Source organism: Arachis ipaensis, chromosome B3, assembly GCF_059453495.1.
Source record: "Arachis ipaensis isolate K30076 ecotype BB chromosome B3, ASM5945349v1, whole genome shotgun sequence".
In the NCBI taxonomy this organism is placed as follows: domain Eukaryota; kingdom Viridiplantae; phylum Streptophyta; class Magnoliopsida; order Fabales; family Fabaceae; genus Arachis; species Arachis ipaensis.
Window position 1 is genome coordinate 117,009,445 of NC_142438.1, and position 71,878 is coordinate 117,081,322.

The 71,878-nt window shown below is 35.9% G+C and overlaps 5 protein-coding genes and 1 long non-coding RNA gene across 10 annotated transcripts; 3 read left to right on the forward strand and 3 right to left on the reverse strand.

The window, feature by feature from the left end:
• The first annotated feature begins 17,661 nt into the window (after positions 1–17,661).
• Positions 17,662–19,726, forward strand: SR (serine racemase). Of its 2 annotated transcripts, XM_016334056.3 has the most exons (6): positions 17,662–17,941; positions 18,015–18,101; positions 18,180–18,410; positions 18,716–18,789; positions 18,876–19,062; positions 19,284–19,726. In XM_016334056.3, exons 1-6 carry the CDS (start codon positions 17,766–17,768, stop codon positions 19,528–19,530), a joined length of 1,002 nt encoding a protein of 333 aa, XP_016189542.3. In that variant the 5' UTR covers positions 17,662–17,765; the 3' UTR covers positions 19,531–19,726. The 2 variants fall into 2 exon arrangements, with proteins under 2 accessions (XP_016189542.3, XP_088365218.1); XM_088509092.1 differs by having other exon boundaries at positions 17,684–18,101.
• A 412-nt stretch (positions 19,727–20,138) lies between these two features.
• On the forward strand, positions 20,139–21,719 carry LOC107630809 (actin-depolymerizing factor 7). The gene is made up of 3 exons (XM_016334055.3): positions 20,139–20,277; positions 20,626–20,885; positions 21,242–21,719. Exons 1-3 carry the CDS (start codon positions 20,275–20,277, stop codon positions 21,390–21,392), a joined length of 414 nt encoding a protein of 137 aa, XP_016189541.1. The 5' UTR covers positions 20,139–20,274; the 3' UTR covers positions 21,393–21,719.
• A 5,301-nt stretch (positions 21,720–27,020) lies between these two features.
• On the reverse strand, positions 27,021–31,365 carry LOC107630811 (CDK inhibitor P21 binding protein). 4 transcript variants are annotated; one of them, XR_015907333.1, is made up of 11 exons: positions 30,978–31,365; positions 29,958–30,034; positions 29,484–29,652; positions 29,287–29,345; positions 28,977–29,201; positions 28,364–28,576; positions 28,185–28,250; positions 27,953–28,042; positions 27,822–27,878; positions 27,177–27,575; positions 27,021–27,137 (listed from the first exon to the last, which is right to left on the reverse strand). XR_015907333.1 is itself a non-coding variant. In XM_088508757.1 (10 exons), the coding sequence occupies exons 3-10, from the start codon at positions 29,635–29,637 to the stop codon at positions 27,477–27,479; spliced, it is 963 nt and encodes a 320-aa protein (XP_088364883.1). In that variant the 5' UTR covers positions 29,638–29,652; positions 29,958–30,034; positions 30,978–31,360; the 3' UTR covers positions 27,021–27,476. The 4 variants fall into 4 exon arrangements, 2 of the variants coding, with proteins under 2 accessions (XP_088364883.1, XP_020974865.2); XR_015907334.1 differs by having other exon boundaries at positions 29,958–30,055; positions 30,978–31,350; XM_088508757.1 differs by having other exon boundaries at positions 27,021–27,575; positions 30,978–31,360.
• Positions 31,366–31,701: 336 nt separating this feature from the next.
• Positions 31,702–36,762, reverse strand: LOC107630813 (putative LRR receptor-like serine/threonine-protein kinase At1g63430). Its single transcript, XM_016334058.3, has 13 exons — positions 35,798–36,762; positions 35,277–35,415; positions 35,083–35,154; positions 34,846–34,989; positions 34,607–34,750; positions 34,283–34,396; positions 34,144–34,208; positions 33,493–33,744; positions 33,203–33,408; positions 32,974–33,109; positions 32,734–32,891; positions 32,392–32,607; positions 31,702–32,260 (listed from the first exon to the last, which is right to left on the reverse strand). Exons 1-13 carry the CDS (start codon positions 35,880–35,882, stop codon positions 32,015–32,017), a joined length of 1,977 nt encoding a protein of 658 aa, XP_016189544.1. The 5' UTR covers positions 35,883–36,762; the 3' UTR covers positions 31,702–32,014.
• Positions 36,763–47,480: 10,718 nt separating this feature from the next.
• On the reverse strand, positions 47,481–48,975 carry LOC148572186 (uncharacterized). Its single transcript, XR_015907723.1, has 3 exons — positions 48,855–48,975; positions 48,653–48,754; positions 47,481–48,331 (listed from the first exon to the last, which is right to left on the reverse strand). It is a non-coding gene; the product is annotated as an uncharacterized LOC148572186 (long non-coding RNA).
• Positions 48,976–52,083: 3,108 nt separating this feature from the next.
• Positions 52,084–53,796, forward strand: LOC148572187 (uncharacterized). Its single transcript, XM_088509989.1, has one exon. It carries the CDS (start codon positions 52,084–52,086, stop codon positions 53,794–53,796), a length of 1,713 nt encoding a protein of 570 aa, XP_088366115.1.
• The last annotated feature ends 18,082 nt before the right edge of the window (positions 53,797–71,878 follow it).

Sequence of the window (71,878 nt, forward strand, 5' to 3'; positions counted from 1 at the left end):
AGCAATTTATTCAAACATTCAAGTAGTGTTCGGATTTAAGATAGTTCCACCAACGAAGAGTAGGTTCGTCAACTATATCATCCCTACATATAAGGAGAGGTAAACAATAGATGCAATTTTCAAGTAGTGAAAGGAGATCAGTATACCTTGACAGATGGTGTCCTGTGGTCCTTTTAATGTCAATAGTGTTGTCATCTGCACTAGATCAAGTCAAAACCCAATATAGCAACTATACCACAAACCAAATTAGAGAAATATTAAATCAGATCTTTTGTTATCGATAAGATCTTGAATTATTGAGTGAAAAAATAAATTTAATTACCCATTGAAAATAGTGTAAAATATAATTATGAACAGAGTTGGACTTTATCACCCAAAGGTTCTAATCTGCTCTGGGTCACTTCCAATCGAATTGCAAATCAATTACTCCCAAGTTGGTAATCTTAAATAGTAGCCAAAATCTAATATGCAAAACTCCTTAATCAGTAAATACGATCATTCTGAGCAAAGATAATCAGACACAAATTAGGGAGACAAGTACCAGTTTATTAAATTGCAGAAATCAATAAGATATCGATATATTGCGGTGAAGACCAAATTTGATCACGCCGATGCTTGGTTGCAGAGAACTAATCGATGATTCCCCTCATCTGATGCCCTTAAATCCAGTTTTGTTATCAATTTGTTGCGAGAACCTCAATCACCATAGGAGTATATGGAGCGAGTGTGTTTTCACACAATTTATTGCAGCCACAACCATTTTTGTATTTATTGGTGAGCATAATAAAAATAACGACTTTAACATAATAAATAAAAGGGAATGCATGATGCTAACCTCACAAGAAGAGCATGTTGCTTAATTGTAGCAAGGAATTCTTTGACTCCTCCACTATAGAAGTACAGTGGAGGATATGCAAGTCCTGCACGAAGATTTTATTCACACCAGATAGAATTGTCAAATATAGAAGCGCATAGAAAGCCACAAATATCTCAACCTACTCAAGATAAAAGCAAGTTTCCATTGATGAACAAATCGTATACATTTTATTTACATACCAATCCCGCTACGTTACCAACATGGGTCCTGCTAACTTCTGCCAACTTTCGTTGGGCTGAACTCCAAAGCCCAATAAAATACAAAAAGCCACATCCCAAATTAACCTAGGTCAATTCTAGTATCACTCATTTACCATTACAAACCTAAATTGACCACCCCTTTATTGTGCAGCCACATCCAAAACTCTCCACCTTCAGCGCTGCGCAACCTCTCCTCCGTGCAGTCTTCGACAGTCGCCGCCGTCAACGGTAGTCAACGCCGCGGGACCGTCAGACAGCAACCATCTCGATTTGCTCTGCTCAATCGCCCGAGCACCACCGCCTGTGTTGCATGTTGCCGTCGCGCCCCCATTGAAGACGCATCCTCCCGCCAAGCCTACAGCCCCCCCCCCCCAACGGCGCCTCCTATCGCTGCGCCTCAACACATGCCACGGCTGAAGTCTACCTGCGCCCCACTGCTGTTCAACCTGTGAATCCCCAGCCAACGCCACTCCCTGCCTCGCATCCTAGCCCCGTAACGCACCATCGCTCCTTGCTTTGCGGCGGAGCCCCGTCATGCAACCTGTCTTTCCTTCGGCGCCGGCGCTGCAATAAGAGATAAGTGCTACTTTACTGTTTTCAGAAACCTAGAATTTTACATGTTTCATATGTGAGCATGTCATTGGGTGTTACATTCATATAACATGGTTCATTGAAATTTTGGTTACTGTTAGACAAGGAAGAATGGAAAACTAATTCGCTTGTGTATATATGTCTTGGATATAACATATTTTGAATGTGATAAAGGTGTATTTGGTATTGAAAATATCAACTGTATATTAGGAGTGATGTTTTGCAATGCTGATTTAAAAGGGGAAGGAAAAGGGAGGAAAAGTTTTTGTTGTGATGGCAGCAATTGAATGTTACTATATATGTATCTTTAGAGTGATGGTGTGTGCTGAATTGTTTATTAGTTTTGGTTTTGTACGGCTAAATTGTTTATTAGTTGTAACCCTTGACCTTTGATTTTGTCATTAAGCAAAAAGAAGTAATTTCATTTCCTAAAAGTATATGCTAAATCAAAATTTGCTCTTAGGATTCACATATTTCCTTTTTCACAATTTTATATTTTATGTAAGATTTGTCGAGGAATAATCAGAGAAAAAGTAAAACATAGGGAAAGCAAAATAATAAGTTGTATTAATGTGTGTCTTTTACTACAAAGTACTGACATTATATATATATATATATATATATATATATATATATATATATATATATATATATATATATATATATATATATATATATATACCTTGATCTTATGTTCCTTTGTTGTCATTAAGCAAAAAGAGATGTTTGAGTTTTTTATTTGAACCTATTTTTTCATGTTACTGTTCTAAATGCTTTGCTGGTTTTTTCTTGCATAAGGTAGTGTATGTGTATTAAGAGATATTTAAAATTGGGTTTGATTTCGTTCATATAAAATTGTAGCATTAAGAGATATTTTTGGAGAATTGTTTTAGTTTTTTTTCTTGATATTTTTGGTTTTTTAGCTATATGCTGTGTGAGTTTATTGACTTTTTATTGATTATATGCTACAATGGAAACACCATAGAGTTGAATTTACTAAAAATTCATCATTACTAAACACCAATTCTCTATGATGAGATGTTGAATTAGTCATGAATGGCTAGTCTTTGTTTATAACTATGGTGAATTTCTTCTGTTGTTGATTTAGGAGCAAAGTAGGAACTTGTACATGGTTGATCACATGGTGTTGGACATGAATTTCTGAGAGAAGGATTGTTCTAATTTTCTGAGAGATGCATAGATGGAGAAGAAACAAAAGATTGTGCAGTATAGAGAAAGACTTGATAAGACCCTTGACTCACTTGATCTTACAAATGATGAGATGCTCAATAAACTTGTCAAAAGCCAACTTGTATGTTCTTCGGAACAAGAAGTAGAATGTCATAACATTCGGTTGTGTCCTTTGAATTTATTTAGGCAGAAATGGTACTAGCTTGGTGGAGCCATTATTTTTAGTTAAATTATTCTTTTATAGGTTCTTAAGATGCTTTGTTTGATTTATTAGCATACAAGCAGAAGTTGTTAGAAATGAAGACAGTAGAGGTATCTAATTTTCTTGATATGTTAAGGAGTGCTTCTTCAGAAGATATCTTTTTACTTTTGTTAAACACTTGTTTTGTTTTAACCAGTTAATACTTGGATGTGTCTTTCATGGATGTGTCTTCAGTTAGATGTGTCTTTTATTTAAAACTTATTTAGATGTGTCCTTAATGAATGTGTCTTCTGTTAGAAGTGTTTTTAATAGATGTGTCTTCTGACTAAATGATTTTCTCAAGCAAGGGTGTGTCTTTAATAGATGTGCCTGCTGTTAAATGTGTCTTTAATAGATGTGTCTTTAATGAGTGTGTCTTCTGTTTAAACTTGCTTAGATATGTCATTAATTTTATAACTACTTAAAATCAGGTAAGTTTAGATTCGTCCTTGCACACCTTAATCTAAACTTTGAATACAAGCCCTACCTTTAGTAAAGAAGACTAACTTTATTTTAATCAAGACTACAAAAATAAAAATGAAATAAATAATTATTTGTCATATGATTTGAAGATAATTGACTACAACCCAAAGTTCACCGTTCATGAAACTAAACAAACAATAAACTTGAAAGTTATAAATTTGAAGTGCCGAAGTAATTTGTCAATAAACTAGAAGGTTATATGATTCTGACCGCCCATGTTGTTTGATAACAGCGGGGTATTCTTCATATACATACCTGTATATAATAAATGTTACTCAGTGCTAGAATGATAAAATCAAAAGGTGAGTTCAAAGTGACTAACTGTTGTTAGATGCATCAGGAACAGATTGTGCACTCTCTTTGGGAGTAAATGCTTCTGCCAAATGCATTGGAAGAGCCGGAGTAATCTGCCTCTGATATGGAGGTATCCGTAATCTTGCATGAAAAATCATTCCATCCAAACGATCATCGTGAAATTAAAGAACATGCATATGAGGAGAATCTTTAATATGAAAGTGTAGAGTTTCTACAAACATCTGCTTTTTCCATAATTCACTAGTCAAAACATCTTATTGTGCACTAGTCCATAAATTACATCAAGTCTAATGCTACAAGCCTACAATAACAGGACTACCCTTATGAAAGAAAATTTAGAATTAGAGATAAAGATATGCGTACTGAACAACCTCCAGTTCCTTTTAGAATTATAAAATACTATCAATCCAAAGTTGAATATTGTACTTTGTTAGAGTGTCAAAAATGTTTTGATACAAGTTACAATGAAAGTGTTGTAGTTAATGCAACAAGAGCCTCGTGCCTTACCAGCATATGATCCACTAATATAGATAAGGAAATTAAATTTGAAGGTTATAAACTTATGTAATCAAACACCAACTATATTCCAAAGCTAAAAAATATAATCATCAACTTGAACCACTTATCTTCACCACCCATGCTCTTGACAATCTGGATCTTTACTTGATATAAACTCACAAGTTTGATCTGCAACCACAAGACAAATTCCACTATAAAAACAACATTTTTATTTTCTTTCATGACCAACACATTTAAAACATGATCCTGAAAATGCAGAAAACCATTCTTATAATTACATGTCCTCAAAATCATTTTTTGATTTTCAATTTTAAGACTTTGAGATCCTGAAAAAACACATGATGTTACAAGCATTATCAAAGTAAAGACTCATCTCTTCTAATTCTCTTATTACAATTTGAACAACGATTCAATGCTTTATTCCTCAATAATAATACAAAATGAACTATAATTTAATGGTAAAAATACCAGGTTTTGACTCCTGAATGGCTGGAATTTAATATTTAAGTATAGATATCAAAAATAATAAAAGATTAAAAAATATTAGTGATTACAAACCACAATAATAGTTGACTGGTGTATTCAATTAATCATGCTTGAGAATGGCCAATTCTTAAGTCTTAGCAGCAGCATTACTATCGCTATTATTATGATCACTCAGACGTGTGAAAGAGTTGCGGTGGTGGTGGTGAGCTGCAAATCGCGACGGGTGTTGTGGTGGTTGGCGGCGCCACAAATCGTGACAAGAACGGCTATGCGGTGGTCGATGGCGCTGTGAATCGCAAGGGAGGCGCTGGGTGGTGGCGGGCTGCAAATCGCGATGAAGAGCACGCTATGGTGGTCGGCGGCGCGACGAATTGCAACGAGAACGGCTCTGTGGTGGTCGGCGGTGCTTCGAATTGCGAGAGAGGTGCTATGGTGGTTGGCGGCGGTGCAAATCGCGAGAGATGACGACGGGGAGAATATTTCGAGTGGGGGTGGGGTGAGATCGTAGAGCGGTATTGCGATGGAGAAGAGGAGAATGCTGGATTAAGGAGTTGTTTTACTAATCCTTATAATTCAAAATAATAATTAATACTTATTATTCAGATCTAATTTATTTAAAAAAATTTAAATAAATAATTATTAATTATAGTTGTCAATAGTTGACAAATTCATTCTTTAGTTACCAATACTTTTCCTTTACATAATCCATATTACCGAAAATGTTACTCCAAAAAAATCCATTTAGATTCATCACAAGAGCTTCACCTGACGATAAAACAACAATGATATATTGCCATCCAAGTGGAGGCGTATGCCTCCGGATGGACTTAATATCAGTGAAGGGCACCTCTCTTATGGTGTAATTGAAGGCTTCTCTCTAATCAATAAATGGAAGAAACTTTAGCATATTAATACATCATACTGCACAGAATAAATAAATAATGGAAGAATTCTGTGCCCTGCTGTCCACTGTGTGGAGCAAAAACTGAGTTAAACTACAACATGGGCCAGATTGAACCACGAAGCCAGAAACAAGGGGTGTCGGTAGGCTTTTTCGCTTGCTTTTGTTTTGTGGTGCTCATGATTTTTTTTAGGATTATTAGATTGATCCATCTTTTTGAAATATATCGAGAAGAAGACTGTTATGGTTGGTAGAAGTTGCAGTAAATTCAAATTTAATAGATAAGTGAGGATATATTTAATACTTACATTGTATAAATGAGTTCCGGCATAAGCAAGTATAAATAATTCCACGTTATAATTAGAATGTTTTAATCGAATATTTCCAAATATTTGATTAGCATTTAGTTAAATGGAATAGTGATCTATACTTATATTTGACGATGATTTGATAAAAACATGTCTCACCTAATCTAATTGGCAATAAAACTATTCTTAATTGGGAAATTTATTTTAATCAAGTAAGATTATTTTTTATTATTTTACATATTTAATTAGATACTATAAGATTTTATTCTTTTATATTTATTTATTAGAATTATTATGGTGTCTAATTCATTTAAAAAATAAAAAAAATCAATGAAACGTAATTTAGCAGGCACAATTTTTAAATGGTTTTATAGTCTAAACAACATTTAATCAAATATTTTTTTATGTAGATATTTTATTTGAAATGGTACTAATTGTAAAAGTGTTTCTAATGAGGTATTAATTAGTGCTAACCAAATTATTTTTTATTAAAATATTAACTTATTTTAAAATGATACACAATATATTAAGGTACATAATAGTATTTATTTTTTATAAACATATATCTACTTAATAATATTAATTTAGGATTCTAAATGCTAACCTCTGTTATTCAAGTTACACTTATAAATTATATTACAATATTCATATACATATTAGTTAGATATATATTAAATATTAACTTAAAATAATTATACAAATTGAAATAAATGATCCAAATATTGAATAAGTATAATATATTAATGTATAAAGAGCAACAATCTCAGTAGTTAATTTTATCTTTATATAACATCAAATATATTTACTTATTTATTTTTTTAATTTGTTAAAATATACTCTAAAAATTATCATTTGAAAAAATAATCATTAAAACATACAAATTAATAGTAACCTCTGTTAATTTCATATACTTATTTTTTGTAATTAATTAAAAAGTAATATAACAAAAAAAGATTAACCATTCAATTTGTGTAAAGTGCAAAAAATTTTATTATTCATGCATAAGCTCTTTTGTACATAAATTAAAAAAAAAAAATAGATGTATGAAATAGCAATACAAAAGACGAGAAATATACTAAAAAATATTTTGAATAGTTAATTTTACTTTTTTAGAATAGTTAATTGATTTTTTTTTAAATTTAGTTAAAATATGTTTTAAAGGTTATCATTAAAAAAAATTATTAATCAAATTAAATATCAATATACCAAAGAAGATTAATTACTTAATATTTTTGTATATTAAGTAAATTAATTCTTTCAATAAATATATATAAATCTCTTTTTTTAAAAACACTATAAATAATACCATCAAAAAATTAAGTAGATGAATCGCATGTAATGCAATCGCAGACTATACACTAGGAGTCTAATAATATAATAAATATCACTTAGTTAATTTTTTTCTGTAACTAGAATATAAATATTTTTTATTTAAGTTTTTAAATTTTAGGATTATATAATAACAATGTAATAATATTTATTTAAATACACAAATATAATAATTTTTTTTTTACCAAATATGGGCTTGACAAATAATAAAATTAATTTGGTTTCTAGAAACAGAGATAAAACAATCTTATAAATTATACAATAAATTTTTATATCTAATTTTTTTAAATTAAAAATAATAATCATTAATATTAATGAGTAAGTACCAATAAATTTTTATAATAAAATAATATTTAGTCCAAGCGCAGTTAAAATTTTACACTAGTTTGATTTAATGATATTAGAGGAATGTTATTGTTCATACCCTAACTCAACGCTAAGGCTCAGGTCCAAATAAAAGGCCCAACCCAAAAGATTGGGCCTCATCCTACACCGACCTTCCCCTGGAGAAGTCGGTTCTTAACACGTCTTGCCCTAAAGAAGTCGGGAATTGAGATTAGCTGGCAGATAGGCACTCCTTCAAGCTAGTAACCGCCCCTAAAATCTCTCAACCCACTTCCAGGAGCCATATCTCAACTTCCCTAAGATAAAGGGACGGTTATCCACCTTAAAAGGTGGAACTACTCCAACGGTGGTTATTGGTTCACCACTATAAATGCACCGACACTCCTCAGGTATCACTAAGTCACAATACTTCCTAAACCTGCTTACGCCCTTGCTGACTTAGGCATCGGAGTGTCTTTGCAGGTACCACCCCCAGCTCATTCATACTCACAAGTCAGACGGAGGCCCAGAAGAGTGATCTATTGCAAAGGCTTCCCTCCTCAGACGATCGGGCCAACCTAACGAGTCCAATCCATTAATCTCCGGTTACCCATCGTAACATTGGCGTCGTTGCCGGGGACCCGAGAGATCGACCAGTGATGGCGGACAAGTCACCAGAAGATGGTCATACCGCGTCCGATTCTGAACAGGGAGACCTGGACACCGGAAACAACGACGCGGACCCAACCCTTCACCAGGGAACTGACGACCAACATACGGAGGGCACCTCTGGGTTAAAAAACCCAAAGGTAAACTCCTCGGAGGGACGAGAATCAGGAAAGGAAGGGCCACCCCATGCAACCGAGCTAATGGGATTGGTCCATGGTCATCAAGGTCGTTTGGAACAACTGGAACAGGAATTAGAGCGACAACGAGAGGCAGAGCGAAACCTCAGGAAAGAGATAGAGCGACAAAAAGAGTTAGAGAAAAAACTCTTGAGGCTAGAATCTTCCCTTAGAAGTCGGAACTCTCGCGGCGACCGAGAGGAGTCTTCCCTGGGAGGAGAGGATCCTTTCAGTGAGGACATCATGAGGGCAAAAGTTCCAAGAAACTTCAAAAGTCCTGATATGAACCTCTATGACAGAACCACGGACCCGAAGCATCATCTAAGCAATTTTAAAAGTCGGATGTATCTGACTGATGCTTCTGATGCAACTCGCTGCAAGGCTTTCCCAACCACGCTATCAAAAGCGGCGATGAAGTGGTTTGATAGCCTCCCTCCAAGGTCGGTTACCAGCTTCGAGGACTTCTCGAGAAAGTTTTTAATGAGGCTCTCCATCCAGAAGGATAAAGTGAAGCACGCACCGAGCCTCCTGGGAATAAAGTAGGAGGTCGGAGAACCTTTACGTGACTATATGGAAAGGTTCAATAAAGCGTGTTTGGAGATTCAAGACCTGCCCACTGAAGTGGTCATCATGGGGCTAGTAAATGGACTTAGGAAAGGTCTCTTTTCACAGTCCATATCAAAAAGGCACCCCACATCCTTGAATGATGTACAAGAAAGAGCTGAGAAGTACATCAACATGGAGGAGAATGCCAGACTACGAGAGCCGAATTGGCGACCTGGGCATCCCCACTCGATAAAAGAGAAAGAAAGAGAGCCCAAGAAGAAAGAAGAGCTCGGTCTCGACAGACCGAGGAAATATCACTCTTATACTCCTCTAAAGGTTTCCACGGTGGACGTATACCAAGAAATCTGCAATACTGAAAGACTGCCGCCTCCCAGACCCATCAAAAATAAAAAGGGAGGAAGTCGCAGCGACTACTATGAATACCATAAGATCTATGGTCATTCAACAAATGATTGCTATGACCTTAAAAATGTGATAGAAAAGCTTGCCAGAGAGGGTCGACTTGATAAATATCTCATGGAAAAGTCGGACAATCATGGGAAGAGAAAGCGAGAGGATGGGGACAGAAGAGACCCGCCACCGCAAACCCCCAAGAGACATATGCATATGATCTCGGGAGGATTTGCGGGAGGAGGACTCACCAAGTCATCTCGCAAGAGACACCTCAAGCGAGTCTACCAGATCGGGAGCGAATCACCCGACCTCCCCACAATCTCATTTACAAAGGAGGATGGGCAAGGGGTAATCCCTGGACATGATGATCTAGTGGTGATAACCATGATCCTAGCCAATGCCCATCTCCACAGAACTCTAGTAGACCAAGGGAGTTCACCAGACATCCTTTTCAAGCCCGCGTTCGACAAACTAGGGTTGGACGAAAAGGAGTTAAGAGCCTACCCCGATACCTTATACGGATTAGGCGACACGCCGATAAAATCACTAGGATTCCTACCCCCTTCACACGACCTTTGGAAAGGGAGAAAAATCCAACACTCTGAGCATAGACTTTATAGTCCTCGACGTGGGGTCAGCATATAATGCCTTAATTGGCAGAGCTACCCTAAATCAACTCGGAGCAGTAGTGTCTACCCCTCATCTTTGCATGAAATTTCCGACACTTGCGGGGATAGCAACGGTACAGGGAGACCAGAAATTGGCGAGAAAATGCTACAATGAAAGCCTGAACCTAAGAGGGAAAGGCAAGGAAGTCCACAACATAGAGCTCGGCGGCACAAGAGCCAAAGAAGAGCTGTGTCCACAGCCAGAAGGAAAAACTGAAGAAGTACAAGTCGGCGAAGAGGAAGGAAAAAATACCAACATAGGAGCCGACCTAGAAGAAGACCTAAAACAAAGATTGACAAAGCTCCTAAGAAATAACTCTGACCTCTTTGCTTGGAAAGCTTTCGACATGCCCAGGATAAACCCCGAGCTCATGTCCTATAGGCTCTCGGTATATCCGGGGTCACGACCTGTACAGCAGCGAATGCGTAAGCTCGGCCCAGAACGAGCTCAAGCGGTGGAAGAGCAGGTACAAGCTCTCCTGGAAGCTGACTTCATCAGAGAAGTAAAATATCTAACATGGCTAGCAAACGTAGTGCTAGTCAAGAAGCAAAACGGCAAGTGGAGGATGTGCGTCGACTATACCGACCTGAATAAAGCATGTCCCAAAGACCTATATCCACTTCCAAGCATTGATACTCTAGTAGACTCCAGCTCAGGGTATCAATACTTGTCGTTTATGGATGCCTACTCGGGATATAACCAAATCCCGATGTACAAGCCGGACCAGAAGAAGACATCATTCATCACGCCTAGAGCGAATTATTACTACGTGGTCATGCCCTTTGGATTAAAAAATGCAGGGGCCACGTACCAAAGGCTGATGAACAAGGTGTTTGCTCCCCACCTCGGGAACTTAATGGAGGTGTACGTAGACGACATGCTGGTGAAAACCCGGGAAAAAGCCGACCTCTTAACAAACCTCACGCAAGTTTTCAACACCATAAGGTCGCATGGGATGAGGCTAAATCCCGCAAAATACACCTTCGCGGTGGAGGCTGGAAAATTTATAGGATTTATGCTAACCCAAAGAGGGATCGAAGCAAATCCCGACAAGTGCAAAGCCATCCTAGAAATAAAAAGCCCGACTTGCTTGAGAGAGGTTCAATAACTGAATGGCCGACTTGCAGCCCTCTCCAGGTTCTTGGCAGGGTCAGCATTAAGATCTCTTCCACTGTTCTCTCTACTAAGAAAAGGATGCCAGTTCGAATGGACTCCAGAATGCGAAGAAGCGTTCCAGGAGTTCAAAAAGTTCTTGAGCCAACCTCCAATCCTAACCCGACCTCTAGTTGGGGAAGAGCTCGTCCTATATTTGTCTGTAGCAGACAAAGCTGTCGCATCAGCCCTGATACGAGAGGATGAGGTCGGACAACATCCAGTGTACTTCACCAGCAAAGTTCTACAGAGTCCCGAACTAAGGTACCACAAACTAGAGAAGTTTGCTTACTCCTTAGTAATAGCCTCACGGAGGTTACAGCCTTACTTCCAAGCTCACACAATAAGAGTCCGAACGAACCAACCTATGAAGCAAATCCTCCAAAAGACGGATGTTGCAGGGAGAATGGTTCAGTGGGCGATAGAGCTCTCCGAGTTCGACTTGAAGTACGAAACTCGGACAGCAATCAAAACCCAATGCCTCACCGACTTCATAGCGGAGTACGCGGGAGACCAAGAGGAAAAGCCAACTACGTGGGAACTATACGTAGATGGATCCTCAAACAAGACAGGAAGCGATACAGGCATAATACTAGCCAATGAAGGGGGAACACAGATAGAGGTTTCCCTCAAATTTGAATTTCCAGCTTCTAATAATCAGGCAGAATATGAAGCCCTGATTGCAAGATTAAAGCTAGCAGAAGAGGTCGGTGCAACCAAAGTGCTGATATTCAGTGACTCTCAAGTGACCTCCCAAATAAATGGAGAGTATCAGGCCAAAGACCCGAATATGAAGAAATACTTGGAAAAAACTCTGGAGCACCTCAGACGCTTTGCAGAAACCGAGGTCAGACACATAACTCGGGATCTTAACAGCAGAGCAGATGCCATCTCCAAGTTAGCAAGTACCAAACCGGGAGGAAATAATAGAAGCTTGATCCAGGAAACTCTCCAAGAACCCTCTGTGGTGAAAACAGAAGACAAACAAGATGTCCTTGAAGTAACCGGGCTAAACCTCGGATGGATGAATCCCTTGGTCGAATACCTAAAATTCGACATCCTCCCTAAAGAGGAAAAAGATGCCAAGAAAATCCGGAGGGAAGCACAATACTACACTCTGGTAAAAAATCTCCTCTATAAAAGAGGAATATCAACACCACTACTGAAGTGTGTACCGACCTCAAGGACATCTGAAGTACTAGAGAAGGTTCATAATGGGATCTGCGGAAACCACTTCGGAGCCAAGTCACTTGCAAAGAAGATAATCCGAGCTGGATTCTACTGGCCGACCTTGCAAAAAGATGCCACAGAATTTGTGAAGAAGTGCCAGCCATGCCAGATACACGCAAATTTCCACGTGGCTCCCCCCGAGGAGCTCATCAGTATAACTTCTCCATGGCCCTTTGTAAAATGGGGGATAGACTTGTTAGGACCTTTTCCACAGGCCCCGGGACAAGTCAAATACTTGATTGTGGGAATAGACTACTTCACAAAGTGGATAGAAGCAGAACCATTAGCCACCATTACGGCGCAGAGAAGTCGGAGGTTCCTCTACAAAAATATTATCACAAAGTATGGGATACCTCATTCCATCACCACAGATAACGGGACCCAATTCACTGACTCTACCTTCAGAAGCCTAGTAGCCAGTATGAAGATAAAACACCAATTCACCTCGGTGGAACATCCACAAGCAAATGGACAAGCCGAAGCAGCCAACAAAGTCATACTGGCAGGACTAAAGAAAAGGCTACAAGATGCAAAAGGAGCCTGGGCTGAGGAGCTCCCACAAGTATTATGGGCTTACCGAACGACGCCTCAAAGTGCCACAGGGGAAACACCCTTCTGACTTGTCTATGGTGTAGAAGCCATGATACCAGTAGAAATCGACGAGCAAAGTCCAAGGGTGATCTTCCATGACGAGGTCGGAAACATACAGGGGCACAAAGAGGAGCTTGAACTGCTCCCCGAAGTTCGAGAGCAAGCCCAGATAAGAGAAGCGGCATTGAAGCAGAGGATGACTACCAGATACAACAAAAAAGTCATTCGAAGAAGTTTTACCCCAGACGACTTGATCTTAATCAGAAATGACATTGGAGTCAACAAATCTGGGGAAGGAAAACTCACAGCTAATTGGAAAGGACCATACAAAATTAGTGAGGTCTTAGGAAAAGGCTATTATAAGATAACCGACTTAAACGGCACCGAGTTACCAAGGTCGTGGCATACCTGTAATATGAAAAGGTACTATAGTTAAAAGCGAAGTCTACTCCCTAATGTACTCTTTTCCCAACTTCATGATTTTTTCCCAAAATAAAAGGGTTTTTTCTGAAGGAGGGTTTTTAACGAGGCATCACAGTAGAGACTAAGGGACAATAGACAGTCAAAAACCCTTAGTAGCAGTAAAGAACCTTCACAAATAAATAAAGATCTTTTACAATATCTCTTATAAATTCCTTCTCGCTTTTCTTTCTTTCTACGAAACGCGCCGACTTAAGATCGACAAAACGTGAAAATCCCATGAACCGACCTAGATGGTCGTCAGGATGAAACGACGAGGTACAAGTCGGTGTAAAGAGGTTATAAAAGTGGATCGTGAAAAATTCGGAAACATTCCGACTCATAAGTCAGAAAAACCGAGCAGCAAAGAAAACGCATCACAAAAATAACCTAAGTCATAGGAACTCAATAAATCTTGAGTATAAGGAATACCGAAAAGAGATCAGAAAACCTATTAAAAGCGCCAAAGCAAAAGACTGTCCCAAGTTCTTAAAGAAAAAAGAAACTTAAAAGGAGGGACAGTCAGCCAAGAAAAAGGGGTCTTCAAAATAAAGATCAAAAGGGGTTTTTCAAAACCTAAAAACAGAAAAGCATGCACACAAAAAGACAAAGAAAGGTAACTTAAACCCTTATCCAAAAAAGGGGTATTTTTTGTTAACCTAAACTCTTTATCCAAAAAAAAGGGTATTTCTAAATATTTTGTTTATAGCCTTAAAAGTCCAAGAAAAATGTCAATAGACCATCACCACCACATAAAAACAAATAAGTTTAAAAAAGAGGGGGACCCACAGGCCGGGCCCCCATATAGCCACAACAAATTTTTCAGCTAGTAAGGTCGTCACCACCAGAGTCAGGGAGATTAGTCGGAGCACCACCAGAGTCAGGGAGAGTGGTCGGAATGCCATCAGGGCCAGGAAGAGAAGTGTCCATAGGAGAAGAAGTAGAAGTTTCCGAAGCCTTCGAGGAACTCGGAGTATCCTTTGATCGGGGAGAGGACTCCGTTATCCTTTGACCCCGAGTCTTTAGATCAGACTCGGTGACATAGTGGGGAGAGGGAGGAGAAACGATAGCTCCGTCGACGACAATTTTATCCGGATCCAAAGGAGAGAGATCCAGGTCGGGAGCAAGGACTCCGACCTGTTCCTTAAAAATTCTCCATGCTTCTTCAGCCCCGTCAGCAATGGAGTCCTCCAGCTCTATATAGGCCTCCCGAGCCCTCATCAAATCCTTCTTCACCTCCACAAGATCCTCGAACAGACTCAAGTAACTCTCCTGCGCCTTCTCCCTCAGACCCTCCGCCATGGAACACTGGGCCTGCAGCTTCCTCTCCCTCTCCTGGAGACCATCCCTCTCTTCCTTTAACTTGGCGACCTCCTCCCTCAGCGCCTTCTCCTGCCCTTGATATAAGAGAAGCCTCCCCTCTAGCTCTTCAACCCTCGAGGATGAACCCAGAAAGCTAAGAGGAGTCTTCTCAAAAAGATCAAGGAACTTTGTGTACACCCCCGCCGCCCTGATACTCTCCTGAGCCAGAATGGTAAGGTGGTTTCGTACAGAAGCATCATCCATACCTATACGGGTATGAGGATAGATATACTTCCGAACGAACTGAGGCGCATCCACCTTGACCTCACTTTCAAAAGAAGAGCTAGACTCCAAGGTCTTGCGCTTCTTCTTTTCTGGCTCAGGAGAAGATCGAGGAGGGGGGACGGCAGAGAAGAAGCTGAGGAAGAAATGACAATGGGCTGGGTAGGGGTCCCCAAATTGCGAGAAGAGGGGGGAGGGGAAGGAAGGGAAGAGCTAGTTACCCTGGCGCCACCAACTCTGGCGCGGGATCTTGCCTTGGCCTCCTGAACTCTCTGGTAAGACTCCTTGGAATTCTTCTTCGCCATCTCTGTAAAAAACAATTAGGTAGCTAAAATCAGCAAAACAAGTCGGAAGAAACAAGTCGGAAAATATAAGCACACAAAAAGCTACCTAGTTGTGTCTGGACAAAGGTCGGAAACCCCTGGAGAAACTTTTTTGTATCCAGATAAGGGGCCCTCCCCCATACTTCTCGGAGGAACCCCACGATGGTTGTCTCCACTTCATCCAAATCATCCAAACTATATTTCTCACAGGAGGAGGCCTCCAATCAGTACAGAGGGAAGCAAGGAAAAGAATTCTCATCTAGGAAAAAGGGATGGTGACCTTCTACAACTTGAACTTTGAAAAAATAATGTTTGAAGTCATGAAAGAATTCATCAAAAAGAGTGAAGACTCTCCGATCTTGTATAGCTCGGAAAGACACCCACTGTTGTTTGTTATTTTGCCCACTAAAAGGCTTGGTCATGTGAAAGAGGAAAAAGAAAATCCTCAGAGAAATAAAAAAATCTAAAGCATGGCTGATAAATTGGTAAATTTTCAGAAAACCCCAAGAATTAGGATGCAGTTGGGTAGGAGCAACACGGCAATGGCGTAAAACAGCAATCTCAAAGTCGGAAAAAGGAAGAAAAATGCCCAGGCGAGTAATCATGCTCTCATACATATAGAAAAAATGAGGGGCTGCCTCAGAAGTCCTCCCAAAACAAACCCGGTCTTCCGGACCCGGGACAATCAATTCATATTTCGGCTCATTTTCGTCAGAGGTGCAAAGCCTATGATGAGTGCGAAGATTGGTGATGAAGTCGGTATCAACAAAAGGTTCTTCCCCCAGAACCGTGACATCCACCCACTGAGCAAGGGTTTCTATAGAAGACATTTTTTCCTAGAAAGGGTTAGTGAAACCTACAAAGGAAAAAGAAAAAAAAGATCAAAAACAGGGTCTCTAAGGGGCCTGAAAATCAAACAAAACAGAATCACTAGAAGCCTACAAGCCAACTCTCCTCTCTAAAAATAAAAACACACAAATGAAAGCATTTTATAAAAAGAGAGTAGAGAAAAACTAACCTTTGCTTGAAAAAGAATAGGGGCAGAGAAAGATGAATTCCTTCGAACAAAAGCTTCTTCCGAACAGAGGAGAGGAAGTGTGAAAATTTTCAGAAACGAAGCCAGGAAAGAGAGGGAAAGTATTTATAAAAACGTTGGGCATAATGATAAAAATGGAAGTCGTCATTTAAAGAGAGGCACCGTTCCCAATGTAACTGATCTCCGCGTATGAATACACAAATCCCTAACAGACGCAACGTTTGATTAGACGCGACTGTTGAGAATTTTTAAAACACGTCGGTTCTAAAACATCACGTCGGTCCCCTATCAGGTCGGTTATGGTCCTGGGTTAAATACTCGACCCCAACTTTTAAAAGAAATTGGGCTCGAGTAAGGGCACTGTTCATATCCTGGCCCAACGCTAAGGCCCAGGTCCAAACGAAAGACCCAACCCAAAAGATTGGGCCTCATCCTACACCGACCTTCCCCTGGAGAAGTCGGTTCTTAACACGTCTTGCCCTAAAGAAGTCGGGAACTGAGATTAGCTGGCAGATAGGCACTCATTCAAGCTAGTAACCGCCCCTAAAATCTCTCAACCCACTTCCAGGAGCCATATTTCAACTTCCCTAAGATAAAAGGATGGTTATCCACCTTAAAAGGTGGAACTATTCCAACGGTGGTTATTGGTTCACCACTATAAATACACTGACACTCCTCAGGTATCACTAAGTCCCAATACTTCCTAGACCTGCTTACGCCCTTGCTGACTTAGGCATCGGAGTGTCTTTGCAGGTACCACCCCCCGCTCATTCATACTCACAAGTTGGACGGAGGCTCAGACGAGTGATCTATTGCGAAGGCTTCCCTCATCAGACGATCGGGCCAATCTAACGAGTCCAACCCATTAATCTCCGGTTACCCATCGTAACAGTTATATTATTAATAGAATTTATTAAATTAGTTATTAATATTTAAAAGTATAAATTAAAAATATATTATTAAATTATTATACTAAAAAATAAAATTAATAATAAAAATAATAAATTCTGCGCTGTTAAATTGATGTTGACCAAAGAAAAACAAATCATGAAAAAGAAAAGACCGTGGAAGTGGAAGTGAAGCCTGAGGCAGCAAAGGAATCATAATCCCACTGTCACAGAAATTTCTTACTCAGATATATAGAAAGATAGATGGAAGGAGAGAGCGAAATAGAAAAGGGGAAATATGCAGCTGATATTTCGTCCATAAAGGAAGCACATGACAGAATCAAACCATTTATTCTCAAGACTCCAGTTATGTCGTCCACCTCTCTCAATGCCTTATCGGGAAGGCACCTCTACTTTAAATGCGAATGTTTCCAGAAGGGGTAAGATATCTAGTCCCAATGAATTCCAATTTCAACTGTTCTCTTGTTTTCACTTTATTCTATGGTTCATCAGTGGAGCCTTTAAATTTCGAGGTGCCTGCAATGCTGTTTTCTCGCTAGACGATGAAGATGCTTCTAAGGGAGTTGTAACACACAGCAGGTTTGTCTCTGCAAGTTGTTTTGATTTATCAGATTAGGTGTAGGTTTAGTCCTGATTGATTGTGCTCTCCAAAATCAGTGGAAACCATGCTGCAGCGTTGGCTTTGGCCGCGAAGCTACGGGGAATCGCTGCATATATTGTTATTCCTAAAAATGCTCCAACCTGCAAGGTTGAGAATGTAAAGAGATATGGGGGTCAAGTTGTCTGGTCTGAGGCTTCTGTGCAATCAAGGGAGGAAATTGCAAACAAAGTGTGGCAAGAAACTGGTGCTATCTTTGTTCATCCCTATAACGATGGCCGCATATTGAGGTGGCAAGAAACTCTTTATGCATTGTGTCACTGTTTCTTTTGTTCTACTTCAAAAAACCTGACATAAAACGTTATCATTTGAAATGGGGATAAGTAGAAATTGTGTAATGTTAGGGAACCGACTTTTTTTCAGTCAAAATCAATCAATTTTTTAAAAATTATTTTGTTTATATTAAATTCTAGATTTTAAATTATAAATCTAAATTCTAAAGTTGGCTAACTAAAAGTTGGTCCCCGTACATACTCGTAGAAATTTGATGAATTTTACATCATTGCACTTTTGACATATTTGGTTGTTCTTGCAGTGGTCAGGGTACCATATCCTTGGAGCTTCTGGAACAAGTTCCACAAATAGATACTCTTGTAGTTCCCATAAGTGGTTTGTTCATTCTTTTCTGCCAAGATGTGAACCAAAATGTTTATTTTGATTTCAGCATCTAGTTCCTGATTTTTCAAAAATTGTAGGTGGTGGTTTGATATCAGGAATAGCATTGGCTGCCAAGTCTATCAATCCTGCTATTCGTATTTTTGCTGCTGAACCTAAAGGGGCAGATGATGCTGCACAATCCAAAGTAGCCGGGAGGATAATAACGATGGCCAAGACAAATACTATAGCTGATGGCCTTCGAGCATTTCTTGGGGATTTCACATGGTAAAGATAAAACTCTCCTCATCGAGATTGTCAACTAAACATGTAGTTCTCGGTCACCTTTATTGTTCCCTGCCTTTTACATGATTAGAGAATTCTATGTTTTTTGCTTTGTTTTGTTTTATTTTTGAGGGTTTTATTCTGACATTCATCTTTTAGTGTTGCTTTTCACGATTCTGTTAAGTCGTCATGTTTGCTCATGAGTCGTGATACAATTGGAGCAGGCCTGTAGTGCGAGATCTTGTCGAGGAAGTTATAACTGTGGAAGACAGTGAAATAATCAAAGCCATGAAACTTTGCTTTGAAATTCTTAAGGTTGTTGTTGAACCAAGTGGTGCAATTGGTCTTGCTGCTGTCCTATCTGATACTTTCCAGAAAAATCTTGCTTGGAAGGATTGCAAACATATCGGAATAGTAGTTTCAGGAGGGAATGTTGATCTGGGCATACTTTGGAATTCTTTGAACAAATGACAATGGATTCTTTTGTTTTACTTGTGTGAACCTTCATTGCTCTAGATATAAGTGTTATTTCATTAATGATGTAGCAGTGTCGTGTTGATATGTTTACTTCAATGCTACTTGTTAAATTTATTTTTTTCAAGAATTGTGTGGACTAATATTTTATAAAATAAAAAAATGTGGGAACCCTTCCTGTTAGAGCTTGCCATACCCTGTGTTTCCGTTCTTAGTCTTCTAAAAAAATTGACATTTTAATTGATTGCTCTGTATTGGTTTGGTTGGTCCTCTTTCTAACCAAAAAGAGTTATATTAGGTGTAGTTATTTTTTTGGACATGGTCAACCATTTATTATTAGATTAAATTTTAACAGAGCCCGTCTTTCATCTAATGATGGAAGATGAACGAGTCAACACCATGTCTTGTGTAAATAAGTACAACAAAGAGTTATCTAATAAAAGATAATGAAATTAGCAAGGAAGCATTAACTAAATTTGTGATTAGATAGGTAAGGATGCAAAACAAATTAGAACCAACCATTTCCCTTAATTCTCTCCTCAGTTGAATTCTTTAACCACTATCTCAGTCTTCTCAAATTTCCGCCTCTCCTTGTCCAAAAATCAAGGATCTTATACCTTGCTTTCTCTCCATTGTTGTCATTGTTACTTTCGCTCGCACTATCCATATTCTCCACTGCTACTTTTTCCTCTCATTTCCTTTGATTAGCTTTCGCGGCACTTCTTCCTCATTGCTGGCAAAATGGTATGTTTTTTTCCCTCGCCTCTTTTGCTTATGTTTGCATGCTATTTGATTCTTCTACTCTGTAATAATGTGAATTTTCTTGAAGACATGCACCATGTTCTTGACATTCCCACATTTGGAAAATATAACGTTTTAAAAAGAACACTACTATTTAACTATTTTATACATTATAATGAGAACTGAAATTTCACATTTAATAAATTAAGATCATTATATTAAGTTAGGAGAGGTTGACAATAATGAGGAGAATGAGCAAATGTTGCAATCAATTGACAAGTGCATATCATCACATAGCATAGCACATTAGCACATAAGACTTTTAATTCATGACATGAGATGTTGGTGCAGGCAAATGCAGCGTCTGGAATGGCTGTGGAGGATGAGTGCAAATTCAGGTTCCTGGAGCTTAAAGCAAAGAGGATCTACCGTTACATTGTGTTCAAAATTGACGGACAGCAGGTGGTGGTCGAGAAATTAGGGGGTGCTGGCGACAGTTATGATGACTTTATGGCCAGCCTGCCGGCTGATGAGTGCCGTTATGCTGTCTATGATTTTGATTTCACAACCGATGAGAATTGCCAGAAAAGCAAGATCTTCTTCATCGCATGGTACTTATATGCACTGACTAGACTATTGACAATTAGAGATATAACCATTCATGTGCCTCCTCCTATCTGCGTAAGCTTTTGGGAGGATTGGTATTATGATATGGTATCAGAGTTTCTATGACATAAAGTTTAGAGTTCGAACTTTGTTAGACCCTAAAATGGAAAAAATAGCATAAGACAAATTAAAAAAATGAAGGCTTATGCAAAAAATTCAAGCAAATAGAGTCCACATGAATTATTATCTCTCTAACATTGATAGATATTTCGGAACAGATGGAGTTATTAAAAGCAGTTTAATTTAATGCAACATTATAGATTGTTTGTATATGATATTGTAATGGGGTGCATGCATGTAGGTCCCCAGATAGCTCAAAGGTGAGGATGAAGATGGTGTATGCTAGCTCCAAAGATAGATTCAAGAGAGAATTGGACGGCATACAAGTGGAATTGCAGGCAACCGATCCAAGCGAGATGAGCTTGGACATTGTGAAAGCTCGAGCCATCTAATCTAAGCATGTCTTTCTTGATGTTACCATAGAGCGAGCAATGATGAATGACATGCACTTTTACTGGCATATTGTTCTTCCTTAAAAGTTAAAAACTCAATATATGCTTGTTCAGTTTTTTCTAGTGTGATCTTGGATTGTTGGTTGGTTGGTTTAATTGGGTCTATCAAGTTGCCAATCTAGCCTCTTGGTTTTTCAATTGGGGTTGGCTCTTGGGCAATTGTATTAGCTGTTACTGCAAAAATGATCAAACAAACTCATATATGTATGCTTAATGTCTCCAATTCTTCTTTTAAAACCATATTTTGGATTGGAAAGACCTTATCTAGAGAATGGCTTTCATATTTTTATTTTTTGAATGATAATCGTTTAAAATTAGGCTCGAATAGGATATCTAGCAAGAACCATGAGAAGATAAGAATTTTACATTAAATTAATTAACCATCAACGTAAAATTAAAAGATGAAAGTGTTATATAGAATATAATAATTTAGATGTTCAAAAATGTTTTTTTTTTCTTGGACAAATGTGATTATGTGATATTAATGGAATATTACAAAGTTGATTTTGTTCTTATTCGTGCAATATACGAAAAATATTTAACTTTTGTATTTATGTTTGAAATATGCTTTTAAAATTTTTTTATGAATATATTTAACTTATTTAACATATTTTTTATTTATGCAATTATACATACTTGATGAATTGTTTTACAAAATTCTCACATAATTTAAATATCAATTTAGGTCTACCTTTATAAAATATTAAGACAAATTTAAAAACTTCTCATTAAATTTGAAAATATTTTCACAGCTATTTCAATTTACTGCAGCTCATCAAGTTCTAACACAATAAAAACACCGTAGTGTTAAATTTATGGGAAAGTATAGGGAGGTAATGGAATATTTGTACAATATGTACAATGGAGGTTTATAGAGTATTAGAGATATAACCATTAGTGTTACTTTTTTTTCCATCAGCGTAAGCTTTTGGGATTAGTGGTATCATGACATGGTATCAGAATTCTAGATCCATAGTACCCGATCCATAGTATCCGGGTGGTTATTCTATATATTATAGGTGATGTTCATTTTGTAACTCATATAGCCCATTGTACACATTGTACAAATATTCCATTGACTCCCTAGCAGGACTCTAAATTTATAATAGATTAGAAGTTTTATTACATCTATAAATTAAAAGTATAAAATTTTAATTTTAAAAAATTATCAAAATATATTTAAACCAACTAATTTAAATATAAACGGTATAACTCTTACCTATTAAATATGAGTGATCTCTTTTTTTTTAGAATATTTTTTTGTTTGGTTTAAAGCAAAAAAGAATTTTTCGAAATTGGGGAGTACAAAATGGTATCCTTCCTGAGAAAAATTCTATATTCAAACTTAGTTGGTTTGAACATAATTTTATTTTGACCGCCAAAGTTAATCATATCATAAATTCTTCTTTAAAACATCTTTTTTGTCGGATAGAGATATATTTGAATTTTTAATTATGCACTGTATAGAATTACATAGCACTCTTACAAAATAATATCAAAAGAAAGAACTAATTAAAAATTGTACAAAATATATAATTAGTTTATATTGATATACAAATTATAATTACTTCTTTATCAATTAGAATCGTTTCGACAGGAGCTTTTTGTGTCGACGTTTTAAATTATTTTACACTTTACAATTGAAGTACTCTAATTTTAAATTTTTAAACTTTATGTTCGAATTTTACCTTGATATTTCTAATATGATCATACCTAAAAAAAAATAAAAAAATAAATGTAAAAACTTTAGATAATACTACATTTAACAATATATTAAATTGAATGTTAGAACATAATTTAGTAGTCATGACAATTATTATATAATAATTTAATTCACTAATTTTAAAAAATTATGTATGATTGTAGTGTAATTTATATAAATCACGTTTAATACATATAATTAGTAATAAATTAAAATATTTTTTTCTAATAATGTAATAATATGCTTTTCTTATTAATAATTAATTTAAAATATTAATGCACATCATAACTTTAATAATATATTGATCTTACCGTTCGTATACTAATATATTAATATACATATTTTTTCTATTTTATTATATAATAATTTTATATATGATACATTTATGTTTACTATTATTTAAAACATTCTTTTACTCTCAAAATTCAAATAAAAAATTCTTTTTATTAAAAGATCAGATTATAATTTCAATTATTAGGTTCTCATTGATTTGGTTCCAATTATGTTTAGCATTGCACATATATATACGAATTGATTAGATTCCAATTATTGTTATTGTTAGAAGTTTAATTTCTAGGTATTAATAATTTAAAAGTCATACAATTTGTGAAAGTACAAACGATATTTAATTTTTTTTCCATGTATTCATTACAGTAATAAATCTAATGATCAGTTTAATTGGTATTAAATTAAGATATTATTTATCTCATAATTATATATTAATTATGCATCTATTTACGTTGATTCTTTTATTAATTGTAACAATTTATATTTAATAATTATTTTATTCTATATTTTTTTAGTTGTAGTTACTATGAGAAGTTATTTTATTTATAATTTTGTATAAAATAAATTTTAAAAATATTTAATATTATTTAAAATATTTTTTTTAATAGTTATACACTTCTAGAATATCCATGTATAAAAAAATAAAAAATATCAAAATACAATTATATCCAATACACCAAAAAAAATCTCTAAGTAACTGTCTAAAAGAAATTAATCATGAGATTTTAAATAAAGAAGAAACTAAAAATATTATTTTATTATTAAAATTTAATTTAAAAATTCTATTTAAAAAATTAACATATTTACCCTTTAATCTGAGTTTATGCATTTAATTATTATGCTTTTAAGATTGGAAAATAAATTATTAATTAATGCTATAATAATTTAATTTTTTTAATTTATAAAAAATAATTATGTATAATTGTAACATAATTTATATAATTTACGTTTAATATAATTAATAATAAATTAGAATATTATCTTTCTCCTAATAATATAATCATATATGTCTCTATCGTTAATTCCTTAATTGATTTAAAACATTAATTTACGAATTCTAACTTTAGTAATATATGAATATTTTGTTTTTCATAATCGTATATTAATATACATGTTCCTTCTATTAGAATAATGTTTTTAAGATAAAAAAAATTATTAATTAATAATATAATCAATCTAATGAATTTTGGGCCTGGCACTGGACTCGAAGTTTTGGCGTTGGATGCCAATGCAATTTTGAACCCCTGAAAGTAAAAGATTTTCTGGCGTTGGGCACCCATGTAGTACAGTAGTAGAAATTCTAGGTGTTAGTCGCCACTTGCCTAAGTTGGGTACCATACTGTGGCCTTGTTGAAGGCGCTGGGCGCCCTCTTTTTGGCGTGGGGCGCCGACCTTATTGAAATAAGGCTGGCGCCTGGACTTCAAATCTTTGAAGTCAAGTGCCCGTTTGTTTTTTTTTTTTTTTTCTGAGAGTTTATTTTGTTTGTATTTTTTCGTTTTATTTCTTTAAAAAATAATTTTTTATGCACAATAATTCTAAAACAACTCTAAATATATGATTAATTATGAAAATTTTATTAAAAATATAAGAATTTTAAATTAAACATAAAAAAAACTACTTAAAAAAATGTAAAAATTATTTAAGAGGTCAACACTTCACCATTAATACCATGAAGCCCACTTCTGCAGCTATCAACAAAGGTAAACTCTTTTAGAAACTATGAGTATGATTTGGAAAAAAGGTTTAGCATGAATAATACCAAATATGTTGCTAGTTCTTTTACTCCTCATTTTAAGTTGAATATCAAGCAGTGTCTAATTATTAACGAGGAGAAACAAACAGTGGATGAAATTCCTTATGCCTCAGCGGTTGGAAGGTTGATGTATGCTATGGTGTGTACTAAACCAGACATTGCTCATGCGGTTGGTATTGTGAGTCGTTTCCTCTCTAATCCAAGTAAAGAGCATTGGAATGTTGTTAAATAGATTATGAGATATCTCAAAGGTACAACTAATTTGAGTTTGAGTTTTAGTGGTGAGAAATCTTTGCTAGTTGGATTTACTGATGCAGACATGGCAGGAGATGTTGATTCTCAAAGGTCTACTTCAAGTTATTTGGTCAAGTTTGCAAGGAGGCTATTTCATGGTAGTCAAGGCTACAAAAGTGTGTTGTACTTTCTACCACAGAGGAAGAGTTTATTACATCAACTGAAGCATGTAAAGAGTTGTTGTGGATGAAAAAATTTCTTCGAGAGCTTGGTTTCAAGCAAGACCGTTATGTGTTGTTGTGTAATAGTCAAAGTGCTATTCATCTTGCTAAGAATTCTACTTTTCATGCAAGATCTAAACATATTGATGTTAGTTATCACTGGATACGGGATGTGTTGAATTCCAAATTGTTGGAACTTGGGAAAGTTTATACTGATGATAATGATAATGGTGCTGATATGATGACAAAAGTATTTTCAAGAGATAAGCTTGAAACTTTTTTTTTTGTCTTGAAACATGTTATTTAATCGCCGGAATGGCAAAGGCTCCTCCTAGATGAGAAGGGAGAGATTTGTTGGGCTTTTTCTTTCCTTTGTGAAGTCTAAGCCCAGTTTTTTGGGGTGTCTCCTTCCATCCTTGTGCCACACTACCCTAATCAGATTTTTTGGGACAACAGAGAGTGAGAAAGAGCAGTCACAAAGTGAGAGAGAAGAGAAAAAATATAATTTCGTTTCTGTACAGAACAGTAGATTTCAAACGATAATTTCTTATTCGTTCATCGTTGGAGCAGCTTGAAATTTGTAATGCAGGTTCAGCTCATCTTGTTCTTCATTCTGGATGGTGGAGATGTTGATTGGAGGTCTGTAGTGAGAGGAATCAGTTTCGAATAACTCCTCTATTTTTTGGATATTTTTTATCTTGTACTCATTTGTTAGCTTTGGTGCTTTGATGTGTTGGCTGATTGTATGCATAATTTGTGCTTTGTTTAAGACTCTCTTATACCTTATATTTGATTATAGTGAAACTATTTCATTAGTTTGGACGACTTGTGATTTTTACCTCTTACCTTAAGAGAATTTTCCTTGTTAAAATATCGATGTATTATTGTTATTGCTTTACTTGATATATTTGCTTGCTTATATTTACTGCTATATTATTTTATGAGTGTTTTCATATTGTTCTTGTGTTGGATATTTGTATTATTTTCACTACTAAACTCTTTAGTAGAGAGGATAATAAATGTTTAGGAATCAAGAATTGTTAGTTATTGATTATTGGAGTCTTGAATTGTTAGTGAAATCACATAGTAGTGGTAGATAGCTCTAGCACTAGCATAACTTATATATATATAGTTCTAGCTTTGTCACTTGCTTACTAAGCTTTATATTTCTGTCTATTTTCGATTCACTTCTCTTTGATGCTATATCTTCAATTCCTACTTCTATATGTTCTTATCTCAAAATCACTTCACAAAATACAAAAATACTAATTTTTGTGTATATATTATTTATGTCTTATTTTTAGTGTCTTGTCTTATCACTAAAGACAACCTAATAGTCCACACCATTAACAGAAAATAGATTAAGGACTAACATGATACACTTTTACCAATTTCATAGATGTCATTAGTATAATTAAAAATCTCAAGTAAGATTTTAATGCACAACACCAATCCCATAAAATAATTTGGGACTTAAATCAAATGACTTGGATTATGTTTTACTAACGGATCGAACTGAAAATACTACTTCTTCATCAGGTTCAGTAAAAATTAAAAAACCGAATTATGTATTTCCAATCCTCTTTTCATGACAAAAATTCATGGAAGTTTTACCACATCATGTATGGAATCCCGATAACTGCAGGAAAAGCGTACAACAGAAACAAGAGGGGAAACAAAATTATCTTCACCATCTCGTTAAAATTGGATGATTTGCGGGCGGGATCAAAATTTGGCAGCTCAAAAGAATTGTGAAGGTTGAAATAGATGAAAAGCTTCAGCAGTTAGGTTGTATGTATAATGGAAATTGTGCAACCTTGCTGCTTCAAGTTTCACTGATTAGAGAACCTAACTCTTGACGAAATGCTGGAATTTTGCCTGCCTCAACAGCCATGATTAATCCCATTGGCCTGTAATTCTTTAGCTGCAATGTGTGTATCAACATAAATATATGGTTCAGAATCATTGATGAAATAGATGTTACATAAACACCACAACTCTGCAAAGTGACAGGATAACCAATATCCAAAGAAGCAAGCAACTATAGTATGAATTTCTACCAGACACAAGTGGTGGGACTTTAGAATGTTTTTCGAGTAACTTTAAGAAATTGACCAAACAATAGTAACTGCCATGATACAATGAGAGTTTAGAAAAATAGAAGACTTGCCTCAGGAGGTGCAAGCTGCTGAGCTCGCAATGGAAAACAGAAGGACCATGAGCACAACTGTATGATGGAAAATAATCAGTAATCAGATGCAAAAGATATACTATACAACAACACCACTAGAACATCAATACCTTATGGAAAATCTCATCCTCAGGCTTTACATAAATTATTGCTTCATCATCGTCGGAGCTTGGTTTTCTTTTCTTTACTATATTCTTGTGCTGTGTTTTCACATCCAGGAAAGAGTTACAGCATCACACATGAAATTTGAGGAGGGACAAAAATTATCTTAGCCAAAAAAAAGCTAAACCAGTCCATATGACAACAATCAATAGAGGGGATGTGCTAAAGCAGCAAATATACCTCGTAAATTTTGCTGAGTATTATATAATGCTTAAACTGGAAAGACTTCCGGAGGTCCTCTGTTGGCTGATAAAATGTGAAAGAAGACAATGTAAGTTCTAAGGAGAAAATTAGTCTCCAGTGCTTAGATGGAAACACATTTTAACACCCCCACCAATCTGATACTACTGAAATCTAACCTCATCTTCTGTGGCCCATGACACCTCATCAAAAAGGGCTTCATAAAGGTGTGGCAAGAGTTGCGGAGGAAGGTTCAACACCCGCTGTGAAACCAAGAGACCTATGTCACGTGCTTGTTCCTCCAAAAGTAACCTCAATTTATCAGTAATGCCCTTCTCTTGGCGTGTTTTGGATAGGAGAAAGTCCTTAACTTCCGTAATGCATTTTTGCTCCTAATCAATGATGAGATGCCAGTCACAAACCAAATTTACAAATCGCCAAAAGATAATGAACTGGAGACATCAACTAAAGAGGGAACTAAGAATTAAGTTATTGTTCTGTTCATGAAAGCTTTTCTATATCCTAGTAGTAGCGCCTCACTTACAAGTCAGCAAACTAGTAAATTTGGATAAAGGCAAGAAAGTTATATATAATAGCAAGGGGACAGAGAGAGATTTTAACCCTCCAAAAGAAAGAGACACATGCAACAACAAAAAAGTGTGAGTAGGATGTCAAGTATCAACTAAACAAACAGTAAGGGCATCAGATATATAGCTGCAATTGAGATCAAGATAAAAAAAAATGAGGCAAATGGATCAAGCAACACAACATATATAGCACAATGTTACCTACCCTATATCTCCACAAATTAAGAGCACTAACAACAGCAAAAAGCCCTTCATCCTCATCATCCTCTATCTTTACAACAGTGCCTACTGTAGTCTGCGCCAAAATTAAATCTACAAATCCACTTAAATCCCATTCCTTATCATCCAGGTATGTTTGCAGCAAGGTCTTCACTCCATGAAAGTCATTGGGTTTAGGATCAAAAAAGGAAAAGTCTGCTTGGACAACTCCCTTAAGCAACAGAGACCATGTTTAATTAATATACTAATTAGATGCAACACTAAGAGATAAATATTTGTATAAAAAGATATCTTACTTCAAACTCCTCATCAGAGGACTCATATTCTTTGGCTTTCTCCTTTAACGAGGACTTACCTAAGAAGTAGGTTAGAAATAGGGATTCACAATACAAAACATCAGCTCACTTACAAATATAAGGCACTTCAAATAATACATTTATATTCTTGATCACAATTTATATTTCTTTTTTGTTAAAGGAAAAGGAACTCTTACTAGCAGGTGTAGGCTTTTCATCAAATTTGGAGTGTTGGTGTTGCCGTTTGGGCATAGAAGGAGAGGCCATTCGAGCCAGAGCACGAGCAAAAGGGGAGAATGTAAATGGCAAAGTTCTGGGCTGTTGGCAATGTGTTCTTGGCCTTCTGGGCATTTTGCATTGGAGTAGCTATAACAAATTTAACCGCATAGTCAGACTATTATGTACACATTATATTTAAGACAATCATCACTCAGAAAAGGCAGAACCTGAAATATATATACTTGACAAAGTTCCAAACACACGTAGTGGCAGAAAAGCTTATATCTTATGCTATGTGATTTTTTTTTCCCAATAAGCAGAAACACTAATAACCTTAAAGCATGCATTTGACAAAAATATAAGCCTTTCTTTTAGACACTAAGGCCTCTGCTAAATTTGCACCAATCTCAACCTCAATGATCATTAAGAGAGAAGTAGGAAAATGTTTAGACCTCTGCAAGAGTAGTGCAGTTTGTAGAGGATGCCCAGTTCTTGGTCTGTTCAACTTCAACCACTGTCCTACTTGCAGCTGCACAGAAAAAGAATACAACTAAAAAACAAAAAGAAGAAACCATCAACTCAATCCACATGCTAACACATGATTCCAGATCCCTAACAGAGAAACCACCAAGGCACCAACTCAATAAGAGAAGAATACCAAAAACTTAAGAACACGAATGTTAATTCTGATAAAATAAAAAAGGAAAAAAACATTGTCTATATAATCAAATCTTATAATTAAACATGCATATATCCAGACTATCTGCTTGAGATAGGGTTATGATTCCTTATTTGTCCTTGAGCTGATCACGGAACAAAATACACATTTTTATTGAAAAGTTTTAGCCATTTATTACTAGATTCTTCTACAAGAAATGAGTTTCATGCTCTCTGCAATTCAGAATAAAATTGTTCAGTCAATTTGTTGTTCCCATGTTCTTTCAATTCAATCATCATTGCAAAATAATATTTCCTAAATCCGCCCCTCCCCCGCCCCCCCAAACCCTAATTCCTCAAATCTGTGTTTATATGTAGTAAATGATAGATTAGCATATGCATAGATTAAGCAACAAGTCTTATAAAATACCAAATTTTCAACCTCATCTTTTCTAGTTTCTGATCAATCACTTTAATACTATAGCAGAAATGGTGCACATAAGGTATACATATAAAGTGGGGCATATACCATTACTCCACATTTTAGCAAACATAATAATTGCTTTAAAACATTGTTAATGTGGAGGCAAGGATCAGCACATGTAATTGATAACAGGCCAGGATCATTACTTGTACTAAGTAGCTAGTGAAATTTTAGCACATAACATCAACATGAGTTGTAGCTGAGAAAAGTTGCAGAGAGAACAGATATCGTTCACATGGAAATTGGAAAGGAATGAACAAGAAAGGAAACCATGGAAAGGAATAAAGGCAGAACGAAGCAGAGAGTAGCAGAGAGAAGGAAATCTCGTTACCTTGGAACTCAGAAGTTTGAATGAAGCAGAGAGTTACTGCTGTGCGCGATGGCCGACGGCGGTCACCAGGTCGGCGGAGGCGAAGCTGATGTGGCTTAACCGAATGAGGAGGAGACAGGGAAGAATCGAAGAAAGCTACAGGGTCAACATAATTGCAGCAGCGGTGGGTTAGAGACGACGGCAGTGGTGGGTTGGCCGGACGCAGCAGCGTGGGAGAGGACAAAGGAGTGGTGTGTTAGGGTTTAGCCAATTAGCCGTTTAGGAGTGTTTCTTGTTTGGGCTTTGGGAGTATTCCATTTAAATTAGAAATCTTAAATATATTGTGTACATAACAGTCTGACTATGCGGTTAAATTTGTTATAGTAGCTACTCCAGTGCAAAATGCTCGAATGGCCTCTCCTTCTATATGCCCAAACGTCAACAACAACATTCCAAATTTGATGAAAAGCCTACACGTGCTAGTAAGAGCTTTTTTTTTTTTAAATAAAGAAATATAAATTGTGATCAAGAATGTAAATCTATGTTTTGAAGTGTCTTATATTTGGAAGTGAGCTGATGTTTTGTGTTGTGCATCCCTATTTCTAACCCACTTCTAAAGTAAGTCCTCGTTAAAGGAGAAAGCCAAAGAATATGAATAATCTGAATGCCCTTAGGCATTGGCTTATACTAAATAATATAATTACAAAAATTTACTCAGAAAAAAAAAGGGTAAAACTCCAAACCGTACAACAAAATGCTCAATGTATACAAATATACGAAAAATACAATTGTAGCCTGACAAACTTCTTACATTAATCAATTTCTTGAATTTCACCTACCACTGCTATACAATGATGACACCTTGTCATGCATTAATACTTACCCATTCCCTTACTTAGCAACCATTTACATGTAAGAAAGAAAAAGAAAAAATTGACAATTTAAGTAGTCAGAAAAAAGAACAAGTATTAGTAGTAGTTATAGATGCTGGTTGAATGTATATGTGACAATCTTTGTGTTATACTTGGTCCTTAGCATTGACACAATCTCAAATGAATCTAAGATGAAAGGGCAAGTTCAGCCCAAGCCAAAGATGATCCCTTGAGATCCACGCTAATTGAAGTGTCAATTCTGCCCTCCAGAATGCTACATAATTCCCGCATTGACGGACGGCCATTGGGGTCGCCATTGATGCATTGCGATACCACCTCACATATTACTTTCAAGTCGTCTTCTCTGTAATGTTTTAACTCTGGATCCACCACACTTGACATCATTTCCGGTATCTCAAGATATTCCCTAGCCTGATAATGATAATTAAAAGCAAATAAAATGAAAAGTTTAGTTTCCTTACAATGTGTTGATACAAATTCAAGAAATTGAATTGAGCGGTTACTTGAATTTTAAGTAAGCAGATAAAATTAGAGTTTCTTACCCAGTCCACCAAGTACCCTTTGTCCTTGCAATATGGAGGTCGTCCGCTGATTATTTCCAATAGAAGTACTGCAAAGCCGTATATGTTTCCTTTGGTGTCAAGACGACGTGCCTCCACGGAATTTGAAAGAAGGCACATGGAGCCCTGGCTGCCAATAGAACCAGAATTCTTCTCTGATCTTTCAAGAATTGTCTTCCAACTTTCAAAATCGACCAGCTGCGATTTAAGGTTTCAATAAAATGAGAATGCATGGCAAGTGTAGTGTGTTAAATATAGGATACTCAATTACACTGTCTCAATTGGTGGGTCTGAACATTTAAACCAGTTGCAATGCATGCATACCTTTGGTGAAAAGTCTTCTGTAAGATATACAGCATTGGAATTCAACTCTGAGATAGTGAATGGTGGTTCAATTTCCGTGTGCAAATACTTGAGTCCACGAGCAATGCCTATAATAACTTTCATACGCCGTGTCCATGACAATTGGCACCCTTCTTCATCTGCAGTCAAAATTCCTTTTTAAGAAACCAAAACAAACGGGAGAGAAAAAAATCATGTAAGGAGGAAAGAAACTTGACTTACAGCAATGTAGGTGCTCATAGAGTGTCCCATTTGAAGCATAATCAAAAACCAGCATCCTGGTAAAAGGATTGCTCTCTCTACAATAACCTAGCAGTTTTCCTGTATTCTCATGATTCAACCTTGCCAAGTCTGCCACCTGATTGACATCAATAACAGAAAAATTAAGAACTTGTCTTGATTATTTGTCTGTCAGTTCTTGCACATTTTAGGAACTGCAATGTTCCATTACCTCTCTCTGAAAATAGAGCTCAAGGTAACCCGTCCAATGCTCTTCCTTAATGCAGAGGGAAATTACAGCAATCTCAGGTCCACCTTTCATTGTACCCTTGTAGACCACACTATCTGGTGAAGAACCAATTATGTTGCTGAAGTCTTCGCAGGCCACTTCAAGATCTTGTCTGCTATACTTCGTCACATCTTTCAACACATCAGATTCTGCATATTGATATTGTTGAGTATGTTAAAGCAATTCTAGAAATATTAGAAGGAAATACACACCGGAGGGTGTAGAAACTGAACCTATATATACTGTCATATGCTCTTTCTCGCTTGAAGATTTTTTCCAAGGAATGATGATAGATGATTTGCTGTTAAACCTCTGATACGCCGTGAAAATAGCAATCAAAAAGAGACAACCAACCATGACTCCCGTCACTATCTCTAGAGCCAAAAGCCAGGAAGGTTTTGATGCTCTTTGATGCTTCGACACATGTTCAGCAGCTCGATGCTTTAGGTTCATTACTGGATGGCTCTGGGCAGGTGAAGCACCAGCTATGAAATGATAGTTCATAAAAAACATTCAATTAGAGTAAGGCCAAGAATATATCTAGTAAATAGATAGATAATACGTATGTTGGATTTACAAAGTTCATTCAAATGTTACTTATTATGTTCATTCATTCCATTCTTGGAAACAGGTTGGATTTCAAAAAGGAAAATAAAGGGAAGCCGGAAGCCAGTGAAACTGTGAAAGACACTTTACAATGAATTCAAGCCAGAGCTCATTTCGTCTCCTATGTATTTTTAAATTTTTATGAGATGTTCTAATTCATGCTTTCAATGAATTCAAGCCAGAGCTCATTTCGTCTCCTATGTATTTTTAAATTATGAGATGTTCTAATTCATGCTTTCAATTTTGAGAGTACAAAATAAAAATAGTGTCATGCATACCACATTGTACAGAAGTCCGCTGCTTTATGTCTTTAATCTGAAGGCAATTCCCTTGAAAGCTTGATCTGTTTGACAGAATTCATGTAAATGTGGAGGTTGAGTAGAATGGCAAAACATGAAATGAGGATCAAATAAGTACCTTGGGACACGCAAACATTTGGGTAAGCTCCCAACAAAGAAGTTATATGAAAAATCTGCAACTTTTAATTGAGACGTACGACACAAGCCAGTTAAATTCACATTTGAGGCATACCTGAAGAAAATTATAAGAACTGTAAGAGACAGACTCACCAGAAACAAATTTTGAAGGTGTAGCTGGTATCTTATATTTAACAGTAAACCAGATAAATTTTCACAGCTGCAATAATTTTCAAAATAACTCAAAACCAAAGTTCATTTATGCCTCCCTGCCTATGAATTCCTGACCAGACAATACCAACTCAATTCCAATATTTATACTCACATCTCATGCATAGTTGAATCAGAACTTCCACCAGCAGGAACAGGTCCTTGAAGCTTATTCCTATCCAACCGAAGTTCTTGAAGGTATTTCAAATTTCCAAGCTCTGGGGGTAGCCTACCAGTCAACCCATTGGACTGCAGGTTTCTACAAGAATACAAATAAAGTTTAAGAGACTGTGGCAAACTATTAAGAGTTAAAATTTCTCTCTATTCAAGAAGATGTTATTGATTTTCTTTTACATTTTCACTGCTTGGGTCAAATTTCCAATTTCTCGAGGAATCGGTCCTGATAACTGATTCAACCCCAAGTCCAACACCTTGAGAGATTTCAACATGCCCAATTCTTTTGGTATTGTTCCAATAAGATTGTTTCCGTGCAAGATTCTACAACCATAAGAACCAGATATTAACACCACAAATTACAGACATCATATTCCAGAACTACAAGTCTAGAAGCACATTGTGCAAGGCACATACAGTTCTTGCAAGTAGGTGATTTGCCCCAATTCTGGTGCAAGAAACCCTCTTAATGCTGACCCTGATATGTTTCTGCAAAGAATTATCCCAAACTATAGAATAAGGAATGTGCTAGCTAGAAATACAACTCATCAACAGCAACATAACAATTTGCACTCCGAATAAATGTACTTAAGGGATCTGTGGAATCTTACAGCTTGATGACATGATCTCGAGGTCCATTGCACAAAACACCATTCCACTCACAAGGATCCGAAACCAGGGTATTCCAATTGGACAAAACAAGATGTGGATCATCAAAGATAGCTTCTCTGAAGGTTTGAAGCGCCGAAACTACACAGAAATAAACTCCCCAGTTAGAGGCCGAAAAAAGCAATGCAAATGCTTAGTTACCATGAATGCTGAATACCATAGCTCAATTGGGAAGCCATAACAAAAATACAGTGAGAATTTGAGAATGGAAAACAGTTGCTGGATCTCAAACCTTCAAAGTATACAGAAGAAACAGAAACAGAAAATGCTGCTACTTAATGACACTATAGCCTATAGGCAAGTTCCAACGAAAAGAACAAAAATGCACATCATAATAACTATTTTTGGTACTGTCTTTAACTCTTTATGTTTTCCCATCATCCAAACAGAGGGTAACTGAATTGATGCAACGAGATCTGAGAGAGAAAAGTGAATACATAACCACCATAAACTTAACAAGTACCTTCATTTTTTGCCACCGCATCAGAAGCTACAAAAGACAGCGTGGAAATTAAACCCAGAAACAGAAATGAAGTGTATAGATTCATGTTCTCCCACAAAGTCTTGCACAATTTTCTGTTCCTTCCTCCTTCAGCCACTTCTCTCTAAGAAACAAACTTCAAAGAACTCTTTCCAATTCAAATTGAACTCAGCAGGGACAAAAAACAAACATCTCAAGAGCACAAAATACACAAGGGATATAAACATCAAAAAAAAAAAAAAAAAAAATACTAAGCCAGGTTAAAGGTCCTAAAAGGTGGGTACTGGCTAGTACTAAGCTTAATTAGTGTCTTTGTGGAAAATGTAGATTTGTTAATGAAGGAATGGAAGATATAAGTAGGGACGGAAGCGTTTTTGAATCCTAGATTTGAAAACTGAGAATAAAAAGAAGCAGAAGCAGAAGCAGAAAATGGGGTTAAAGACAAAGGAAATGAATTTAGTAGGGTTGACACTGACACTGTACTAGACCCAACCCCAGAAGAGGGAGAAACTTGGATTCAAAGAGACTTTATCCAAAATTGGATTTTGATGGCACTTGGTCGAAAAAGATGGACCTTTTTATTGTGTTACGTTTAAAAATGGCGGTTTCTGTAGTGTGTTTTTTTTTCTGGTACAAACCCCTCTTTTTCTTTCTGTTATTAGTGTTGTTTATGGTAGTTGTTGCATACTAAATTGGTATGAAGTTTTGGAGTTTCAGCATTAATCATTGCATTTGCAGAGACTAATTGCGTAGTGAAGATGAATCGATGATAATTGATTGTTTCAACACTATCTCGTGAAATTCGCGAGACGATATATTGGTATCTATCTCCCGTGTTATTGTCTTTTGAGTTTTGTCAAAGGTTGTTTGGGATCAATGCGAGTCAAAACAAACAACTGGATGCAGTAGCTGGTAGCTACTGCCTACTAGTAATTTTGGTTTGATTTAGTAACTGCGAGGCGTCATCATAATGCATAATTAATGTACTAATTTTATTATAATTTGGATTCGGGAAGAACCGAAGAAGTTAATAAAGTAGTAAAACAAAGAATTAATTATTATTATTTTATAATTTTTATGAAATATATGTATTTTATTATCTTAATTTAAAAATAATTAATTTTTTTATTTTATTATTTTATTAATTTTTTTATTTTAAAAGACCTTGATCTATTTGATCTATTTTATTAGATATAACAATTATATTATGTGTATATTAAAGTCAGTTATCAATAAAAAATATATATTAGAATATAAATATATAATAAAAATAAATTAATTATGTATATTTATATACAAATATGTTAATGGCTGATTTTAGTGATTAATTTTAGAATATGAATAATATTATTGTAGATTTAATCTAATATTAATGCATAAATTTTGGTGCATGTAAGTGTAAAATTAAATTTTTTTATTTAAATAAAATAAAGAATGATCAATAATATCAGATTTTCTTAAACCAAATTTTAAAACGTGAACCTTCTATTCCTGTTAATATATAAATCGTCACAAGACTATTTGTATTAGATAATATATTAAACACTATACTCTAGGACGATTTATGTATGGAAGTCTTCAAAAAAAAATGCACATAAATCGTCCTAGAGTTCTGAGTTTCCTAAGTTGAACGTAACTGGTCCCAGGATAAAAAGTGTTACACGTTTTTTACCTAAAATACAAAGGGATAGGATGATTTATGTGTTTTTCACAACACAAAGCAGTCTAGCACGATTTACGTGTAACAAGCTAAACTCGCATATACATCAACTCGTATGTTTCTGGAGGTTTGTAGATTTTTCTCAATCACCTTTATAAATGTCTGACAAAATTTTTCCCTAGTCTCGAGCTACGACTTTGCTTCCTTTCCTTCCTAATAAAGAGCTCAACCAAACGCTCATATGTTGACTTAACAAGTGAACCCGCGGGTAAATTATGTATACCCTTTAGGACGACATTAATACACTCAAAAATGTTGGTTGTCATATGACCGTATCGGCGGCCGCCATTCCGATGTTGGGTCCACAACTCTAATGTGATCCTGTTGCACCAATTAACCATTGCCAAGTTTTCCTACTTCAAGATATCCATGTAATATTGATGTTCCTGTTGAGTCTTTGCATATGTTACATTCACAAGAATCTTTGGTGCATTCTTAGATTTGAAGTTTAATGCGACATTAGCAGCTATGTGTCTTACACAGAATGCATGATGTGCGGTCGGTAAGAGCCACCCACTGTCTTCGGCAATCAATGTAGTCTTGATTGCGTTGTGGTTGTCAGAGATAACTACAATGTCGGGTTGCGGAGTCACGTACTGACAAAGGTGACTTAGAAAAAATTTCTACAAATCTGTGTTCTTGCCCTCGATTAACCCAAATGCCACTGGAAGCATGTTTGAGTTTTCATCTTGTGCAATCGCCATTAATAAAGTACCTTCATACTTGCTATATAAATGCGTACCATCGATAGATATTAGTGGCTTGCAATACTTGAAGGCGTCAACACACGGAAAAAAACGTCTAAAACAATCAATGAAAAATACCCTCATTTCATCGACTGTATTACTAGCCCTAACAGGTGAAGTACACAACACTGTTATAGTGCCAGACATATATATCTGAACCCCGATGATCCACCCCGGAATCAGGTTGTAAGACTCCTCTCAATCTCCATATATCTGTGCAATCGCCTTCTACTTAGCCATCCACACCTTCCTGTAACTGGGCTTGAAACCAAATTTTGATGAGACCACATTCTATAATACTTTTCACGGAGATTGATGCATCTACCATGACCATTGGTAGAATTGACGCATAGATGACATGATAATTGAGTTGCCTGTGATCGGTAGATATCTCTGTTGCAAGACATGTGTGCGGCCTATTGTTCTTTCTAACTTTCCAGTAACCTTTCCTCTGTCGCATAGTCACACATATTAGCCAATTACATCAATTCCCAAACTGCACACACTTTCCATGATACTTCAATTGATTGGACTCAAACACTTTATACTCAACACCTCGAAGGTACGCACATCACTCAAGTCATTTGTATTATCTGCCTGAACGGACAAATCTGCTGCAAATGATGGAGACGAAACATGGGCAATAACCTCGTGACCAGTTGGAACGGCATTAGAACTCCCTTCTATTACGCCGGTTGGCAGATTTGAAGCAGATCCACCAGAACTACCCTCTACATCAACCATTCTCGCAAACAACTCCATAGCATTCAAATTTGGAAATCTAGCTTAATTGTGAAACATATATTACACGTCGTCATCACTTAGTATCTCGTATTTTCCAAACTTAACATAACCTTGCCTGAGTGAGATAGGAATCTAAAAAAATACTTGCTTTACACATTTTTTTACTGTAATTTTCTAAATTTTGTAATATAATATTTTGTAAATCCATCAAACTCGTTGACAGATTGACAAACACTCCAATTTGCTTTTTATTAGAGAACGTAACACCCTCACTTGTGTTTCATCAATTTTTTCTCGATAATGAACTAGCAAAAATACACTCTCAGCCATCTCTCATAAAACTCTTTATTCATGTATGGCTCATTATACATCATATTCGTTTATTTATAGACTCATTATCTTCATAAATCGTTGCAGGATCTTGAGGGTTAGCCTCTAACACGTAAATCATTCTAGACTAATGTGAGTTGCGAAATACACATAGTCATACCCCTTATATTTTAGAGAAAAAACGTGTAAAAATTCTTACTCTGAAACGATTTACGTTCAGTTTGAAAAATTCAGGACCTTGAGATGATTTTTATATGTATTTTTTTAAAGACTTCTAGACATAAATCATCTAATACACACGGCTTTGAGACAATTTATATATTAATAGAAAAAAAGAATTCACATTTTAAAAAGGGTAAAAAACCTTAATAAGCCAAGTCAAGAATCATGTAACGTAAATACGCCAAAGCGAAAATCGTTTCAGCAATAAGCCAAATCATATTTTTATATAATTCGAACCATGCTGGTTCGAATTCCATTTCTACATAATTCGAACCAGCTTGGTTCGAATTATACACAAACACATGCATACACGTAATTCGAACCAGCTTGGTTCGAATTACACACAAACACACGCACACACTAATTCGAACCAGCTTGGTTCGAATTACACACAGTAATTCATGGTATAATTCGAATTATGCTGTTAAAAAATTAATAATTTATTTTAAAAAATTTATTAAAAAAATTAATAATTTAAAAATTAAAAAAATATATATTTTTATTTCATACGTTAAAAAAAGCTAACAAAATATTTAATTACGAGACTTCTTTAAAATATTAATGAGCTATCAATTCGAATTCCATACAATACTTTTCTGTCCATTTTTAATAGTTCATGAATATTTTTTAATAAATTTTTTTAATAAATTTTTTTAAATTATAGTACAAAAAATATTTTATCCTATGCAAAATAATTTTAAAAAATGGCTTAAAAAATGTTATGAGTACTATAAAAATTTGTAATGTTATAATAACTTAGGTAAATACATGCATGTACTCAAATTTTAAATAAAATACTCTACATAGTCAATAATAATTTAGAAATGAAAGAAAATATTTTATTCCATACAAAATAATTAAAAAATATATTTTATTCTATACAAAATAATTTTAAAAAATGGCTTAAAAGATGTTATGAGTACTATAAAAGTTTGTAATATTCTAGTGATTTAGGTAAATACATGATAAAAATATTTTTTCTTTAATTTCTAAATTATTAGTGACTATGTGGAGTATTTCTTTAATATCCTAAGTCATTAGGACATTACAAATTTTTATAGTACTTTTAACATCTTTTAAGCCATTTTTAAAATTATTTTGCATAGAATAAAATATTTTTTTGTGGTATAATTTAAATAAATTTATTAAAAAATATTCATGATAATTTTTTAATAAAATTATTTAAATTATATGGTGAGATATTACATGATTCGAATTACGCATAGGGAAGTTCGAATTACTCTGATTCAAATGATATGGTGAGCAATTCGAATTCTATACAATACTCTTCTGCCCATTGTTGATAGCTCATGAATATTTTTTAAAAATTTATTAAAAATTTATTTAAAAAATTTATTAAAAAATATTCATGAACTATTAAAAATGGACAGAAAAGTATTGTATGGAATTCGAATTGATAGCTCATTAATATTTTAAAGAAGTCTCATAATTAAATATTTTGTTAGCTTTTTTTAACGTATGAAATAAAAATATATTTTTTTTAATTTTTAAATTATTAATTTTTTTAATAAATTTTTTTAAATAAATTATTAATTTTTTAACAGCATAATTCGAATTATACCATGAATTACTGTGTGTAATTCGAACCAAGCTGGTTCGAATTAGTGTGTGCATGTGTTTGTGTGTAATTCGAACCAAGCTGGTTCGAATTATGTAGAAATAGAATTCGAACCAGCATGGTTCGAATTATATAAAAATATGATTTGGCCTGAAACGATTTTCGCTTTGGCGTATTTACGTTACATGATTCTTGACTTGACTTATTAAGGTTTTTTACCCTTTTAAAAATTAGTTTAGGAGAATCAGATAATATTGATAATTTATTTTATTTAAATAAAAAATCTATTTATTCTTATGTTAATGCAGATAAAATATTAAAATTAGGTTATATTTTATATTGTTTATAAAATACATTACAAGGTTTATCATATATTGATTTTATGAGTTTAAGTTTGAGATCTTCACAGTATATAATAGTCTAATGACATTTATTTTTTTTTTATAATTATTTACGTGACCAATATAATAAATAGTTATTTTTATTGAGATTATATTATATAATTAAATATATATAATTATTTTATACTGATGTATTAAAATTAAATTTTAATTTTATATCGTTTATAAAATACATTATCTGCAAATTCCAAAGCATTAGTTTACTCCCATTATTTAACACGGATGACTTTGCGATTTTTTATTATTTTTGCCTTTAATTATTATTAGTGTTCTAAAAATTGACCTGGATTAATTAGTTTGGCAAGTTGAACTGAAATTTAATTTTATGGCACTTTCCATTTATAACATAATCATATTCATCGAAGAGGTGGCAATAGATCATATGGCTAAATGGCAAAATAGTACTACAAGGTAAATAAGATTTCAAATTGTGAAGTTTATCAACATTTTGTTAGTGCATAAATAATCTGTTTATAAACATTTGTCTCATTGACGTTGGCATGCTGCTAAATGTTATTTCGGAAAAAAGAAAAAAAAGTATGAAGTATTATTAATTGTTTAATTGCAAGGTTGTTACTAACTAAGCAAAAGTGCTTTTAGAAAAAGAAAAGAAAGAAATTCTCCCATAATTCCACACCTTACAGTTGTTTTCCATCTAAACCAATTATTAAAGCTGGAGTGATGTGTCTAATAAAAATCCATCTGATCCTCATGCATAACAAGTTAGCAACCTCCACCCCAAGTCTCCAACCCTACTCTACCCTACCTTTCTTTTCATAGATTATGTCTTTGAATATGAATAAGCCACTACTACCTAATATATATTATTGTCACGCATATGTGAAGTGAAATTTAGCTAGTTTAATATTTGATCCTGTTTGAATATGTCTATGTCCATGTGTGCTTGTTTTAGTCGTTTCTATATTACATCTTATTTGGTATAAATATTGAAAAGAATTGCCCATATGAAAAGCCACCATGTATTAATTAATTAAATATGATGTACCGTTTGATTTTATTTTTGTTTTCAATTTTATTAATATTATTATTTTTATTCTTTTTCAGTGTCATATGGAGAAGTCCATTCTCTTAAAAAGTTAGGGTAACGAGACAAAGGGAGATATTGTTTAAGCATGAAGGGCCCTCGCTAACAGTGCTTCCAAGCAAGACACTCTTAAAAAGATTGGAGTATATTTAAAGGAACAAGGAACTTCATCATGATCATGAATCAATATGCACATTGAGAAGCCTTCAAAAGCATTTAAGCTAAGGACTAGATGTAAGATGTCCAAATAATATTTGTTATTATAATACTTAAAACTCAATTCTCATCCACTATTTCTTTTAGAAAGGAGAAAATTAAAAGTCTTCAATTATATATATTAACACTTCATTTTTGTTTTCCTCTGATAGTATTTTTTATATTTGAAGTCAGCTAATTGATTAGGTATCAAGTATTGAAGGCATAGCAAGAAGACAGGTTGGGTCATAACTTTAAAAAATATGAGATGGTATATTTTGTTTTGGTTGTGCTTTATGAAAGTTCCATCAACATCGATGTAGGATGAATAATGCTTAGGAAGGCTTCCTTCACCTTGACATGAAGAATCCCCCATGTGCCTTCCTTAATAAGGACCCTCCCCACATGTCTTTCTTTATTGAAATATGCCCTTTCATTGCACATAAAAGAGAAAATTCTCCACTGACTTTTCCTTTTTTTTTTTTTTTCCTTTGGAATTTCTGCAATGATTTCCTTAGTCCTATATCAGCAGCTTCTTTATCTCTGCTTTGCCTAGTGTAATTTTAAAATAAGTGTCCTATAAGAGTTATGTACCATATAGATTGAGAAGATCCTAAAACTTACTCTACTTAAGTAATGTTGTTTGAAAAAAAAAAAAGATAAATGTTGAGGCACAAAGCATAGCATTAGGGCTTTGGCCATTAGCCACTAACGCGCTTTTATAAGTTTTGATTTTGAAAAAATAAACACCAAAAGACTTGCCAAATGTTAAACTCAGTCTATTTTTCATTTCAAGTCGCTCTCTTTTAAAAAATAAAAAGAATCCGAACTTACTAGCACAACCTAACATCTTAACATATTAAAAAATATATTGTCAATTTTTTTATTACAATCATGCAAACATATAATACAAAAAAATCATATATAAAATATCAGTATCAAAAATAAAAGTAACAACATCATTATCCATTAATCCTGTTTTTATTTTCTATCTTCGTTTTTTACTTCATACCCTAAAAGAGAAAATGCCCCGAGTCGAATTTTTTTCTATTGCATTTTCTACTATCTGACCTACTCTTCAACCTTCTGCCAAATTATTGTTTGCTTCGTTTGGACAGGTAGGGTTCCGGTTCATGGCCCATGAGAGGGTCCCAACCACATGAATTCATCAAATACAGCCAAATGGGTGTATAAACAATATTACCGTGGAAAATTACAGCGTACATACATATAGACATTATCATGCTTTCCAAACACAAGACGTGTGCAATTTAGGCGACATAAATGTGTTGGGTCGGTGCTTCTTGATGCTAAACAATTTAATTTAACTTATGTTTTTGTGCTTACAAGTTACTTTATCTCTTCACTTCGCTATCAAAGTTGATTTAACACCAAGGAATTCAAAGTTTGGTTACATATATAAAATGTTATAATACAATTTAGAATTTAGGAAAGGACGAGAAGTATCATTTTGGTGATGGTGAAAGTATGTATCTTCCATTCCAGCAATGATTTGAAAGCTTTTCCAAATCAAATCTCTCACGCTTAGTTTCAACAAATTTAACATATATAACATTATTGTCAATTGTTCTTAAATGATCAAAATCACACAAATAACTAGCTTCACGCATACTTTTATTGGAACTAATTAAATCCTACATTAAACTATTAAAGTAATAATGCTAATAATATTCTTAATGTAACGGTTCTAACACACAAATAGTTAAAATTAATTAAGGATATCAATCTAGGACATAAAGCATATATGAAATTCATATTTAAGAGAGGATGAAGATATATATAAAATATGGTGCAGATAGCTCATGGATCCGATTCCAAGCAAGCAATCTTTAGAGATAGAAGAGGGCTTGATCGATCATAGTATAACCTTTCAACTTAAATATGAAGACTGCAAGTACATATATATGATGGTGATGAGTGCTAATTTATTCAATTTTATTTCTGATAAAGACATTAAAAATGGAGTGATAAATGGATATAAGCCAACCCTATTTTCCAAATATGTGGTGATGGTCCCATATGAAAACAGTGCATGCCCATTAAATGATTCGGTACCAACCATCTTGGATTCTCACTCCCGTCTGCTATGAAACATATCAATGTTTGTTGAGTTTGATATCAGTGGTTCCAATTCTGGGAACATATTACACTTGTCTAAGGGCTTATGATATTTGTGGCATAAAATAAGTACTATATGGCAAAGCTGATGATTGATTATTCAAATTCAAGGGTCACTCCTCTGAAGTGAGGAAGTTAGTAAAGTAAGAAGTTATACTCTAATGACTCTTGAAGCAAAGAGTAAGACTCAAATGATGAAAGTTACAAATTCAATAATGACTACACTTTCATACTACCAAATTCTTCACTTTAGAGGATCTTTTCCCGAAATCCAAGTTCTCAACAATAATGCAACATTACCTATATATTCCAACGCATTACTCACTCCCATTATTCAGCGTGTATGACTTTGGGCTTTTCTCTTATTTTTATCTTTAATTAGTTTGGCAAGTTGGACTGAAATCTAATCTTATGGCTCTTTCCATTTATATCAGTCATATTCATCAAAGAGGTGGCAACAGATCATATGGCTAAATGGCAATATAGTACTACAAGATAAATAACATACAAAATTATACCTGTGTGGACCTTCTAGATCACTTAGAAGAGTGTCCCAAATGTGACGACTGTTAGCAAAGTTAAATTCTTGAGTCAACACAGTAATCCACCTAATTGGAGATTGACCCGGCAATTAGAACCAGCAAAAAACAAATTAGACATTTCTGAAAAACTGACTAATACTTCAATAGTAGTGTGCACTCAATGAAGTGTAATAAGTAATAACTAAACGCATTGCTACTTTACAAGCAGAGATATATAAACCAGTAGGGGAAAAAAATAAAATAAAAAGAGCAGAAAATAATGGACAAGTAACAAATATTAACATATAGAAAATCACTAAAAGAATGAAGCAATGAGCAACACTAACAACAACAACAACAACAACAACAAAGTCTTGTCCCACTAAGTGGGTTCGGCTACATGAATCAAATGACGCCATTATGCTCTGTCATGTATCATGTCTACAGAGAGACTGTTTACATATAGATCTCGTTTGACCACCTCATGGACGGTCTTTTTAGGTCTTCCTCTGCCTTTCGCCTCTTGTCCATCTTCCATCTCATCCACCCTCCTGACTGGATGTTCTATCGATCTTCTTCTCACATGTCCAAATCACCTGAGACGCGATTCAACCATCTTTTTCACAATGGGTGCTACTCCAACTCTCTCCCTTATATCTTCGTTCCTTATTTTATCCAATCGCATATGACCACTTATCCATCTCAACATCTTCATCTCTGCCACACTCAGCTTATGTTCGTGCTCCCCTTTAGCCGCCCAACACTCCGTACCATAAAGCATAGCCAGTCTTATAGCGGTGCGATAGAATTTACCTTTAAGTTTTAAAGGCACTTTTTTGTCGCATATAAAACTAGATGCACTCCGTCATTTTGACCAACCTGCTTGGATCCTATGATTTACATCCTGTTCAATCTCTCCATTATCCTGTATGATGCACCCAAGATACTTAAAACTTTTAACTTTTCGTAGGCTGTTTTCTCCAATCTTCACCTCTATATTAGGATTTTTCCTTCTCAGACTGAACTTACATTTCATATATTCCGTCTTGCTACGGCTTATGCGCAAACTATACACTTTTAGAGCTTCTCTCCATAACTCCAACTTCTTATTTAGGTCTTCCCTTTACTCTCTCATAAGGACGATATCATCGGCAAAAAGCATGCACCATGGCACGGGCTCTTGGATGTGCTCTGTGAGTACTTCCAAGACTAATGTGAAAATGTATGGACTTAAGGATAATCTCTGGTGTAATCCTATACCAATAGAAAATTTCTCTGTCACACCACCTTGAGTCTTCACACTAGTTGTGACCCCATCATACATGTCTTTAATTGCACCAATATATGCGATCCTTACTCTCCTCTTTTCTAAAACCTTCCATAAGACCTCTCTTGGTACTCTATCATACGCTTTTTCCAAATCAATAAACACCATATGTAGATCCATTTTATTACTACGATACCTCTCAATCATCCTTCTTAAAAAGTATATCGCTTCAGTGGTAGATCTGTCTGGCATAAATCCAAATTGGTTCTCTGTTACTTGTGTCTCTTTTCTCAACCTCCGTTCTATCACCCTTTCTCATAACTTCATGGTATGACTCATAAGCTTGATCCCTCTATAGTTTTCGCAACTTTGTATATCCTCCTTATTCTTGTAGATAGGTACCAAGGTGTTCTTTCTCCACTCATCAGGCATCTTCTTTGATCTTAAAATCTCATTAAAAAGCTTGGTTAACCAGTTGATGCCTTTTTCTCCAAGACCCTTCCAAACCTCAATCGGGATATTATCATGTCCTACTGCCCTGTCATTTTTCATCTGCTTTAGAGCCTCTTTTACCTCGAAGTTTCGGATCTTCCGATAGTAGTCAAAGTTTTGATCTTCTTCCCTTGTGCATAACCGACCAAAATTCGGAAGAGTCTTCTGTCTCTCATTAAATAACTCGTAGAAATAACTCTTCCACCTTCCATTAATCTTCTCCTCTTGAGTCAACACCTCTCTATCCTTATCCTTTATGCAATGAGCAACACTATTTGTTAATTTAGTAATACAACCGAGGACTAGACAATGTCCTCACTATATTGCCTTAGACTACCCCATTTCTTCCAATTCCAAGTACCAACCCCTTTGTGACCAAAACGTATAGCAGAATAGTATCTGACAGCAAAATGAGTTTAAATCCTCCAATGCTATCTATTCACATGATTATTATATATAAAGTAAATCACATATTTTTCATATTCCAATTTATGTAAAAGGAAATGTATATTGCATCTGTTAACATTTCTGATCTACATTCCCCTCAGTAAGCAACAAAAGACGACATCCTGAAATCTTGACTTGCTCTCCCTAATCCAAGTCCCAACCCAGGTTGCCCCTTCTATTAAAGCACACATGAGAAATATCAGTAGTCCAATAAGCTAGAAACTTAAGAATGCAGCAACAGTAAAGGTGAAACCAAAGTACTAGCAGATAATGCATCTTATGATAAGGATAAAACATCATGGACCAGAGGGTCATCAAACAAGTTTAATGGAATGGATGCTACATGGGTTTGTGCAGATCACAAAACAAGTATTTTGCTTACCAAATTTTGATGAACTCCACTAAAATAAAAATTCTATCGGGATTCTAAAGAAGATGGACAACGAAAAAGAGAAGAAACAGCTAAATAAGGTATCTATTGATTTCCCCACAAATCAACATATAGAAGAGAAATGTGCAATTTACTTGGAAGAAATCATTCCTTGCATTGGTCTCCCCAAGACACAATGAATTCTCCCCACTAGTATTTCTGATCTAGAGTAAGGTTCTACACTCAAATGGCATCATCAGTGTCAGAACTGTTGAGTTGTACATTGTCCTTGTGATTCCTGATTATATAACCTCAGAAACATTAAATGAGCCAAACAGATAAAGCAAAAAAATAAGAATAAAAATTTTGAAAAATACTAATTCAGCAAAATATTGAACTTTGCCACAGACTCACATACACCTTATCAATGTAATGTAACTCAATTCCAGCCTTAGTCTGACATTGACGGTTATCAACATCAATATAATGAGAAATAATGCATCTTTTCAGCCCTCAGAACAGTACCCCTTGCTCGCATTTTAAAGAATAATTTTTAAAGAAAGAACACAAATGCAGCGATACAATGAAAACACCAGAGCTCCCACAGAAACTAACTTACAGGATTCAAGAGAAAGTTGTCTTTTAAGTGTTTGTACTGTGGCCTCTTCTTTGCTAATTCAGATTTCTAGAGCCCAGGATTAGGCAGAAGATATTCCAGGCCCTGCAGAAGTCAATAGCCGCAAATTGCAATAGTATCTTCAATTTCACTTCCTCCTTTAAGGGAAAACACTATAGGGTATAGATTAACTCAAAAGATTTACCTTCCACTCTTCCGGACAGTAAAACGTAATTCCAAGCATCATTAAGTACACCTTGACAAGCGATCCTCTGCGATTACCTCATATCTATCACCTTCTTCGATAATTGTTCAATCAAAGTTAGTTAACATCACTGCATTGGCAAGGTGAGCTACCCATAGCTATTTTGAACTCAAAATACAATGTAAAAGTTTATATTTAGTATAGAAAATACAGAGATGCAAATATGCTTCTAGGATAACTAAGATAATCAGGTTGTATATGGGCTAGAAAGTGGCAATGCTACATTGCTACTCCAATATCATGTTTACTGCTTCAGAAATGAGAAGTATGAAGCAACTTCTCCAGGTTATTCTAAATTGTCTCCAAACATTTCTGACACACAATATTATAAGTGCCACAAAAACTGCGATTTGAAAACTGAAAACATTTCAATAGAAAAGAAAAATGGTTTGAAGTCAGATAGACACAGGTTGAAATAATTAGAAGGAAAAAAAGGGCAACAAAACCAAACATTATTAACATTGAAGATTTATTTGGCAAAAAAATTTACAATGTCCATTGCTGTAGCATTAAAACAATTATCTGGGTAAATGGTCCAATTCGTCCTTGAAAGATTACTCGTTCTCCAAATTGGTCCCCGAAAATTTTTTTTAATCAAATTCATCCTTCAAATATTTTAAATTAATCGCGTTAGTCCTTTTATTATTTCTTTTATTCCACGTCAAAATTTGTTAATGTGGCACGTTAAATAATACTACAACACAGACATAGGAGTCTTAATTGACTATTAACATGAAAAGCTTATGAAATTAGATCAAATCAAAACCTAATTGAGGGGAGAACTTGAGGCATTGGAATCCCTCAATTTGGAGTTTATTGGACCTAATTTCATAAACTTACCATGTTAGTAGCCAATTAGAACTACTAGGTGTGTATAGTGATGTCACTTAACTTGTCACATCTACAAACTTTGACGCTGTTAGCAACGGAAGTGACGTAAGGACTAAAATGACTAACTTAAAATCTTCGAAGGACGAATTTGATTAATAAAAAATATTTTTGGAACTAATTTGGAAAATGAGTGATCCTTCGGAGACTAATTTGACCATTTACTTACAATTCTCTACTTCCAAGCATACAAGAAATTTTTATGAAGTGAGTTCACTTAATCATAAATGCAAAAATTTATCCATTATGTTCTCTACCTCTTCATGTAACACTATACGCAGAGCCAGTCAGCCACCCAACCGAACAAAGGAACTAGAACATACGGTAAGTTTTGAATCAGAATACCAAAACATTCCCTGCATCTAACCTATCGTTTGGCAATAAAATTGAAATTGATGAGTTTGGAAAACTCTAAACTAAATTGATGATGATCAAACATTATTAACAGCAAAATTATTAAGCTAATCTTGGTTAATGTGTTAATTAAAATAATTTTGTTGTGCAGGATTAATATTGGGCCGAAAACAAATTTATTGTGCTAGCCCAAAATTTCACTCAGCCTTAGTTTTAATAACAAAAAATGAATGTGGCTGATTTAATGTTACTTGGGCCAAATAATTTTGATTGCTCCAAGCCCAAGTGTGTTACATGCTTTCCATTTGTTTTATGCATGCTCCAAGTTTTATCAGGAAAGCAAATGTTATTAATGGGCCAAGATCAAATATTGTTGCAATCAAGCCCATATGTTATAAGAGTTCCTCATGCATGATCCGAAACCAAAGAAGGAAGAAAGCAAAATTGCTTTCAACGGATCCAAAGATTCAAACATTAGATGGATTTCAAAATTCATTTAATTGCAATGTATTGCATGGGAACTATGAGAGAGAACATGAGTGACTTTGATTTGATGGACATTATTGAAGCTACACGTTACTCAATAAAGGGAAGTAAACATTTACCTTGCTTTATCAAACCACTTTAGTTAATGTCCATATTCTCTTTCTTCTCTCTCACAACTCTTTCTCTCTTCGGTCATTACTCAGGAAATATTGGCAGCCATGGAAGCAAAAGTAAGCTACCGAGATGAAGAGAAAGCAAGCCTAAAGACCATCACAATGATGGCAAGAAAACATACTAAAATAAAAATGAGCTGTGGCTAAGATATTCACCAAATGTGGTTAGATTTGGTGAGGTTATCTTGAGTCTTTCATGCTCAAAATGGAAGAAGAAGATTCGGCCAGCTGGAGGAGATTCTTGAAGCATGGCTTGTCTTCGATTCTGCTCAACCACCACAGGAAGTAGCTAGAGTGGCGAAGTGATGGTTGAAGGCAGAGATTGAAGCAGATGAAGTCATCATCATCATGAAGCATCAAGGGCCAGAATTTCATCTTGGAGAGCAAGCCAAGGATGGAGACCTCGGATTGATGAAGGGTGATGATCAAGAAAGGACTAGAGGTAATTGCATGTTGGTTATTGCATGGTTATCTCTTCTCTCTCTATGTGGCCGAACCGGTTTTGTTGAAGGAGGAAGAAGTTGGTTCGGTTTTGGCTTCAATAAGTGGAGGCTCCCCTCTTCTATATTAAGGGTGGACAGCCACTGTTTGAAGCAAGGAGAAAAATTGAGAGGGCAAGGCACAGAGTTCTCAGAGTTACCTGAGCTAACAGTTTTCTCTTCTCCTTCAATGTATTCTGTTTAGTATTTTTCTGTTTAATTTTGTCATGTCTTGAGTCTCATGGTAAAAGGCAAACAGTGAGGTTTGTAATGAAAAAGCCATAGAGCGGAAAAAGGCAGAGAGTGCAAAATTAAAAGAAAAAGCCATAGATGTCTTAGAGTTCCTTTGTTCATCTATGTTGTGTTTCATGATTCTGTGGGAATCCCCTTGTAAGTTGGGTTAGCACTTTACAAGTTGTAATCTGTTTGATTATAGTGAAATTCCATCATTGTTGTGATGGAGACTGGATGTAGGCTGCACTGCACTTAGCAGCCGAACCAGGATATATCTTGGTGTAATTTTCTTCCTCTCCTACTCCATTTCTGTTTTCTACTGCACAGGAGCAAAAACCAAAAATGTCTCGTGCTAAGTGACGAGACAAAATGAAAATGTCTCGTGGCTAGGGACGAGCTAAAAACATAAAAGTCTCCTCTGAATCCAGCAAGTGTTAGGAAGCAAAAAAGGGGCTAAGATTCAACCCCCCCTTCTCTTAGCCACTGAAACCATCAATTGGTATCAGAGCTTGGTCTCAAAGAGATCAAGCTTTGCAGCTTGGAGTAAAGATCCTCATGGCAGAAAACAGTGGCGCAAATGTGGTGTCTTATAATCTAACTGAAGGACAATCAAGCAACAGACCCCCTCTTTTCAATGGGAAAAATTATACCTATTGGAAGGAGAGGATGAAAATATTCATACAAGCAGTGGACTACAGACTTTGGAAGATTATACTCGAAGGGCCTAAATATCCAACTACCACAAGTGCAGAAGGAGTTGTTTCTCTCAAACCAGAAGCAAGATGGACCGAGGAAGATAGGAAGAAGGTGGAGTTAAATGCCAAGGCAATAAATCTACTCAATTGTGCTATCAGCTTTGAGGAGTACCGACGGGTATCAAGATGCACAACGGCAAAGGAAATCTGGGACAAATTGCAAATCACCCATGAAGGAACCACCATTGTCAAGAAGACTCGGGCAGATATGCTAAACAGAGAATATGAAACGTTTGCAATGAAGGAAGGAGAGTCCATTGATGAACTCTTTGAACGTTTCAATGCTATCATTGTTGGCTTAGATGCTCTGGGAATTACACATTCTGATTCTGTGCTAGTGAGAAGAGTGTTGAGATGTCTCACAAAAGAGTGGGAGACTAAAGCTTTAATTATTTCTGAGAGTAGTAGCCTAGACTCCATAACACTTGATGATTTGAGAGGAAATCTTCTTGCTTTTGAAAATACCTATTTGAAAAAAGATACAAAAAAGAAAGGAATTGCATTTTCTTCTGTGACTAACCCCCTGGATGATGAATCCAGTGATAACTCTTCTGAAAATGAGTTTGTTTTATTTGCAAAAAAATTCAGGAAAATGGCTAAGCTCAGAGGCAAAGGCAGCAGCACAAGGAAAGTGAAGAAAGACCTCAGCAAGGTAACTTGCTACAATTGCAAGGAAATGGGGCATTTCAAATCTGATTGTCCCAAGCTGAAGAAGGAGGAAAAGCCAAAAAGAGGAAAGAAGAAAGGACTGATGGCCACATGGGAAGACTTGGAGAATGATTCTGATGATGATGATGAAGAAACCGAGACCAAGTCACAAACATGTCTCATGGCAGACCACATAGATCAGGTAGTCTTTCATAACCCTAACACTGAAGATCTCCATCTTATGATAGACCACCTTTCTGAAAAAATAAGATGTTTTCTGCTGGAAAATCAAGAACTTGAACAGCAAATTACCATTCTTAAGGCCGAAAACAGTTTTCTAAAAGAAAAGGTGAGAGAGGCCGAAACTGCTTGTGATCTTGTTGAAGAAAATAAGCAGTTAAGAGCCCAAGTTAGGAGCTGTGAAAGTAACCATTGTGTTCTTGCATATGTAGACTGTTTTAAACAAAATGAAGAGTTGCTTAAAAAGGTTAAAAGACTTGAGGAAGACTTGGCCAAATTTACACAAAGTTCTGAAAGTTTAAATCACATCTTGGCTAGTCAAAAACCTCTTTATGATAAGGCTGGGTTGGGGTTTCATAAATCTGAAAATTCACATTTTGAAAATATTGCTTCATCTTCTAATGACACAAGATTTCAAGATCCCACCTACTTTAACAAAAAGGCAACTCCAAGGTTTTGTAGACTATGCAATCGGAATGGACACTTTCCCATTCAATGCTTTTTCGGTGAAAGAATGGTTGGTGACAAAGTTTATAAAATTGTTTTTGATTACAATGGCTTAGGACATAGAAGATGGTTTAACGTAAAAGGATCCAAAAAGATTTGGATACCTAAGGTTACTTAAGCATTGTTTTGTAGGTGTGCCTAGCATCCAAAAGGAAGGAAAATGTGTGGTATATGGACAGCGGATGCTCTAGGCATATGACCGGAAAGGCAACCTTCTTCATAAAGCTTGATGACTATGATGGAGGACTTGTCACTTTCGGTGATGATGCAAAAGGAAAAATTGTGGCTGTTGGAAAAGTTGGTAAAAACTTTTCTTCTTGTATAAATGATGTTCTCCTTGTACATGGCTTGAAACATAATTTGCTTAGTGTTAGTCAACTTTGTGATTTGGGTTTTGAAGTTATTTTTAAGAAATCTGTTTGTTTAGTTGTGTGTGAAAAAACTGGGAATGTTCTTCTTGAAGCTAAAAGATGCAACAATGTGTATGGATTAACTCTTGAGGATTTAAAGGAACAAAATGTAACATGCTTCACATCTTTTGAATCTGAAAAATGGCTTTGGCATAGAAAGTTGGGACATGCTAGCATGTATCAAATTTCTAAGCTAGTCAAAAGAAATTTGGTTAGAGGAATCCCAAACATCAAGTTTGATAAGGATCTTACTTGTGACGCTTGTCAATTAGGCAAACAAGTAAAATCCTCTTTTAAATCAAAAGATGGAATCTCAACCAAAAGGCCATTGGAAATGTTACATATTGATCTTTTTGGTCCTACTAGAACTCAAAGTTTAGGAGGTAAACATTATGGTCTTGTGGTGGTAGATGATTACTCTAGATTTGGTTGGGTACTTTTCCTTGCTCATAAGAATGATGCCTTTCATGCTTTTTCCACCCTTTGTAAGAAAATTCAAAATGAAAAGGATTTGAAAATTGCCCATTTAAGAAGTGATCATGGAAGAGAATTTGAAAATCAAGATTTTGAAAAATTCTGTGATGACTTAGGGATTTCTCATAATTTTTCATGTCCTAGAACCCCCCAACAAAATGGGGTGGTTGAAAGAAGGAATAGAAGCCTTCAAGAAATGACTAGGGCTATGTTATGTGAAAGTGAAATTCCTAAATTCTTATGGGCTGAAGCTGTGAACACAGCATGTTATATTTTGAATAGAACAATCATTAGAAAAGGGTTAAAGAAAACACCTTATGAGCTATGGAAAGGAACCCCTCCAAATCTTAAGTATTTTCATGTTTTTGGATGCAAATGTTTTGTGCTTAATAATAAAGAAAATCTTGGAAAGTTTGATCCAAAATCCTATGAAGGAATGTTTGTTGGATACTCCACCACAAGCAAGGCCTATAGAGTTTATCTCAAGGAGCATAGGACAATAGAGGAATCCATACATGTTACTTTTTGTGATTCTAACTTAATTCCCAGTATTGTGAAGGATATTGATTCAGATTGTGAAGAGGCTGGAACAAGTAAAGAAAACCCCAAATCTGTTCAAAGTGAAGAATCTGTAAGCCCGGTTTTGTCTCGTCAGATTGGAGGAGACATTTCCATTTTGTCTCCTGAACAGGCACGAGCAACTGAAACAGTGAGACCACCAGAAGATCATCAAAGTACTACACCCATCCGAAAGCCTAGAGAATGGAAATCTATGAGGGGTTATCCTCATGATTTCATCATTGGTGATCCCTCTCATGGTGTAACAACAAGATCATCCACCAAAAGGCAAGCCGAACCTAGCAATCTTGCTCTCTTGTCACAAATAGAGCCCAACAATGTCAAAGAAGCTCTTGAGGATCCATCTTGGGTTAAAGCAATGCAAGAAGAGCTTGCTCAATTTGACAAGAATGAGGTTTGGACACTAGTACCTCATCCGGATGGTAAGAAAGTTACCGGTACTAAGTGGGTATTTAAAAATAAACTTGGTGAGGATGGACAAGTTGTTCGGAACAAGGCTAGATTAGTGGCCCAAGGTTACGATCAAGAAGAGGGTATAGATTTTGATGAGTCTTTTGCTCCGGTAGCTAGAATGGAAGCAATTAGATTGCTTCTTGCCTATGCCGCCCATAAAGGTTTCAAAATGTTTCAAATGGATGTTAAGTGTGCTTTCCTTAATGGCTTTATTGATAGAGAAGTGTATGTGGCTCAACCCCCCGGTTTTGAACAAAAAGAGTTTCAAAATCATGTTTTCAAATTAACTAAGGCTCTTTATGGTCTTAGACAAGCTCCAAGAGCTTGGTATGAAAGGCTTAGTGCCTTCTTGTTGGAAAATCAATTTCAAAGGGGTACCACCGACACTACTTTATTTATCAAAGCATCTAATGATGACATACTTCTTGTTCAAGTTTATGTTGATGACATTGTATTTGGATCGGCCAACATTTCCTTGTGTGAAGAGTTTGGAAAACTCATGACTAGTGAGTTTGAAATGAGTTTAATGGGAGAGCTTACTTTCTTTCTTGGCCTCCAAATTAAACAAACTCCTAGTGGTACTTTTATTTACCAAGGAAAATATGCAAAAGAACTTATCAAAAAGTTTGGCCTAGAAAATTCCAAAGCAATGGGTACACCAATGCATCCCAACACAAAACTTGAAAAGGATGATGATGGTCAAGATGTGGATGAAACAAGGTATAGAGGAATGATAGGTTCACTCATGTACCTTACCTCCTCTAGACCGGATATTGTTCAAAGTGTGGGTGTATGTTCAAGATTTCAATCTCACCCAAAAGAATCCCATCTTACGGCTGTTAAACGCATCATTAGATACATTAAGGGAACTTGTGATTATGGCTTGTGGTATCCTAAATCTGATGAATTTTGTGCAGTAGGGTTTTGTGATGCAGATTATGCGGGAGATAGAGTGGATAGAAGAAGCACGTCCGGCATGTGTTGCTTCCTTGGAAGCTCACTCAATATGTGGTCAAGCAAGAAACAAGCCACAGTGGCCTTATCCACAACTGAAGCGGAATACATTTCCGCATCTGCATGTTGCACTCAACTAATTTGGTTAAAAACACAATTAGAAGATTACAAATTAAAAATCAATAGTATACCCTTATTTTGTGACAATATGAGTGCTATAAACATCTCAAAAAATCCTGTTCTGCACTCTAGAACAAAGCACATTGAAATTAAATATCATTTCATTAGAGAACATGTGCAAAAGGGAACTATTGATATTCAATTTGTAAAATCTGAAGACCAAATTGCTGATATTTTTACAAAACCACTCTGTGAAGACAGATTCTGTACCTTGAGAAAAAGTTTGGGAATGTTTGATTTAAGTTTCATTGAAAATTTGTGAATTTTTTAACTCTGTTCAGTTTTGTCTCGTAGGTTTGGACGAGATAAAAACGCAAGCTTGATGGAGGAGCTCTGTTCAGGGGGAGGCAACACAGATTTAAATTCTCCTGGGCCCCACCTAATAAATTCTGACCCCACCATGGCAGTTTAGTTAGTTATTCCTTCCTTGAAAAATAAAATCACAAAATCTTTTAGATTGTCTTTTCAAATCTAGTTGGAAGATACATGTTGTCAAATCATATCTTTTCCTTCCAACTAAATCCCTTGATTCAAGGAAAAACTCCCTCTTTATCACTTTTTGAAACTCCCATTTGGATAATAACCGTGCCATTATGGTCATTAACCTCCCATCATCTCTCTCCAATCCTCATTTATTGCACCTCTAACCTCCTTTCGTCCTCCTCTCATTCGGCCCTCACCCCTTCATATTCAACCCATCATTCATCCACCATGAAAAAGAAAACCGCTGTTAGGCGAAGTAGCCGAACCCCCATTCCAAAAAACCCACCTTTCTCATCACCTCCAACCCATACACATATCCATCTCCATTCTACCTCATCCTCTACTCAGTCACCTCCCTCCAAGAAAACCGAAACCATGCGCCGAAAGGTTATTGCTCAGAAAACCTCAGGGAGAGGCAAGACAGGGAAGAACAAGCAACCAAATGTTGAAGAAGATGAAGAAGAATCACAGACTACTCCACCTCCATCACCACCAAAAAGATCTACCCCTCATGCAAAAAGCTCTCACAAGAAATAGAAAACCTTTACTCTGCATGACACAAGCGAACCCCCCAATCTGGAATCTCTAGAGTTCAAAAACAAATTCCACAAAACTCATTCACATTTTGATCCTTCTCGCTTCCACTCATGTGCCTTCTATGAATTTCACAAAGACGTTCTTCTGCAGCGCAATCTCTGCCCCTCTTACTTGGTGAACCTTCCAAATCTTGCCACCAAAGGAATGAACTTTTCGTCTCTGTTTGATGCTCTGAAATGGACTCCTCTGACTCACATTCAGAAATTGGTATACCCGGGGCTGGTCCGGGAATTTTATGCAAACATGCGTTTGATTGGTGGGTCAATCCACTCTTATGTCAAGCGTGTTTACATAACCCTCACCCCTCAAACCATTGGTGCTGCTCTTGGGTATGAAGATGAGGGACCAAAGGTTTATATGGTTGATAAATGGGATGATCAAGTGGGAGTTACTCAACAAACTGTCATGCAACACATCTGTGCCAACCTGTCCGGGCTTGATGGATTAATCCCAACTCACAAATCCCTCGGCCCAGAGAACTCTCTGTTACACCGTATCATCACTCATATCATCACTCCTCAAAGTGGTTCTCATCATAGAGTAACAGTTTCTGACTCTATCATCCTCTTTGCTCTTATTACTTCCACTCCAATTTCATTTGCTTATATTATGACACGTCATATGTGGGAAGCAGTAAGAAGCACAAAAAAGGCTAATCTTCCTTATGGCATGTTTCTTACATGTATATTTGAATATTTTAAGGTTGATTTGTCTAATGAATCTGTTGAGAACAAAGTGTCACAGATTAAAGGAGGAGGAGTTTCGAACAAGAAAAGCAAGCAGTCTATTGCCTCCGAACCCTCTCTAAGCGATTTGGAAAGCCACCCTGAACCCTCAAAGGTCACGGCATCCATCAGGGAGGCTCTCAGTGAATTCCGCAATATGTCCAAATTGATGCTAAAGTCAAGCAAGGCTGCCCGGAAATTGGCATATGCAAATGAGAAAGCCTGGAAGAAGTGCTATGAAAGGGTCGGTTTCATGATTCAAACCTTTGATGATGAAATGGGAACAGGAGATTCTGAAGATGATTCTGGTTCTGAGTTCAATGTTTCTGATGATTAGTGACTATTCCTCTACTTTTATTTGATATTGGCAACAATAGGCTCAATCCTTCTTTTGTTTTTTGTAAAGGCATGACTTGATACTCCCTGCCGTATGATACTCTGAACAATTACTGCTTTGTTATAAATATTATGTATTGCTCATGTCTCTTGTTGCAGGTCTTTTATGCCCCTTGATGCCAAAAGGGGGAGGAAATTTAAATTCCAAAATTGAAATTGGAATGAAACAGGGGCTGGAAAAACAGGGGACAAGGGTTGAAATTTTCAAATTGAAAATTCATGATTATCCTTGTTCAAAGAAGGCATTTGGCTTATTATAATGTTTGATATATTGTGATGCCTGGCTGATTTTTGTTCTATTATGATCCTTGCTGTATGAACTGCATTTGGCATTTGGTTATTATGATGTTTGATATTGTTGTGATAACTGGCTGATTGGTTCATTTTTGATAAACCTGCTGAATTGAAAATTTATTTTTGGCAGTTCTTTTAAAACTGTGATATCTAAACATCTGCCATGTTTTGATGTGCTAATATATGTTTCAAAATATTTTCCTTATTTTGAATGACATTGCTCTGATATCTGGACTGGAAAATATTTGGAAATTTTCTGAAACAACACTGTTTTGTGTTCTGTTGATATATGTAAGTTTGAGCAGATAATCAATTTATTGATAACAAATGAGTTTTGATTATCATCACATTCTGCTCATAAATCAAGCATTCAACATTTCAAAATAAAATATGTTGAATAACATTGTTACTTGAAGCTTGATCCAATTGTTACAGGTTAAGTGCTTCCCTTGATAAAAATAGCACATATTAAGGGGGAGCCATGTGACAATTTGAAAGGGGAAGAAATTCAATCTTCAAAGGGAGTATTCTTTACTCTATCTTTAAATTTCTTTCCATTTCAATTTTAATAATGTTTGTCATCAAGGGGGAGATTGATGAGTTTGGAAAACTCTAAACTAAATTGATGATGATCAAACATTATTAACAGCAAAATTATTAAGCTAATCTTGGTTAATGTGTTAATTAAAATAATTTTGTTGTGCAGGATTAATATTGGGCCGAAAACAAATTTATTGTGCTAGCCCAAAATTTCACTCAGCCTTGGTTTTAATAACAAAAAATGAATGTGGCTGATTTAATGTTACTTGGGCCAAATAATTTTGATTGCTCCAAGCCCAAGTGTGTTACATGCTTTCCATTTGTTTTATGCATGCTCCAAGTTTTATCAGGAAAGCAAATGTTATTAATGGGCCAAGATCAAATATTGTTGCAATCAAGCCCATATGTTATAAGAGTTCCTCATGCATGATCCGAAACCAAAGAAGGAAGAAAGCAAAATTGCTTTCAACGGATCCAAAGATTCAAACATTAGATGGATTCCAAAATTCATTTAATTGCAATGTATTGCATGGGAACTATGAGAGAGAACATGAGTGACTTTGATTTGATGGACATTATTGAAGCTACACATTACTCAGTAAAGGGAAGTAAACATTTACCTTGCTTTATCAAACCACTTTAGTTAATGTCCATATTCTCTTTCTTCTCTCTCACAACTCTTTCTCTCTTCGGTCATTACTCAGGAAATATTGGCAGCCATGGAAGCAAAAGTAAGCTACCGAGATGAAGAGAAAGCAAGCCTAAAGACCATCACAATTATGGCAAGAAAACATACTAAAATAAAAATGAGCTGTGGCTAAGATATTCACCAAATGTGGTTAGATTTGGTGAGGTTATCTTGAGTCTTTCATGCTCAAAATGGAAGAAGAAGATTCGGCCAGCTGGAGGAGATTCTTGAAGCATGGCTTGTCTTCGATTCTGCTCAACCACCACAGGAAGTAGCTAGAGTGGCGAAGTGATGGTTGAAGGCAGAGATTGAAGCAGATGAAGTCATCATCATTATGAAGCATCAAGGGCCAGAATTTCATCTTGGAGAGCAAGCCAAGGATGGAGAGCTCGGATTGATGAAGGGTGATGATCAAGAAAGGACTAGAGGTAATTGCATGTTGGTTATTGCATGGTTATCTCTTCTCTCTCTATGTGGCCGAACCGGTTTTGTTGAAGGAGGAAGAAGTTGGTTCGGTTTTGGCTTCAATAAGTGGAGGCTCCCCTCTTCTATATTAAGGGTGGACAGCCACTGTTTGAAGCAAGGAGAAAAATTGAGAGGGCAAGGCACAGAGTTCTCAGAGTTACCTGAGCTAACAGTTTTCTCTTCTCCTTCAATGTATTCTGTTTAGTATTTTTCTATTTAATTTTGTCATGTCTTGAGTCTCATGGTAAAAGGCAAACAGTGAGGTTTGTAATGAAAAAGCCATAGAGCGGAAAAAGGCAGAGAGTGCAAAATTAAAAGAAAAAGCCATAGATGTCTTAGAGTTCCTTTGTTCATCTATGTTGTGTTTCATGATTCTGTGGGAATCCCCTTGTAAGTTGGGTTAGCACTTTACAAGTTGTAATCTGTTTGATTATAGTGAAATTCCATCATTGTTGTGATGGAGACTGGATGTAGGCTGCACTGCACTTAGCAGCCGAACCAGGATATATCTTGGTGTAATTTTCTTCCTCTCCTACTCCATTTCTGTTTTCTACTGCACAGGAGCAAAAACCAAAAATGTCTCGTGCTAAGTGACGAGACAAAATGAAAATGTCTCGTGGCTAGGGACGAGCTAAAAACATAAAAGTCTCCTCTGAATCCAGCAAGTGTTAGGAAGCAAAAAAGGGGCTAAGATTCAACCCCCCTTCTCTTAGCCACTGAAACCATCAGAAATATATATGGCCTTATTTTCTTTGCTCTAAAAACTCCCTTAAAACCTTCAATAGACACCAGAATAACTAAGAAATAACACATTACCAAAAGTTGCTGCAACAGGCCCAATCCTAATGCTTCATATTCATGAACACCTTCATTCCTGCATACTGCCATTCACAAATCATATAGTGAAGTGATTTTTATGGACAAACTGACAAAAACATTCACCTATTCAAGCCAAATAAAACAAGATAGATTCTTTCATACAAATAGAAATCACATTTGCAAATATTACTAATAAAAAAAGGGGTTAGAATCAGTACATGGGATTGGTTTGTACACCTCTCTGTTGATTGAGCGTTAACACTTCCACTAATAGCATACATCTCCATGGAAATACCACTGTCTGCACCTGTATCATCCATAATCCATATCTTGTTAATTATAACTAAATAATTCATTTCCATAATTTACCTCTTTAACTCAAAAGTCTTGATTGGAAGAGCGGAAATCCCCATAAAAGTGGTTTTAACATAAAAAAGTGACATTAAATATTACCTTGGCACTCCCTCTCCAAAATGGTTGTAGGCAATGGACACCTGCATTGCTAAACAAAGTATCAAAATTAAGACCAAAACCGAAAAAAGAATATCAAGAACACAACAATATAAATGTGAAAACGAAGCCAAACGCATGCTGTGACGATCATGCGGGAGCGCCGTTTGCGTTCGGAAGGTGGCAGAGTACGTAGGAAACCTGTTAGGGTTTCGGAATGCGACAATGGTAATGCGCGGCGGCGATGACTGTCGGCGGTGACTTCCAAAGTGACGAGTATCAAGAACGATGGGAAGGCAGGAGTGCACATGGGCCGGTGAAGCCGGGTTTGATGTGATCCAGACCCGACTCGAAATATATTTATTTATTAGACCCGAACCCGACTCTAAACCTGATGAAACCAATACATTTTTGGACCACAATTATACCGGGTAAAAATCGGGTGAAAATCGGGTCGTTAACATATACATTACGTTGATACCTTCTTGTAAGATAACATGTAAAAATATCCAAATTTTTAAGACTCCAACTATTATTTAACATGGTAAAATTTACTTAAAAAAATATAACAAGAACCAACCATTCTTCAAAATTAAAGCATAACCACAATCAATAATAAAGCATAATCACAATTAATACTAATATTGTCTAATAATACAAAATATTTAAATCAATACAAATAATACAATAGAGTAAAGTATCGTTTTTGTCTCCAACGTTTGGGGTAAGTCCTATTTGTGTCCCTAACCTTTAAATCGTCCTATTTGTATCCCTGACGTTTATAAAAGTTATTCAATGTTATCATACTATCAATTATACTAACAAATCAGATTATATTTTTCAATTATTCTCACTTGGATGTATTCATTTTCAATTAGCCTCACTTAGATGTGTTCGATTTTAATATTATACCCACTATTTGTGTTTAGATTCAATTATGTCCCTAAAAGAGTGAATTATGTAAATGTTGTAGGAATTAGTTTTAACTTTTAATGAGTTATTTTTCGGAGTGGATCATCGATTCTATCCCAGACATTTGTATTCTAAGTTCAAGAAGTGATTTTTAAAACTCAAACTAAAGCGTTCATGATGTGTAATTGACGGCAGGATAACATTGAATCACTTTTACAAACGTTAGGGATACAAATAGGACGATTTAAACGTTAGGGATACAAATAGGATTTACCCCAAACGTTGGGGACAAAAACAATACTTTACTCTAATACAATATTATGCATTAGTCTAAAGTCTTATGCATTCTAAACATAAAACATTAACTTATAGTCTTATAATGACTAATAATACAAAATATTAAGGTTTACAATACTTAAATTCTACATAAAAATAATCATGATCTATCACTAATAACACAAAATATTAATTGTGTATGATGATCGGGCCACCGGACCAACTTCGGGTGACCCGAACTATGGCCCGGACCCGACCCGAAATAATGATCGGGTCTATTTGTGAGACGCTTACCTAACCCTAAACCCGATGAAATCACACCAAATTAGTCCCAAGTATTTGGGACCGGACTAGACCTTCGGGCCGAGCCGGGTGATGTGCACCCCTATGGGAAGCTACGGCATCGTTCGAACTTCGAAATTCGGAGTTTGCATACGTGGCCAAAAAAAAAAGAAAGGAAGAAGAATTGAAGGAGACAAAAAACATTAGACCAGAAACGAAGAAAGTGGTGAGAACCCAATGTGGATTGAGTCCAAATAATCGGGCCATTTATATATACATATATTAGCGTCTATCTCAAGCATAGTAGGGTTGAACTAAAGCCCAGTACGTACAGCATCAATTTGGGCCCCACATATATTTTTATTTCTGCTAAAAAAGGGGAGACGATTTTATTTCTAAGATTCCTCTTATAATTAAACATGACAAAAAACGTGCCCGAAATAAAAAAACATGACAAAAAAGTATTAACATATAAGAAAATTTAAAATTTTCAGTAATATATAAAAAATAAGTTATACAACCAATTTATCTAGGACATGAGAAAATATGCACAATAGATATGTTTGGCTGACCTTATAAAAAAATATCTTTTTTTTTTAATCTTCTTCAAAATAAATATGTTTAATAGAAAAATTTACTTCGGGTTTGAATAGATAATATAAAAAACTGTTTTAAAAACCTCAAAGAAACAAAGAATTATTTTATTAGAATAAAAAAATCTAGGTGTTTAGATAATAATAATAATAATAATAATAATAATAATAATAATAATGTTTCGAGGATTACCTGAAACGATGATTTGGGATTGAACGTGAGGTTCAAACTCCTTGTAAGGCACCGTTTGACTGGTTCTTGCGTCGAGGTGCCGCCATATGAGTTTCTCATGAGGAGGTGGGGAGTGGTACCTGCAAGAGACTCAGATGCTTAAGTTAGCAAGAGTTTTAGACATGTTTTTAGTATATTAGAACGCGAATATACCTGAGGGTGTCAGTGTATTTATAGTAGAATAAATAACTACTTTTTGAAATAGTTCCACCTTTGTTGGTGGATAACCGTTCCCTTTATCTTGGAAGTTTGTTGGAATATATCTTTTAGTGGAGATAGAGATAATAGAAGAGATTGGGCGAGGCAGTTACTTATTTGGAGAGGCCACTCTTTTAGTTGGACCTTTTATCCTTATTGGGCCTGGCTTTATTTCTGGGCCAGGATATGAACAGTACCCCTTCTTGAGTTTGAGCTTTCATGAGGTCGGGCTCAAGCAATTGTGGCTTCAGCTTCCATAGTCGGGTACACCGCCTTCAAGAGATCGGGTACTCGACGTGTTTCAGAAAATTTAAAACGTTGCCTCTTTAATGATTCGGCGAACGTTACACGGCACTTTTCTAGGAATCCATGCGTGGGTTTAAAGAGGGGTGAAAAATGCCTTTTTTCCCCTTATTTCATATAAAAGCCTCACGCCTTTCTTGTCTTCTTTTTTCCATCTCTAAAAAACGCTTTTCTTTGATTCCTTCATAAAAAAACTCTTTGCTCTTCTTCCCCTGTTCTTGCATTGCAACCGTTTCTTGGCTTTGAGATTTCTCCATCTTGATTCTTTTGAAGATTTTTTGGAACTTTGAAGAGGAACGTGCGAGTTTTCTTGCTGCTTGACGTGCCCTCCCATTTCGCATCTCTTCAAGATTGGTACTCGTATCTACCATTTTTGTTTTTGCCTTTCGGATGCTCTGAGTACTTGCATTTGTTTGTTCTGGATGATACCTTAGGTTAATACTGTTTTGGAAGAGACTTTTACTTGATGGAGACTGTTGCTTTTCCTTTAACCATCACTGCTCGTTTTATTGCTAAAAATGATTTTGAAACTGTTTTGTTGTTTTGGACTATTTCTATGAACTTTGGTTGTGTCTCTGAAATTTTGAGAAACTATTGCTGTTTGTTGCTGTAGAATATAATCGTGTTGTCCTCCAATGGCATTGCTGTTGCTAGTGCAGGAGCGACGCCATTTCTATCCCGTTTATTTTGAAAAGATCTTTTGAAATTGTGTTTCGTGCTTTGTTGCACTTACTCGACTTCTTTTGATTGGTGTCCGAGTTCTCTTGTGACGATTTCTTTGTTGTATTTGTAGGTATAGCTTTATGTCTCGATCTATTATTTACGACATGTCAACAAAAGCCCCTTCCTCTCTTTTATCTTGGGTAGATTCTTCTGTCCTTACTCATGTCCCCATGATTGATAAAGAATATGCTGAGACATTTTGTAGGCACCATAGGCTTTGTGAGAACTGGGAAGATGAGCGAAACTATGAAATAGTAGTGGCTGATCCCGAGGAGAGGGTATGCTTTTCCCCCTAAATAGGTCGGAATGACCCTTCTTTTACGCTTATGACTGTTTTTTCGCTAAGCTAGACGTTAGGTTTTCCTTTTCTGACTTTGAGAGTAATGTACTTTGAACTTGCAACGTTGCTCCTTATCAATTTCACCCTAATTCTTGTGTCTTTCTCAAAATATACCAATTTTTATGTTGGGAGCTTGATGTCCGACCTTCCCTCAAGGTTTTCTTTTACCTTTTTGTTTTGACCAAACCCTTTGGTTCAAAAAAGCTAGCATGGCTTTCCTTTCGTGCAGTTCAGGGTAGGAAGGTTTTCTCCATTTTTGACAAGTCATTCTATGATTTCAAAAATTATTTCTTCAAAATCCGTGCTGTAGAGGAGGCCTGACCTTTCTTCTTGGATGAGAATGATGAGCCGTATTTCCCGTTATACTGTGAAGAGAAACCTATGATAGCCAAATATAGTGTAGATGCCTTAGATGAACTTGAGAAGAGTGTAGTTGACTTGTTTCAAGAGTACTGGGGTCGGGCTCCTCACATGGATACTAAAAAATTCTTAGGGGACCCCGGTCAGCTTCAGTCCGAGTTAGGTAGCTTTCTTACCTTTAGCTTATGACTTTTGGTTGTGATTTGTGTTGGTAATTAATGCACCTTTACTTTTGCTTCACAGAAAGAATGGCTCCAAAATCTGCTGCTATGAAGACACTACGGGCCACCAGAAAGAACGTCGTGGCTTGTGGTATACAACAAAAAGAAATCGGGGATATTTCTGTCCAATCCACTCCCAAGAAGTCAGACTTGGGTCCTTCAGCTTCAAAGAAGGTTATACCCACCCCCATCAACTTGGCTAATCACTCCTGATTCTCCTCCAGAAAATTCTGGGGCCCGTCCTTCTCCTTCATCCTTGAAACCACTTCCCAAGAGGCAAAAGACTGCTGAGGGGGGAGCATTTACGACAAGGGTTTTGACGCGCTTGTTTAGAGCGAGAAAAACATTCTTCCCTATAGCCACATTAGTATGGACGACATGGCTATCCAGAACCATCTTCAACTCCTAGCTCGAGGTGGAATTCGGATGGTAGGAGTGTGTATGGCCTTGGCCAAGGAGTTAGAGAAAACTCCTCTCAGTGCCACTCACAACTCTCTGGTAGCTGCTCAAGTTGAGGTGGAGAGGTTGAAGGAGATAAAAAAAGGAGCTCGAAGTGGAGAGGGATGGGCTGACGTCCGACTTGGAAAAAGCTGGGGCCAAAGCGAAGAAGGCAGAGGTAGCCTTAGGCATGGCAGAGGGACTGAAAAAGAAGGCCGAGGAGAGCTACACCTGAATTTTCGGGGAGAAGCTTTACCTTGAGGAGGAGTTAGATATGGCCAGGGAGAGATATGCTACACTTGAGGAGTCTGTAGCTAAGGGAATGGATGAAATATTTGCCAACCTAAAAGCTCAGATTCAAGTTATTTCTCCCGAGGTGGATCTTTCCTTATTTAGCCAAGATAATATTGTAGTTGAGGAGAAGATCGTTCCGGCTCCTAAGGATGATGAGGAGGTTCCCTTGCCCGACTCGAAATCTTCGGGTGCAGAGGTTAGTCAAGTTTCTCAGAATTCTGAGGTTCTCCCCGAGGTTGCTAATGTCGAGTTTCCTCCTTCACCGCCTGGTCCTATCCCGGATGTACCGGTCTCCGAGTATGATCCGATTTCTTTTTCTTGAGCCAAAGACGCTGCTATTGGGGACGATCTTAATCCTCTTTTGTAGTTGTCTGCCTTTGATATTTTGAATAGCCCAGTTTGTGGGTCTTTATGAACAATTTTAACTTGTAATAGTTGGTAGTTTTTTTTAACAAATTTACTTTACTTTAAGTTGGATTCAAACAATTTTAGAATTTAAAGAACCTTTCTTCATCTTAATAATGATTTTAGGTCTTCAAATAATTATTTTTTGTTGAATTAGTTCTGAGCCTATACAGCTACTTAGTTGGAGATAATGCCTCGACAACTTTTAACGTTGTTTTTAACTAAGTTTAAGGGTGATGTCGGCGGGTTTGTTTGTTATATTGATTTCCTTTTGTTAGTTCTAACTTCGTGATCGGACTTTATTAAGTTACTTTTACACTTCATTTTTATTCTACCTTAATTTTGAGGTCGGTTTTCACAAATTGTTTACATAACTTCTTACAAATTCGTACCTCATCGCTTCATTTTGCCGACCCTTTTAGGTTGGACAATAATTTTTGCGGTTTGTCGAGCTTAAATTAATGTATTTTTAAAGAAAAATTTTTAAATAAAGAGTAGATTTATCATTAATAAGTGCAGAAATATAAATTTGCCACTAAGGATTTTGACTACCCTTAGCCCTTATTATGGTGCCTCATTAAAACTCCGTTAAGAAAAAATCCTTTTCAGGAAAAAAAATCTTAAAGTTGGAAAAAAGAGTACACCAAGAAAAAGGTACGCTACTTAACTGCAGTACTTCTTTAGGTTACACGCGTGCCACGACCTCGAAACTCCCTTCCTTGTAGGTCAGACACTTTGTAGTATCCTTTCCCTAAGACTTCGATAATCTTGTAGGGTCCTTTCCAATTTGCAGTTAGCTTTTCTTCGCCCGACTTCTGAATACCGATGTCATTTTGGATCATTATGAGGTCGTTTATGGTAAAACTTCTTTTGATCACCTTCTAATTATACCTCAAGGCCATCTTTTGCTTTAGTGCTTCTTCTTTGATCCGAGCTCGCTCTCGAACTTCTGGGAGGAGGTCGAGCTCTTCCTTTTGCACTTGGGTATTGGCCCCCTGATGTGTGAGCATCTTATACCATTTTTCTAGTTGTTTTTATAATGTTTTTGGTTAGATTTTATTATGTTTTAGTGCAAAGTTCACCTTTGGATGCTACTTGGAGTTTTTCTTGTGTTTTTATGATTTTTAGGTGAAATTTGGAGCAATTTAGAGAAGTCTAGAGCAAGGAACGAAAAAGCTGTCAGCTCCCCCTTGGAAGGGGGCATGAAGGCAGAGGCGCTACTCCCTTTTGGGCGTTCAACACCCAATCCTGGCGTTGAACGCCAAGCTTGCTGTCCGTTTCACATGCTATTGGGCCTCCAAAGTGGATTTATCACTTATTTGGCTTATCTTATTTTATCTTTGTAATTTTTAATTAAAATAATATCTTTTAGGTTTAGCATTTAGTATTTAAGGAGGAGATCACTTAGGATAATCAAATCTTCTTCCACATCTTTTCAGAAACCTATTTTCTTTGTAAAGTTCTTACAACCAAGCCTCCTGGTTAAGGTTAGGAGCTTTGTTTATTTCTATGGATTAATATTATTGCATTTCTATTTTAATATATGTTTGATTCAATTCTAAGGTGTGACTCATTCTTAATCTAATGAAACTGGATGGAACGGAAGTATGACCCTTTTTCTACATGAGTTCTTGTGATACTCTGACCAAGGTTGCTTGAACTACAGCTTGAGAACACACCTCCTAGATGGCTAATCCACAACTCGTTGGGGACATGGGAGCATTTGTTCAGCCGGGATCTGGGGTGATTAGGGTCTTTGTGGTATAAACTAGTTGTCTAAACTTCACCCTCCAATTCGAATTGAATGACCACTGACCATGGCGTTTGATGAGGATCAGAGGAGATTAAATTGCTAAGGAATTAGAGTTTAATCACTTACAGTTTGCCATAGAATGAATCATTCATTGTTAAAATAGTTAGTAAGAAGTTTTAATCCGGAAAGATAAACATCTCCGAGACCTTAACTATTTTTCTTATATCGATTTCATAACAATTCTTTACTACTTTCTTTATTATCTTATTTTATGCGTTTTCAACAACAACTTTCTTTACTGTTTGTCTAACTAAGCCTAGCAAGATAACTATTGCTTGCTCAATCCAAAAATCTTCGTGGGATTGACCCTCACTCATCTAAGGTATTACTTGGATGACCCGGTGCACTTGCCGGTAAAGTTGTGCGAGTTCTAATTTCGCGCACCAAGTTTTTGGAGCCGTTGCCGGGGATTGTTTGCGATTGACAATTACTGGTTGTCTTGTTGCTTAGATTAGGTACTTTTATTAGTTTATATTATTTTTCCTTTTGATTTTGATTCTCGATTCTTATTTTGTTTAGTTTCTTAATTTTTGATTTTATCTTAGTTACCTTTTTCTTTCTTTTCGAATTTTGTTTAATTTCAAATTCTAAGTTTGGTGTCTAGTTTTAGTTTTTCCTTTATCTTTCTTTTAATTTAAAAAAAAAATTTCGAATCATATCTTGTTTTATCTTTCTTGATTTTTAATCTTTATCTTAATTATCTTCTCCTTGATTTTTGAAATTAGTGTTAGTTATTTTAAATTTTAAGTTAGGTGCTTCTTCAGTTTTTCCTTCTCTTTCTTTTTAAAATTAAAAAAAAAAATCATTTTAAAACCTTTTCTTTCTAATATTCGAAAATTTTTAATTCAATCTTCCATTTTTATTTTCAAATTTTTCTTAGTTAATTGTTTACTTTATCTTGTTTTTGAGTTTGGTGTTTCTTTAACTTTTCTTTTTCTTTCTTTTTTTTTTGAAATTAAAATACTTTTGAACACTTTTCTTTCTAATTTTCAAAAATTTCTAAACTAAATCTGCATTCTTTATTTTCGAATCTTCCAAGTTAATTGTTTACTTTATCTTATTTTATTTTTTTGGACACCTCACTGGGAGTTCTCTATACTCTAACATAGAGACTCCCACTTTTTCTTTGTTTCTTATTGTTTATGAGCAGAAATAGGGATAAAGAATCTCTTTTTGATCTTGATCCATAACCAGAGAGGATCTTAAGGCGGCGTTTGTAATAAGGTAGAGCTTTCCAAGCCAGAGAGAATCTCACGGAATCTTTTTGAGAAAGAAGTTGAAGAGACCACCATGGCAGCTGACAATCCAAACGCTGGAGAGGAAGCAAGGAAGGTACTTGGCTCACACACTACACCCACATCTGACTTCTATGGGCGCAGCATATTAGTACTTGCCATTGGTGCTAATAATTTCGAGCTCAAGCCTCAACTGGTCACTCTAGTGCAACAGAATTGTCAGTTTCATGGACTACTCCCGCAGAAAGATCCCAACAAGTTTATATCTGATTTCTTGCAAATCTATGATACTGTTAAGACGAATGGAGTGAACCCTGAGGTTTATAAGCTCATGCTCTTTCCTTTTGCTGTAAAGGACAGAGTAAAGCTATGACTGGATTCTCAGCCCAAGGAGAGCTTGGATACATGGGACAAGGTGGTCATTGAATTTTTGACTAAATTCTTTCTACCCCAGAAGTTGAGCAAGCTTAGAGTGAAAATCCAAACCTTCAGACAGAAAGAGGAAGAGTCCCTCTATGAGGCTTGAGAAAGGTACAAGCAGTTGATCCAGAGATGCCCTCCCAACATGATCTCAGACTGGACCATGCTAGAGATCTTTTATGATGGCCTCTCTGAGATGGCCAAAATGTCACTAGATCACTCTGCAGGTGGATCACTGCACATGAAGAAGATGCCTGAGGAAGCACACAAGCTCATTGAGATAGTTGCCAACAACTAGTACATATACACTTCTGAGAGGAACCTGTTGAATACTGGGACTATTCAGAAGAGAGGGGTCATGGAAGTAGACACACTAGATACTATTTTGGCTCAAAACAAGCTTATGTCCCAAAAAATTAGCATAATCTCCCAACACTTAAGTGGAATGCAAGTTTCAGCTATTAACACTCAAGATGCACCCTATGAAGGATACGCTGGTGACATTGTCCAGACCACCATGGAGGAAGTAAATTATATGGAAAATTCCTCCAGAAATCCCAACTTTGGGTGGAGAGATTAGCAGAGGCCTCAATAAGGCTTCAACAATAGTCAAAGTGGAACTAATCAAAACAGGTTCAACAACGGACA

Excerpts from the sequence above, each read along its gene's own strand:
- LOC148572187 (XM_088509989.1), top strand. The coding sequence starts at position 52,084 with ATGGCAGAAAACAGTGGCGCAAATGTGGTGTCTTATAATCTAACTGAA.
- SR (XM_088509092.1), top strand. The coding sequence starts at position 17,833 with ATGACAGAATCAAACCATTTATTCTCAAGACTCCAGTTATGTCGTCCA. Across the intron at positions 18,411-18,715 it reads AACGATGGCCGCATATTGAG|TGGTCAGGGTACCATATCCT; the intron begins GTGGCAAGAAAC and ends TTGTTCTTGCAG. Across the intron at positions 19,063-19,283 it reads TTTCTTGGGGATTTCACATG|GCCTGTAGTGCGAGATCTTG; the intron begins GTAAAGATAAAA and ends CAATTGGAGCAG.
- LOC107630813 (XM_016334058.3), bottom strand. The coding sequence starts at position 35,882 with ATGAATCTATACACTTCATTTCTGTTTCTGGGTTTAATTTCCACGCTG. Across the intron at positions 34,990-35,082 it reads ATCACCTACTTGCAAGAACT|AATCTTGCACGGAAACAATC; the intron begins GTATGTGCCTTG and ends TTATGGTTGTAG. Across the intron at positions 33,745-34,143 it reads GCGGACTTCTGTACAATGTG|CTGGTGCTTCACCTGCCCAG; the intron begins GTATGCATGACA and ends ATCATTTCATAG.
- LOC107630811 (XM_088508757.1), bottom strand. The coding sequence starts at position 29,637 with ATGCCCAGAAGGCCAAGAACACATTGCCAACAGCCCAGAACTTTGCCA. Across the intron at positions 29,346-29,483 it reads TGAAAAGCCTACACCTGCTA|GTAAGTCCTCGTTAAAGGAG; the intron begins GTAAGAGTTCCT and ends CCTACTTCTTAG. Across the intron at positions 27,879-27,952 it reads AGGATGAGATTTTCCATAAG|TTGTGCTCATGGTCCTTCTG; the intron begins GTATTGATGTTC and ends TCCATCATACAG.
- LOC107630809 (XM_016334055.3), top strand. Across the intron at positions 20,886-21,241 it reads AAGATCTTCTTCATCGCATG|GTCCCCAGATAGCTCAAAGG; the intron begins GTACTTATATGC and ends GCATGCATGTAG.